This window comes from Microchirus variegatus, assembly GCF_963457635.1.
Source record: "Microchirus variegatus genome assembly, chromosome: 21".
In the NCBI taxonomy this organism is placed as follows: Eukaryota; Metazoa; Chordata; class Actinopteri; order Pleuronectiformes; family Soleidae; genus Microchirus; species Microchirus variegatus.
In genome coordinates this window covers 7,352,185-7,424,273 of record NC_139822.1, presented here as the reverse complement: position 1 = coordinate 7,424,273, position 72,089 = coordinate 7,352,185, and the positions used below count along the sequence as shown (strand labels likewise).

The following is a 72,089-nucleotide window of genomic DNA, read 5'->3' as shown; positions in this document are numbered from 1 at the left end:
CCATAAAATGATTAACAAACAATGTTGATAAATGTCGATCAGTGTTTTTCCATATCTCAAAATTATGATGATCTTAAAATGAGAAAATAATCCACAGATCGATTTTGAAATGAAAAATGAAGTCACTAGAACATGAGCCGAGGTTACTGGATTTAAATGAGATGAGAGACAACAAAAAATAAATGTGTGTTTCATGTGCTGAGGTTTTCTGACAGTAGCAGAGTAGAGTGAGTCATCTTTTAACTGGAAAGTTGTGGGTTCCATTTCCGGTTCTGCTCGTCTACATGCCGATTGTATTGGACTGTATGGCTGAATGAACACTGTGAATTATTGGAGAACTGTGGTGAGCATGAAAAAATATAGATATACAGATATAAGTTACATAAAGTCTGATTTATTTCCCTAGACACGCAACGCCAGTGATTACTTGTAAAGTATGTGAACTAGTTGCATGTCTAGCAACCCCTCAGGGGTTTTAAGTATAGGCTGAGCCTCGACACCAGGAGTGTTAAACTCATACAGAGCAGTCTGATCTCAAGTGGGCCAGAGTAAAATTAGATTTTATTTTTTTATTTATCTCAAACACTTGGCATACTGTGACAGAAAAAAATATATATCTGAAAACTTAAAAATAAAGCAGATTAATAAATTCTGTCATGCAAAACAATATAAAGTAATAATAATGATAATAAATAAACACTATGCATTCGAGAAGGAGCAGGCAGAAGCATAATGCCTTTTTGGTCCTACTCCCACTTTACAATATCATATAATTACACAATTAATATGTTTATATACTGCAGCCATGCTGTATAAAACAGTATACACCAATACAAAATAAAATAAGATATACATATACACACATACTCACACAAACACATACCTACATACATTCAAGTTTCCTCATTTTCTGTTCTGGTCAAATAATATTAACCTGGCCTTGTTGATAATTTAATTTGTTTTATTTATTGTTTTCCATATTCCTTTCACATTACTTGTGTTATTCTCTAGTAATTTATTATAATAATCCTTCTTATATACCCTCATAATATAAGTTAATTTGTTTTTATATTTCTTACATTTTAACTCGGCTTCTTTCGTTCTGTATTTTATAAATTTCCTATGTAGAATATTCTTTTTTTCATGCATTTTTGCAGAGCCTTGGACATCTTATTGTTTCAGTGAACAACTTTTATTATATAAATGTATAAATATGTCTAAGAATAACTCTAAGAATGAGTGATAAGACCCAGTTGTATAAAGATAACTTTCTTCTACTTGTGAAATACTTTACAAAACATGTTAGGAAGTCGCAAGACTTGAATGTTAATTCAATAGGAAGAATAAATCTCTTTAAGATGATTTGGCTACTGAAATTCTTATTTAAATTCCAAACTATTCCTATAACGCCTCTGAAAATATTCTTTAAAGAGCTAAATTCAATAATTTATTCGTTCATTTGGTCAAATAAAGCAAGTAGATTGAAAATAAAACTTTTGTATTATCCAAGAGCAGAAGGGGGTCTTAATCTCCCTAATATTACTGTTAGCAATTTTTCCAAGGACAGTGTGAAATCAACAGATTTTGTCATTAACGGTACATTAAAAGCCTGGAATAAGCCTGGGTTGCTAGGGTTGGATCTGTATAACTTATTATTAGTATTGAGGGAACCATTGAATATAATAAGACAGATGATATTCTGATGTAACTTTGATTTTGATGAAATACTATGAAACTTTGATTGATGAAAATTGCTATTTTTTATTTTTTGTCTTTTTGATGTACTTCCTGGTACCTAACTATGAAGACCCACAGAAAGTAATAATATATATATATATATATATATATATATATATTTTTATATATATATTTATATAACTACATAATTGTAAACATCGATATTTGAAGTTTCAATCCAGCACCTGCAGATGATTGAAATGTAATTTGTTCTTCTTCCTCAGGTGTGTGTGTTCCATGCATTGGAGGAATGGACCGGTCTCGGTCAGGTGGAGGACTACCTGAGTGTGTTGGAGTACCTGCTGTGGGTCTTCACTCCTCTGGCTATCGTCTTCATCTTGCCATTTCTCATCGTCATCTTGATTTACCTGTCTATACTCTTCCTTCACGTCTATAAGGTACGCAGATGCTCCTCCTACACTTTATGAACAGTGAACCAATGTTCATGTCATTTACCATTTACATTTTTAAAACCACTTTAATGATAAATGATTCCTATCTGACAGGCAAAGCCTCTTCAGCTTACTTACTTTTGGGGAGTTTTGCTATCACAGTTTTGTAGAACAGTGAAGAATGCCCTGGAGTCTGTGATGAGTTGAGTTGAAGGACATTTCAGTATACTTTGCCTAAAAACAGAGGCAACATCAAGACTGGCATGTACACAGTCTGACACTATCTCCAATTCTAAACAAGTTTTGCCATTGTCATTGAGATGAGCATTTGCAGTGAAAGTCTTGTTCAGAAGCTCAGCCTTACCTTTCGCCTCACTGTATGTTATACATATATGACCATCGCTGACTAGTGGAGGGACAGAGGATGTTTTGCTGCTGTCAGTCACTGTTTTGACAAGTTTCCACCACTGCTTATTTTCTGCATGCTTGAGATTCTGCTCTAAATGCTGTGAATACTGCACCTGGGCATGACGCACAACACACCGACACTCTGCCTTATACTTGATATACAACGCCAACGAGTTTTGACCAAAAGTTACAGTGCTGTTGCTGTTGGGAACAAAGACCCCTCTGTTAACATTCTCGATCCACTTCTGGTAAACTTTGGAACACTTTTGAAGCCAGATTGGCTAGGGTCGAGGTCATTTCAGGAGAGGAACTCTGTGACTTGCTTAAACACTGCCATTTCAATGGTCTTAGAAAGGAATGGGAGGAGAGAGACCGGCAGACCTGAGTGGGAGTGAGTGAAGGTTTTTTGAGCAGTGGTGAAACCTGAGCATGTTTGAATGCAGTAGGAAATGTACCTGATGTCAGTTAAGCATTGATCACATGTGCGATTGCTGCTGTGACAGTAGGAACTATGGATAGCAGGAGGTTGGTTGGGATGGGGTCCAGGGAGCATGTAGGTAGGACACTACATGAAATGAGTTTAGAAGCCTCACTCTCTGAGAGGGGTAAATTACCAAAAAGATGCAGTAGGACTTCTGCATGCTGAGTATGTAGTAGGATTGCAACATGTTGGAGGTTTGGTGAGGCCCTTTACTGGAGGAGCAGTGAACTAACTGCTGATGGCTGTCACTTTGTCAATAAAAATGACTCAAGGGTGTCTGCTGTCAGGTTGGTAGCAGGCGATGAAGGCGGAGCGTTGAGTAGAATGTTGAAGGTAGAGAATTTTTTCCGTGTGTCAGTTGTTGTGATTTAAGGTGATAATTGGTGAGAAAATATGAGTATGAATGATTAATGTTATTAATTAATTATATTACTAATTTTCTTAAGAATATCAAAAACGGTGCACCACTCCTCTCAAAGCGAGGAGACTTAACGACCTTAAAGTGTCTCTCGACTATCAGTTATCACTAATCAATAATAAGCATATTAATATTAACTAGGATTACATTTAAGAAGGGAAGGTGTGAGGTCGTACACTGGCTTATTTCAATTAACCTTGTCACAAAAAAGCAAACACAAAAGACCGAAACAGTACTTTAAGATAAAGGTTAAAATTTATTAAAGCATTAAAGTTGATTAATAATGATAAAAACTAACATCAATCCTCTAATCTAAACTAACTACTGATAAACTGTTTGAATTATGTACATAAAAAGGGACATTGATATGGGTGTAGAAATGTGTGTGTGTGTCTACTTGCATGAATAGCAAAATGTTGCGTTTTTAGAGGGTAACTGTCTCCTGCTTTAGGCTGTAATTGTAATGTATGTAATTGTAGGCCTCATTGTGAGGATATTTTGGTGCCAATGCAATTTCTTTTTGACGTGTAGGCCTTCATGAATAATTTCAAATTTCCTACATATCCATTTGTGGAGTCAGTGTTTGGCCTTTTCAGACTGAAAGTGTAATCCGGCCCCCTGAGGTCTCACTTGAAAACAAAGGGTGAAATTGGACAATGTCCCTGTCCAATTTCACCCTGGCATCCCTGGTCTAAGTGGATGTTCATATCACCTAGGACAATCATGGGGCAGTCATGCTCGTGAATGGTGGAGAGCACGGTGTCTAGCTCATCGAGAAAATCTCCCAGATGTACTGGTGGATGATAAATGACAATCATGTCACAAACTCTTGTTAGTTTTTGAGTTATCCATTGACAAAAACAGGCAAAAATAACATTTGATTAACATTGGATTGTTGAAATAAAATGTGTGGATGTTAAAATATGTTGCTGGTTCAATCAGAAGCTTATGATTCTTGATGTTTGATTCTAACAGAGGAAGAATCAGCTGCGGGAGGCTTACTGCAACAACCTGTGGGATGGAGCCAGGAAGACACTGGCTACTCTGTGGGACGGACATGGAGCCATATGGCATGGTAAGACACTGTGGACCTCCTTCATCAAAACTGGCCTTCTCATGACATCTTGTTTTTTTTATGCAGCACATCAGAAATATAGCCTGAGGTTGTTTCAGAAAGTAGCGACGGATAGAATACTTTTTTATCTATGTCTGATGAATATTAAGTGAAATACATATTTTATTATTTTCTTGATGTCTGAAATTATGTTTTTTTTTTTTTTTTTTTCATTCTTTATGAATTGCTATTGAATTGTATTTTTGTTTTAGTCTTGAAATGGCCCTTTTCTACTATAGTCCCGGACATGTCTTCTGCTCTTACTGTGCCGAGCCGGTGGAAATGCGCCAAAAGTCCATGTGGGCTGTGCACATTGTGGTACATGACTCTTGAAAGTAAAATTAAATTAATCAAATTCAACATTTTTTATCTGCTCAAACCATTAAGATACTGTATGAAAACTATAAAGCCACATCACTTATGTCAGGGTCACAAGGGCTGGATAAGTTGGTTGTATTTCTTTAATCAGGACCGGGGACCCTGATTCCATATATCATATAACAATGAGTTTGTGTGATTGCTGGTTTTAACTTCACAGTCGACATGAACAACTCCAGCCCAGGGACGTTTGGCCTGCTCTGCAAAAGCACAAGCCAAAAGACAAAATAACCCAAAAATGGCCCAAAGGTCTATTTTCTGAAATGATGGTACATGTACCATCATTTCCAGCACCCACGTGTGGTTTGTTAATTTCTTTTTCTCTTTAAAAGCGTTTAAGGCCACAGAACATATCCTTTTTTTCCTCTGTAATAACACGTAAATCATTCAACAGGCTATGAGATCCATGGACTGGAGAAAATCCCTGATGAAGGACCAGCACTCATCGTTTATTATCATGGAGCCATTCCCATCGACTACTACTACTTCCTGGCCGCTGTTATCATCCACAAGGGGCGGACATGTCACTCTGTCGCTGACCACATCCTCTTTAAGATTCCAGGTTTCATACACAAGCACACTTACTTACATACATACATTATGTCAGTCAGAGGTCTCAAAGTTGATTTCATGCAGCACAGCACTTACTATGAAGTTATAATGAAAACTGACCCATGACTTCCTCCAACACGTTGCGCATGTGTTGTTTTGTTGGCATAAACAGCGGACAATATTTAAAGTATTATAAAAATTGTATTATAATATTGTTATAATAATACTACATTAAGTTATATTTGTACATATTAAATTACATTCAACTTTTAGATTTTCGGGGAAACACCAATTAACATTATTAAGTGTTTTATATTGTTGATAATTAAAAAAGTAGAGGAAAACAAATACTCTCAAGTACAAAGAGAGTGATTGTCTTTGTGTCCCTGTAGTTAAATGTAGCCTTCTTTATGTACTGTTAATATGCCAATCATACACAGTACCTGAGTGGGAACACTGAAAAAATAAAGGCCTTTACACACAGGGGGTGAGCCTATGGAGCCCCTGAAGTGACATGAGAAAAAAAAAATATATTTTTTATTCAAAGTCGATTTCTGAAACTTGAGCTCTCGAGTTTGTTTTGACTACCAGCTGCTCGAACATTTTACTTTTACAACTTTACTAGTGTGTTTATCTGTTTGTGTCTTTACAAATACGTGTGTTGCATCAAAATAACCCCCATAACAGCTGAAACAACAGCATTTGATTTCAGTATGTGACATGTAGCTAAATTATTGTGAACATTATCACAATTAAGTTATCATTTTGTGATGCAAGTAAATTACACAATTCAATTATTAATGCTTGAACTACCGGGAATTACGTACCTACTACAACTATCATTTTGACTGTTCTTACTTAATTTGCCTACTGCCTACCCTGACCACACGTCACTGGAGATTTTTCCCTGATACATGGTGAGTGATGTGCTGTCACTAACAGCGGCATTTACGTCTTTGCGCACGGGGAAGCTCTTCTTATTTTATTCACTGTGCCAACCATGCTGCTTTTCTTGGCTTGCAACTTTTTTTGCCAACTCAAGTGAAGTAAAAAAAAGTTATCTGTGGTGATATTCCTGCCCTATAGTTTGATTATGATAATACCATTGTTTACTAATGCTTTTTACTTAGAGTTTCAATTTATGCCTGGATAATTACCTGAATTAGTGACAGTAGAAGCAGGAGTACGAGACTCCAGTTTTTTTGCGAACAGGGAGAATCTGAATCGCTGTCAGAGCTGAGGTCAGACGATCCCACGGACCACTCACTCCCTGAAGCTGCATCTCCGTTAGACTCAGCCTCATTCATGCTCTGAAGCAGTGGCGTAGGCAGAAATAATATTTTGGGTGGGCCAGTACAAAAGTGGGTGGGCCATCTTTGCCCAAAAAAAGAACTCTATTGCATGACACAATTAATCATTTAATTGAACAAAGTGCCAGTAAACCCTAACAGTAATATACATTATAACATAGGCCTACATCAGACAGAATTCTCGCCTTAACTATGATGGCAACAGATTAACATTAACTATTAACAGAAAATTTGATCAGCACACTGCGTCAGTACCATGGTCAGCTCATGAGTAACAGAACATTTGATCAGCACACTGCTTCAGTACCACGGTCAGCTCATGAGTAACAGAACATTTGATCGGCACACTGCTTCAGTACCACGGTCAGCTCATGAGTAACAGAACATTTGATCAGCACACTGCTTCAGTACCATGGTCAGCTCATGAGTAACAGAACATGCGCAGGTAATACACATTTGCTGGAAAATCAAAGCAAAGAATGAAAACACTGTGGCAATGTATGAATTATGAAAGAACACAGCTTTAATTTCTATTAAATTGACCATATACAATGAAGTCTGGAGGAAATTTGGCTTCTGTGCTAGAAAAAAATGAGCTACTCAAAACAATGAAATTAAATTCCTTCACAAGAAGATATGAAGCAGTGAAAAATTCACAACAGACCTACCTTTGCTTGTTTCATGACCTATAAAACAAGGCGCAAACACCTGGGTTGTGCATTGAATACAGGGATGATCTCATCGTAGTCCAAAGAGTCACAGAGTTCCTTTTCAAACGACCACACTGCCACACTTGAAAAAGTTTGAGCGGCTGGCAGTCAAAAGAAACTCGAGATCTCGACTTTGAAACTTGAGATATACTTTTTTTTTTCTCATGTCACTTTGGGGACTCGTTATGAGCCAAACACATAACACACAAATCCAAAATACTGTAAATAAAGTGTGACATGTAAATAACAGTTGGGTTTAGACTACACTGTCTCTCAAACAAGATGCATCATGATTTGAAGATTGTAAAATGATCTATTGTCACACAAGTCAGTGATTCTTTACATGATCCATGTTACTTTGCCATGTCATGAACTTAAGTTGCATTACTTTTGGTCCCCTAAAAAGTGGGAGGCACAGATAGAAAGTGTTCTAATTCCTACACCATTCACCTGATGTAAATACCCTCAAATTAAGGCTGAAAGTGTGCAGTTAAAGCACATCTTGTTTGTTTATTTCAAATCCATTGTAGTGGTGTATAGAGCCAAAATAAAGACCACTGTGTCAATGTCCCAATATTTATAGACCTAACTGTATATTTTACTTTTCTCTACTTTAATCTCCCTGCGTCTCTATGCTGTCCCTCCAGGCTTCAAGTTACTTTTGGAAGTTTTCAGTGTGATCCACGGTCCTCAGGAAGAGTGTGTGCGGGCTCTGAGGAATGGTCACTTGTTGGGGATTTCGCCAGGAGGAGTGCGCGAGGCTCTGTTCAGCGATGAGACCTACCCCCTTCTCTGGGGCAAACGCAAAGGCTTCGCCCAAGTTGCCATCGACTCTCAAGTGGTGAGTCGTCTGCAATTCCTGAAAAAAACTGCTGCGACCCCTAAAGTTGCAATAATTGTAGATTCACATAATCAATTCCTTCACATTGATGTTACTTATGTTTTATGTGTGTACGTTTCTTGAATAAATAATTTTTTTCTCCTCATATAGTGAAGGACGTTCTCCATTCTAATCTCCTCTTTCCTCTGCTCTCTCTGCTCTTTCAGCCAGTCATTCCAATGTTTACGCAGAATGTGCGGGAAGGCTTCAGGTCTCTGGGAACACTCAGTAAGTGAAATCACAAGATAACATTACAAGTGATGGGAAATTAAAATGTCACTCATTATGCTCTATATGGCCTCAGATAATAATTACATCCCAATACGTTAATTATGTGACAGTCGATTTATAACAGGACAATCTTTCTCACTGATGAACACAGGCCTGCAATGATTAATTGATTACTGCTATGATAAATCCTTTACTAAATTAATCAAATAAAAAAGAATATTTTGATAATTGATACATTGCTTTGATGATGTTGTTGTTGTTTTTTTAATAATTAAAACAAGTTTTAATTATTAAATTATATATTTTTCTTCACGTTATGATTTAGAATATAATGTGCAGTGTTCCCAATGCATGGAAATACAAACTATTATAAGGATTGTGTGCTTTATTCACAACACACTGCTATTATTTTGAACACAACTGTATGTACTATAGAAAGTATTTTTAAAGCCCAGCTTTTTAAAATGTTCATGCTCTTGATCTGATAGATGTGTTCCTTGTAGAAAATCAACTGACTTTTCCTTTTTTAGCTTTGCAATGACTCCCCCTTTTCATTGGATCGCTCAACCCATTTACATTCAAAGACACCGTTTTGAGTTGGGTTTTTGCATTTTGTCCTCTCAACATCTTCCTTCTCACTCACACTTGGCACACAAAAAACATTATGAACTAAAAAGAACAGAACGTTCAGTCTGATAGCAAAGGCCTACTCTCGATAAGCCTATGTCCCTGTTGGAAGGGGAGGCGAAAAAAAGGTTCCCTTGCCTTCTACAACATAATCCTGCAGAATGTCTCCACCAGTGTATTTGTTAAATAAAAGCCTTTTTGACATTGGGAGGAGAGCCGTTTTATTACCTCTAGGACAATTATAATTTTTAAATGGCAATGTAACCACATCTAGGCGACACAGGAGTGAAAAAAGAAAAGAAAGTGTCAGATTTGCTGTGCACAGGGTGAGTTTCTGATACTCGGCCTGCAGTATATTTATTCTTGTTTATTTGTTATATGATTATGTGGTGTGGGCAACCGGACTGGACAGGGGGATGAGGAGTGGACAGACAAGGGAAGGGAAAAGATGGGGGAGTGAGTGGGAGTGAGGGAGGGAGGGAGAGAGAACGATGACAATTAAAGTGCTATAAAAGAGGCCGAACATACTTGACAGAACCAAACATAAACAACATTAGACGAACATTCATTTGTATAACAGGTATAGTTTCTAGTAATCGTTAACGACCACATTAAGGGAGGGTATCTGGCTTACAACAGCTATATCATTTTAGATTTATCTTATAGTGTAGTGGAGTGTGTATGTGTGTGTGAGCCATGTGATTGACAGGCCTCTAGCATCACTGACCGTGAAGATGCATTCACTGACATCCAGGAAATGACAATACAAAGTTCGCTCAACATGATACAGATAATAATAATGCCCCCCCCCCCCCCCCATTTCCTATCATTCATTTTTCTGGGAAATAGTCTTGATTAGATTTCCCAGGAATCCCATTTCTTGAGATTAAACCCTAGTCTGGAAGGATTTTGTTTAAGAAGACAAAAACTAACCAATCTTATTCTTGACCTCATGTATAATCTGATAATGTGTTAGAAAGCCTCTTGATTTGATGATACCTGCACTCTTATTTGATTTCTCTCATATCCTCTCTTGTCTATGGCCAGGATTTTTCCGCTGGCTGTATGAGAGGTTCCGTCTTCCTGTAGCACCCATCTATGGTGGATTTCCTGTAAAATTCCGCACCTTCCTTGGGGATCCCATCCCATATGACCCCAATATAAAGGCTGCAGAGCTGGCAGAAAAGGTGAGCCTTTCTTTTTTTGGTTGAGCTTATGTGAGGAGTTCCACTATTACATACAGGACATACAAGGACATACAACTGAGGGACAAATCCTGCCCAGCAATATGTTCTCATGTTAAAGGAACGTGTGGAATGCTTGACTGATGCAGACCCTTGTTTTAGTATAAATGGGTGCATGGGCGTCAGAAGTATGGAGAGAATTTAGTTCCTTTATTATTCAATCAAACAGAATAGATTTGAAACCAAAAAAGAGATTTGAGAGCAAGAAAGAGGAAGTGACAATCCAAAAACATTTTTGAGATTGAAACAGAACAGGTTGCAATTGAAAAAAAATAAAAATATGAGAGAATATATTTATTAAAATTCAATCAAAACTAATGTAAGTAAAAACATACGACCATTTTGCTTATAAATAAGTCCTCTTTGCTTTCAAGTTGAAAACGTTTGCTTGCAAATCAGTCTTCTTTGTCTATGCTGGTGGATGAGAGAAGAGCTTCTATTGGTTGGTTTTATCTGGCTCCAGCACCAGCTACGTCTTCCTCATTACACCCACTTCTCTCTTGTGCTGAGCTACTACAACGATGGGCTGTGATTTAAAGCGGACGTAGACCGGAAGTTTCCGATTAACGCTGTTCTTTATTGTGTATCTGCGTCATTACCTTGTTTAAGAAGCCCTGAAGGTTCAAAACAAACAGTTCAGCCATTGCAGAGAGCGCTGTGTTTTATTGTAATCTCGGGCTCAGCGAGATCTCTGAAAAAACCCGGTCCGGTTACGTAAACAACGGTCCCCTGAACAGCAGATCGTCCTGCTGCGGGCACTAGTCCGGGCACATCCGGTTGCGTACATTGAACCGCAGAAGAAGAATAACGTCTGTTGTGGAGGTGTTTCAGGAGCGACAGTGTCTTCTGACTCTGGGTCTGACTCCGGGTCAAAGTCATAAATAGGGACTGCGGCGGGGAGTCGTGAAGAAGCTATTTTTAAACATTGTTAAAACAAAGTTTTGATAATGAGGAGCAGTGCATCCACCGTTCCAGAGGGGGGAGCTGAGGGTGTGATGAATATGTCACTTCCGGGTACTGGCCAATAACAAGACAGTTGGAAAGCCTCTACGCTGGCTGGCCAATGAGTTTACATTTTGGATTTTGGATTTGCAGTTTGAAAGTGAGTTGAGCCCAGGATTATTCACCAACAAATAGTATATATAGTTGTCAGTTGTTCAATAATTGAGGCTTCATAACACATCACACATACTCATAACTGGCCAGCACTCTTCATCACTCACATCAGCACTCTGATGTCAGAACTCTGCCTCTGAAAATGCCTTTTTCATTGTTAAATTGAACTAGATCTTACGTGACCTTGGGCTAATATAGAGGCTGTGTAACAAAAGAACAAGGTTTTAGTAAAAGCTGAACACTTTGAGATGGCACTGGGACTGACTGACTTTACCTCATCCAGCACTGACTGTTCACCTGCTGTAGCGATACTTTATGCATGCGTGCTGTGAGTTGCTATGAGTAGGTATTTAATCTAGAGCAGTACTAGTAAAATCAGGGAAACACAGCAATTGTTCCTGATGATCATTAAGCCTGAGTTAAAATCCTTTCATAGTCCAGGGGCCTCATTTATAAAACTGTGCGTAGGACCGACGTCAAAATCGGCGTACGCACGAAGCACAGAAAGTGCTTACGCACAAAAATATCCTGATTTATAAAACAGTGCGCACGCACGTCCTACGCTGATTTCCCTTTATAAATCACAATCTACTCTAAATGTGGCGCACCTGTTTGCGGGTCATACCACGCCTATATTTGCCGATAAATATTCAGAGAAACGCCCCTCATAAATATTGATTCATGACTGAAATCATGCCGAAATCGGAGAGAAAGGCCAAATAACGTAATTTCACGAGGTGGAAATACTTGTCGGGGAGGTGGAGAAGAGGAAGGCTTTATTGTTTGGTGTTCTAGAGTGGCAGCATGTGGCGGATAATGTCAATGCTGTTTCATCAGAAGGTCGGAGTGTGGCCGAGGTGAAAAAAAAGTGATCAGACATTAAAGTAGACGCAAAAAAGCGCCTGGAGTCACACAGGCAGAGCGTCTGTGCCACGGGCGAGGAACAGGCCAACCGGAGCTCACCCCGCTGGATGAAAAACTGGTGGGGATCATCGGGGAATCCCTCCTGAGTGGAGAGGTGACGGAGGTTTAGGGGGACACCCATGCAGGTGTCGCGCCAATGTAGGTATCCCCAACAGAAAGTGTTGCCGCGGAGGCGGAGAAACAGTGGTGCGCTTGCTTTCACCCAAGTAAATTAAAACAATTGCATTGTTTAATGATGTATTTTATGTATACTTCACATACTACTCTATAACCTCTGGCAAAGATATGGGGGGAAACACATTAATTCAGACTGTTTACCTGTCTGCCATAATTTGTATCCCCCCATATTTTTGGCTAGAATAGAAGAAAGCTGTTAATAATACCAGAGGTTATAGACTAGTATGTGAAGTACACATAAAATAAATCATTAAACAATGCAATTTTTAGTTTTAATTTACTTGGGTGAAAGCAAGCGCACCACTGTTTCTCTGCCTCCGCCTCCGTGGCCAGGGTGAACACTTTCTGTCGGGGATACCTACATTGGCACAACACCTGTCGCCAGAAACCCGAGTGTTGTGAGCACTTGGAGCGGGACTGGCACGGCGTGGTTTCTGCGGGTGCTCCTCTCTAAGGATGGGCCCAATGCCGCACACAGATCCAAGAGGACAGCTCGTGGGAGTCGGAAACGGCTCATCAGCCACTCATCACTGTTGGCCAGTGGATCTAGCTCGTCTCGGAAGTTCCGCTCCCTCCGTATCCTTCCGTTTGCCACATCCTCTAACAGTGCCAAAGCATTGTGCGCCATGACGCATTGTGAGTACCTGCCTTTATATGCCCGTCGATTAGGTATCTGCTACACGTGTTAGAATTACCCTGATATCAGTGAATACATAATTTGCCCTACTGTTGTCTTACTATTGTCCTAAATCATTATGTTTCCCGTGTGCACTCCAGGGAGTTAGTTTGTTTGTTCGTTGTAGAAATGTAGTTGTTTTTATCCATTTCTTGCAAATAAACTGTTCATATATGAGAGGTAATATAACTTATAATTTATTTCACACGATCAGTTTCACACATTTCTCCCGTTTCTTTCTTCTGCCATCAGTGGCGCAGTTTCGCCTTACCCCAGGTATGTGCGTACGCATGGGTCAGAGTTGGCGTGGAGGACCGCACATTTTCCCGTCAAGTTCTCTTTTTATAAATCCCATGGTTTGCGTAGAGAGTGGCGTACGCCTTCTTTTGTGCGTACGCAACGTTTATAAATGAGGCCCCAGGCCTCCTCTAGATATTCACAGAAACACACGTTTTATTCACAGAAACACTACGTCCTTGTAGCGAATGCTGCTGACATGGCTTTTTTTGTGCAGGTGCAGCAGGCAGTCCAGTCTCTGATAAATCAGCACCAGCGGATCCCAGGAAACATCTTGAGAGCCTTGTTGGAGAGATTCCGCTTGAAACCCAAAGGTCATTAACATCAGCAGTACAGTGTCGGTGTCACACCAGCTCAGACTGACAGCTACAGTCCAAGTGTGGTCACTGCTTTCTCACCTGCTGAGGTTCTTTTTAAATGTGTATTTGTGCTTTACTTTGACTCCCTGACATCTGATTATGTCCAGGATGAATCCCGACGTTGTGATATTTGACTCGATGTCTGTTACCACTGAAAATAATAAATGAAAAGATAGTAGATATTTTTTTATTTTGACATGATGTGATTGGTCAAAGCCATTCTCAGTAATTCAATCTATTTGTTGAAAAGTGTTAGACACACTTGGTGAGAATCTTAATATGGATTAGTCATTTATTTGGGTCCATCACTGTCCATGTCTATGAAGTGTGGTGCCTGTGACTGCACACTGTTGCATGTAACTGTAAACTGTTGGAGCACTTTGAACGTACACATCTTCAGTTTCACTTAATGCAAAGCAAACGATGGCACACACACACACACACACACACACACACACACACACACACACACACACACACACACACACACACACACACACACACACACACAGACAGGCTGTCAGGCTGCAGGTTAGTCCAGTGTCTGTCCAGGCAGAGTGTACAGTGATGAATGCATCAGTGTCACTGTTACCACGGTAACGGTGGAGGACACTGACCTCAGGTTACAGAAGTACAGTAACAGGGTGTAGATGAGATTAACTTCAGTGGAATCCCACTTATGTTCTTTGTTTTTTTTCTATAATTTATTGTATGGATAAATGAAGGATTTGTTGCAATAATTTCTTAATATTTGATTCTGGTATGGTTAGTTCTTTGAGTGTGAGACTTGTGTAGTTGATTAGACATGTGTGAGTAGTGATGAGACAAAATAAGATATTATTGTGATGAAAAGCACTTACAATAAGACAATTTCTCTTATCATGAAAGAGAAATTCACACAAGTGACTTAGCAATCAAATGGAAAGAAACTTTATGCTGCTGGATGATTTGGCCGGGTGGGAGCATAGAAATAGAAAATCAAATTGGACCTAAAATAGAACCCTGCGGTACACCATAGGCTATTTGAGTTGTAGAGGATGAGTAGCTGCCTATGGTGACAGTACAGGTTCTGTTAAAAGGGTAAGAACAAAACCAAACAAGTGCAGTGTCCCTGATACCAACCCAGGATTTAAGAAGGTCAATTAAAAAGTTATGATCTATGGTGTCAAAAGTGGCACTTAAGTCTAAAATGATTAAATAGCGCTCTCTCTCTAAATCAGTGGGGTCTAGGTTGGCTTTCTTTAAAAGAGGTTGGACCGCAGCATGCTTAAAAATGGAGGGAAAAACACCGTGGGTTATAGAACTACAATTGATAAAATACTGGGTCCGACCGTGTTTAACAACCTCTAAGAAATTTGGTGGGAATAAAATCAAGGCTGCACGTGGTTGGTTTAATGTCTGATATGGGGTCTGATAAGAAAGAACGTGAAAGGTTAAATTGCTAAAGACGTGTAAGTCTCCACTTAATAAAATCTAGATAAAATCTAATGTAATAGACTTAATGCACGGAGCGGATACTTCTGCTCAAATATAAATCAGCTCCTTAACTTCCAGTCAGTTGTTTTTAAGGGGAAACTTGGACGTTGTAAGGTAACGTTATTGATTAAAATATTTACCTAAAAGGAAGAAGGCGTGGTGAGGAGACAATAATAAAGCACTGCTGCATCTTTTAAAGTCTAAATACAAAAAAAAAAGACTCAGACAGTTGACCAGCGACATTCATAGTTAGACGTCTTATTGAAAACCAGGACATGACTGTGCATATATAGTCAAATTACTCAGCTTGGTATGATTAAACCTACACTGAAGATGGATGAATTTTGCTGAAATAAGTTTAAATTCAAACTTTTTTTTCCTATTCCTATAAATATCTGTCTCTCAATTTCATATGTCGTACTAAAATAAGTTATTAAACATTTCCCCTCAGGATTATCCTTAATACCAAAATAATGACATATTTTGATCTCATTTTGCTCAACAGCTTTGCAGATAGGATCGAATAATGAATTTCATAGAATCATAATAAGGAATAGGAAAAATGCAACAACCCATTGTGGCACATTTAAGAAATAAATCAAAATTGTATGTGGTTTTTTTTTTATCACTCTACTTCATTCTACACAAACAAACTGCCTTGTGTCAGATGGTAGTGATGATGATGATGATGATGATGATGATGATGCTACTCACAACTGTTTGTAAACCAAAATCTCTGTTAATTATAGACTTGAGAGAAACACTGTGTGTTTGTCCCTCAGTGTTTTCTTCTTCTTCTCCTTTTAAGACCATGTTTTAGAACAACATCAGAGAAATCACCTGTCTGTCACCACATGGTGGAGTGGTGGTTACCTCACAGTGAGAGGGTTCATTGTTCTGTCTGACCGATGATCTTCCTGTGTGTACATGTGGCCTTTCTCCTGCAGAGGTTAACTGGACACTCTAAAGTGATTATTCGTCTTTGTGTGTTTGCCATGTAGTGGACTTGTGACTTCTCTTAATTAATGACAGTTGCCATGATGCTTGACAGAAATGATCAGAAATGGTCAAGTGTGTTATCACCCCAACATGAAGGGACCACCCTGAAGGGCATGTTAATCTGCTGATTTGTGCATTTTGTTTCTTCATTTCTTTTATTACAGAAAAAAAAAAAACATGTAAAATGTATGTCTTCACATTTTTTGGCATTTATGTCATGTTGCTTACTCCCATCTTTAATATTCAGATATTGTAATAGAAGTAAGAGATATCAGCATGGTCTAAAGCAGGGGTTCTCAAAGTTTTGATACCTGAGGGCCAATTTAGGAACCCAACATTGGACTGAGGGCCGCCAAAGAAAAAAAAAAAGAAAAAAAACTTTGTAATAACTATGGCGTCCAAAATTTGACAAAACCGACATACTATACTATGTTGTCCAAAATGTGACAATTTTTTTGAATTTTTTTTTGCGGCTCCAAATGAATTTTTGGGTGGAGATGCAACAAAAATTGTTCTTTTTCTCCTAAAGGTTGCAGACCCCTGGTCTAGTACATTATGATGCATTTTTTCATCTTCATAGGATAAACGCCCTCAGACGAGCAAGCTCAGATACAAAACTTGCGAAATGCCAAGAAATACGCCTAATCTAAGATGGCTGACTTCCTGTTGAGTTGGGGTCATGGTGTCAAGAGAATTTTTTTGTTTGTCTGGGCCGGTCAATATACCAACTAAATTGTTTTCCAGCTACATAGGCACTTGACCTGTGGGGGTGCTACAGAGCCATTTTGCATTGGTTTTTCGCAGGTCCACTATTTTATAAAATTTTTCGACCAGTTCTGATGTGCGTGGCAATTTTCGGCCGTTTTGACGCACGTTCAAATTCAAGTTCGAAGACGGAGAAGAAAAATAATAATCTGAGCAATTTCAATAGGTTGCGAGGCCCCTAATAATAATAATAATAATACTGAAGGCTGTATGAATCACACTTTTAAATGTATTTACAGTTTTGATTTTAAATCATTATTATGTTTTTTTTTTTTATTGTGAACTGTGTATTTGACTTGGAAATTGTGTGATTTACCACCCTGAACATCAGGATTGTGATATGAAGCTCACAGTGGCCAACAGGTCCACAGGTCCTTTAGACCCCTGCTCTAAATACAACATGTAAATAAATAGCAGTGGTTTTCTTATTGCATTATTATTATTGTTATTGCTATTGCTATGTTACTGAAGTTGTAATGGGTGAAAGTCAGCAGCAGGTGGTGGACAAACAAAAAATGAATTAAAATCAGGAAAACAAACAAATAAATGTATTATGATTAATAATATCAATGTGATGATGATGATGATGATGATGATGAAGAAGAAATCACAATACTGTTGCCAAAACTTATACATTTGAGAGTCAATTAACAAACTTGAGGCCAGCGAAATGACCACAGTGTACTTTATTAAATGAACTTCAGTAGTTTGTGTTTAAATGTACAAAAATCCCATATATGTATATATATATATATATATATACACACACATATAAATATATATATACATATATATATATATATATGTATACATATATGTATATATATGTACATGTACAAAATGTCATTTTGATCAGGTTCATCACTGTTGAGTTTTTTTTTCTTACAATAGAATGTACGTTTTTTTTTCTCCACTGAACACAATGTACCTTACTTTGTTCTAAACATTTGTATCTTTTTTTTTTTCATATAACACGCCACATACACCACATTTATCTTTTCTTATTTTATATCGTCATAGTTACGACCAATTGCGGTGGCATCAATCCTCCGAGGACACCCTTCACAGTCAGAACCTATAAAACGAGGAATGTTCTTTTTCTTCTTTTTCTTTTTTTAACATGTACACTTTGCATACATTTATTTACAGATAAGCTTTTGCGTCCATCAGTTCAATATTTGTGGTACTCCATTTTCCCGACAACGGTCTAGACACACTGATCTGTACACAGCGGTTGTTATTCACCCGCCGTTTCCTGTGCTTGTACGATGTTACTCATGTCATGAGCGAGTTTGCTTTATTCTGACTCACAGGCTCAGATCTACAGCAGAGCTTTGAATCATTACAGCTGGTGAACAGAGACACACACACACACACACCCTGGTTAAATGTCAGTGGGCGACAGTGGGAAACACTCAACTGCTGAAGATGTGAGCAAAAAAAAAAAATATTACTATTTTAATTTTCTGTAAACCATAGCGGGTAATGCTTTCATAAGGTAAATGATTTCATACATGTCATATCAACATATCAGTTGTTTTGAGTTTGGCGTCAGCGTTTAACTCAGTGAGTGAGACATCCATAAACAAAGCAGCAGACCATCGTTTGAGACAAAATGAAACACAACCTCACTCTGACTGACCCTAACCTCACTAACTCTTGTGCTTAGTTGAGTTTAAAAATACCACTGTGATAAAAAATGTAGCAATGGGTCATATTCATGGGTTGTTTCAGTTGGGGGGACAGGTTGACCAAATGTTAAGTTATGTTGCAGGTTAATGAGGATGTCATTATTATTATTATCATTATTATTATTATGAGGGGAAAAAAACCCATTATTTCTAGCTTCTTCTTTTTTTTTAAAATCCTAAACCAAACCATATTTATGAACAGTAAGATGTTACGTTGTGATTGTGATTGCTATCACCCTCATTTGCTCAAAAGCAGTTCAAACACAATCATGTTGATATGCACATGTACACATTTAGATTAAAAAGTCAAATCGTTTTGGTGTGGAAGCGTATTGGTGCCATATCACCAAAATAACTATGTTGTAAAAACAACTCTCGTGTTATAATGTCAAGCATTTATTGTTATATCATGATGTGATACTCATCTGTTTTTATTTTGGTATGGCAGCAATAGGCTTTGGTATATAAATGTGAGCTGAAACATAAAATGGTAACACATGACCCTGGAGACACTCCAGGGTCAGGGTCATGTCATTTAAGACACTCAAGTGTCTTAAATGACATTTGAAACTGATGCCACAACCTTCCTGATCCTTCTAATCACAGATCATGTATATGTTTGGCTACGGTTAGTAAAACAAATGACTTCAAATCAGTCTGATAGAGAAACAGTAAACACCCTGTGGTTTCTCATAATCCAGCTGTGTTGGATCATGACACTAAATAAGGTCTGTGAGAATAAAAAAAACATTTAACTATGAATAAAACTCAGAAATTATTATATAAGAACGAGAAAACAGAAAGAAAAATACAATTCTTTTCCGGTGTCTGATTGATTTGTCACGTGTACATTTACAGGGATTGAAAAAAACCATACAAGTCTTTTCATCACTGTGAGCCTTGACGTAGCTTTTCTCATCACAAACTATTCCCAAAGTCACAAAAAACAAGAATCAATGCTCAGCGATCAACGTTTTCATCAGTGACACATGTAGACTCCAGCTGTTACCAGTGTGTCCCAATCCTTCTATAGGGGACCCACTTTTTAAAGAGGACAAACTTTCGGGAAACAAATTGGTAAATTGATTAAAACCTAATTTTATGGATGTTATTCAATTTGCTAATTTGTATGGGGACCCAAACAAAAATCTCCCGCAACCCATCGGTGGGTCCCGCCCCAGTGTCTGGGAACCACTGGTCTATACAACCTTTGAATCAGTCCTAGGATAAGTACAGTAACATTCTCGTACTTGCTGCATATTGAGGACCGGTTAAGTGCTAACAAAGTGAGGATCAGCATTTCCACTTTGTAAATCAAGACATTACAAATATCTACTTCATGAATGACATCTATAAAGAACTACTGGGTGCAGTACCATAACATGTCTGCAGGTGGACCCCCCAGAGCAAAAAGTGTGTGAAACACCAGGGCTGGAAAACGTGTGTTTTTGTAACAAATTGAGGAGCTGTGTTAAAAACAGAGTGTAGCATGTTTACAACCTCATGAAGTGATTTCAATGTAGACAAAGTGAGGACCGGGCCAAAATGTCCCCACTTTGTAAAAAATGACCTCACTTTGTTGGTTAAAAACCCTCACTGGTCCTCAGTATGCTGCATGTACAAGAACACACGCGCACACACACACACACACACACACACACACACACACACGTAACACGTATTCTTGTTAGGACTCTGCACTGACTTCCGTTCATTTGGATGATCCCTAACCTTAACTATAACCAATTAATACTTAACCCTAACCTTAACCTAACCACAATTCAAGCCCTAAACTCAACTACCGTCATTTCCAGCCAGCACCACCTAAATTTAGAAAAGAAAAACAAATGTGTACATATACGCCGCCGCAGGTGTCCACATTGTAACATGAGATATTTACACAGACAGATGTTTTTACTGTCATTTTGGATTAGCATAAATCTTCTTATGGGTGGCTATTGTTTTAGCGTTCAGTCGGATCTGCACGGTGGAAACACCTCGGCCGTCTACTCTCGGTGTGTTCACCCATTGTCTTCAACAATGTTTGCAAGTTGGGGCCATCTGCTTTATATTACCTGTGAAAGCTTTTGTGATCTTTTTGCATCGTGTCAGTTCTTCTCGCTGCCGTCTCCAATGTCTCACCATCGATTTATTGACGGCAAGCTTACGTGCAGCAGGTCTTTTTCCCTCTTCAGCAGCTAAATCTATTGCTTTTAACTTAAAAAGCTGCATCATATGCATTTCTTCGTGTGTGCATGATGCACAAAGTGTCCGGTCAAAACGCAATCAAACTAGCGTCTTCTTCGGCGCGTTATTTTTTCCACCTGTCTGTCTCGCTCTTGCGCTTCCTTCTAGAGCGCCCCCTGGAGGTCCGTTAGCCCTCCTATAGATTAGCCGCATCGTTATATAAGCCGCAGGGTTCAAAGCATGTGAAAAAAGCAGTGGCTTATAGTCTGAAAATGATGGTAATTTCTCAGAGAAATTTGGTTCTTCTTCATTAGGGCCAGATTTTGGTCTCTTTGGACTACTGAAGTTCTGAAGAAGTAACAGAAACGGAGCACAGTGTGTGTGTGTGTGTGTGTGTGTGTGTGTGTGTGTGTGATCTTTGTACAGAGGTCAAAATGAAGGTCAAAAATATCTAATCTGTCCACTTCCACTGAGAAGGAAACACAGATATCTGATTTACACACGATTCCTTATGACATGATGATATATCAGACATAACGGAACCCTGAACAAACCACCAGTTATTCTGCTGACACATCAAAGCTCTCCTGCTACTGCTGCACGCATGATTATCGTTTAATAAGTTTGGCCAGACGCATTAAAATGCAGTGTTGCTGTACACGTGCATGATGAATAATGAAACTAAATGGTTGATTTTATGAGGCTAAAATGTTCCTTTTTTTTAAAAAAAAAAAAGATCAAATTGTACATAGTAATTTAAATGCGAGTCTGGCATCATCATCAGAGTCAGTGGAGTAGAATCGGTGAAGTTAAATTCTGGTGATTTATGAAGAAAAAGGGAGTTGCTGATGAAAGAGATAAGGGTCATTAAAACAAACTGAGGTAGCTTTATTGTGTATATACAGGGTGAGATCCCCCCCCCCCTCTGTTTTTCCAAACCTATCTCTGCTAAATTAATTTTTATCTCCGGTTGGGACAAGAACCCCCCTTGATAGCGATGGATGCAACTTAATTGATGGTAGATAAACTCTTAGAAACTAACAATCTTCAAACAGGGTCAATCAGACTATGCTGTTCAACACTGACAGACAGCGCATAGGTTTCTGAGCGCCAGTCCCAGAGCCAACTCAGTACAGAAGGGGGGGGGGGGACTGAAAACAGTGTAGTTTCTGGCTTTTTGTGAATGCCCATTCTGAATGAATATACAGCTGCTATCTTGTGCTTGAAAATCTGAGCTTTTTCCCTGACCGCAGGAAGACGCACCGACAACATAACGTAAGACGTGTGATGGGTTCAAGGACAACTGGGAACTCGGAATTTGAATTTGCACAACTGTTCATTTTGGTTTTAGTGGAGTTTTTTTTCCCACTTCTGGTTTTCTGACAAATCAAACCCTGTAATATATATTAAGTATATCAGTATATATGGTCACAGAGAGTGTAATGAATTAAATAAAGGCTACTGTGGATTTAGGAGACACTGTAAATAAATACACATAAATGCCCTTAATGTCCATTTAAAATAATAAGGCTGCGTTTACACACACACACACACACACAGGCCACAGACCTTCTGTCCATTTCTTGCTGCAGTTAAACACCTGGCTGTCAAACAAGCTTCAGTCTGATTGGTTAAAATGCCGCTAGTTTTGTTAAAAACAGTGTTTCCCAAACTTTCCATATGGGGATCCACTTTTTTTTTTCTTTAAAGGCAAATGATCATGACCAAAATCACAATATAAATCATGGCAAAATGGCAAGAGCAAAAACGTATAGTAACAAATCTACAGCCATATCTGTAATACCTGATATAATTTTTAATGTTGACACATTAATTAGAAGTTAATTGTATGCATGTTATTTAAAACATGCACTCATACAATAGATCTTGAGTAAAAGGTTGAAAAAAGTCTGTGCGTCCCAACCGCTGGTTTAAGATACTCAAGTGTCAGTGTCAGAAACATCAGGACCTCTGCTGGTGGAGGAGTTTATCGAAACTTGTCGAAATGTCTACATTTACTAAAACAAGTTTAAATAGAGACCGCAGTTAAGTCTAACAGTTTTGTGCCATCTTGAAATCTGTGCTTTTCTTCTACAATACTTGTCAACAGTACCCACAATCGTTTGGATGTAAAAAAAAAAACAACAACAAAAAACTCTCAATGAAGTCAAAGACAAACAAGAGCAGACACGGTACAGTACAAAGTCCTCGATGTAGAAAAACAACACAAACAAACACCACCCACACACACACACGTGTGCATACACACACAGACAATTGATGAGTGCAATGATGTCACTGTTTCCATTGTTTCCTGAGATCCAGCTGTTTGGTTTGAGCATGTATACACATGCTGTACTGTACACACACGTGCAAAGGAAAATGTTTGTGTGCTCTTGTTTACTCGTCATACATGTACGGCGTGCTCTTGTTTACTTGTCATACATGTACGCAGTGCTCTTGTTTACTCGTCATACATGTACACCGTGCTCTTGTTTACTCGTCATAAATGTAGGGCATGCTCTTGTTTACTCGTCATACATGTACGGAATGCTCTTGTTTACTCGTCATACATGTACGGCATGCTCTTGTTTACTCGTCATACATGTACAGCGTGCTCTCGTTTACTCGTCATAAATGTACGGCGTGCTCTCGTTTACTCGTCATAAATGTACGGCGTGCTCTTGTTTACTCGTCATACATGTACGGCGTGCTCTTGTTTACTCGTCATACATGTACGTAATGCTCTTCTTTACTCGCCATACATATACGGCGTGATGTACGGCGTGCTCTTGTTTACTCGTCATACATGTACGGCGTGCTCTTGTTTACTCGTCATACATGTATGGCGTGCTCTTGTTTACTCGTCATACATGTACAGTGTGCTCTTGTTTACTCGTCATACATGTACAGTGTGCTCTTGTTTACTCGTCATACATGTACAGTGTGCTCTTGTTTACTTGTCTTACATGTACAGTGTGCTCTTGTTTACTCGTCATACATGTACGGTGTGCTCTTGTTTACTCATCATACATGTACGGTGTGCTCTTGTTTACTTGTCTTACATGTACAGTGTGCTCTTGTTTACTCGTCATACATGTACGGTGTGCCCTTGTTTACTCATCATACATGTACGGTGTGCTCTTGTTTACTCGTCATACATGTACAGTGTGCTCTTTACCGAGTTCCAGAGAGAAGTCAGAAAAAAAACTTGGGCGCGACTCTGTCCTGGGCTAACCACTGCAATACAAGTTGATAACAAACTCTACACGCACACAAATGGCATAGCAACATGTCCGTGGGTAAAATTGAACAGTGCTATGTTTACGACTGATTTACTGTGTACAACGGAAGTGCTAGTAACACTAAAAGAATTAACAGTAAAAGAAGCAATGTTGTATGGGGCAGCCATCTGCAAATCCTAAAGGGGGTCGTCCCTGACCTCAGAAATTTCAGGTTCCAATTACAAATGGAATGCAGCAAAATTCCAGCATTAGCATGTCAACAGCTATGAATGCTTGTGGAGAACTTTACTTTTTAGCACACAGTAAAAAACATTTACTCCATCATTAGTATTAAGATGCATCACTATTCACCTCATCCCGGTTCACAAATCCCACGTATACCCACTGATTTTTTAGTGTGAAAGCAGTTTATGATCAAAATGTTCCCTTCACCACCTCCATCTGTTTAATTTACCACCTGCATCACCACATCCACTTCACTATCTAATACAAACTGGGTGTTTCCATCTCATGTAACCACCATTGTTAGACGAATTAACAGGGTGAACTCACTAACTGGGTAATTTACAGACCCCAGACCAGTTACAACACTGACCTTATTATGTGACGTGACGGTCCTGAGTCGAGCTTTAACGGTGGGCACCTCAGCTTACCAGGAACCATTTGCAGCATTTGTCGTACAAGAGAGTGGACAGTGTCACTACCAGCACAACTAATAAGTTATTTCTGTTAAAGCTCAGTTAGGTGAGTCACGTTACCCAGAGGCAGGTTTAGCAGAGAGCACAGAGTCCACAGGTCAATGTGTACCTTCAGTTATCAGTGATGACACCGAGCTGATTCAAACTGAGCTCTCTTTAAACACACATACACACAAAGAACATATTATCACATTGAGGCTATATGAGCCTCTACGTCATCTCTAAAGTAAAAAAAATGCTGCATGTTGTTTTAGTGAACTGTACATCCTGGTGGTTGATAGAGTTTGGCTGAGATGGCTGCTTGTCTGTGTTCTCTAGTTACCTCCATCCTCCACTAATTTCAATGTTAGTCCCCTCTTGTCATCGTCTTTACTGAGCAGCCTGGTGCTTCTTCTCGACGTTTTCCCCCCACAGAAGATTACAGTTTAACTGTACTGCTGGGTTTCTATGGATCTCCACAGCTGATAGCTGAGTTGAGCTGTCAGGAGAATTTTTTTTTTTTTTTCTTGGCATTGTGTGAACTTGACTTTTGTCCTTATGGAGAAAAATCACACGATTGTGTTTGTACAACAATCGCTCTATGTTCCTCACTTTCTCTGCCTTTCTCATTGATTTGTTTCAAACAGAACACAGTGACTGAGTATCGATGCCACTTTCTTCATGCAATTCCTTTTCTGTCTGACCCATTTTCAGTAAAAAATATAAACTATCCATGAGGAATAAAACATTGAGGCCATCCTGAATCACAGTCATCTCTAAGATGTTCCACATCCTCAGATGCCAGAGCACATTTCCAAGGAATCTTTTTGGCACTAAGACTGGAGTAGCAAGCATTATGATGTAGATCCAGGTGCAAAAGGACCACTGCAGACTTCCCAAACAAAAATGTTAGGACAAACATGATGAATGAGGGATCCTTTTCTTTGTTGCATTGGACACGTGTTTGTGTCATTGTGGATTGACAGGATTTCCCTGATAAGCGGAAGTAGAAAAAAACAAAAGCAACCCTCCGAAGAGCCCAGATACATCCAGCTACGTCAGCTGAAACTGTGCCAAACTGCTCCTCCAGCCCAGCACAGACAATTGGGATAAACTGGAATTAGAGATGAGTAACAAATTTTATTGCCACAGTTCCTGCTGCTGTTTACATGATATCTGATGCTGCATCCCAATAAGGGTTCTGAGAGCAGGATGCAACTATAAAGTGGTCTCATATTCCAAGCGCTCCTGCACCAGCGCATCGTCTTTGTACTGCAGCCGTGGTGGAGTCAGGGAGGAGTCTATGGCCAGGATCGCCTTTCGTATACTGCGGTCAAGGACATGACGCTCCCAGGCCGGGTAGCGATTCCTACAAAGGTCAATTTTGATCACGGTCTCTTCAAGACGTGGAGCACGAGATGATGGCGTTGACGGCGCCGTGGGTCGGACCTGAAACACCGGCATGCAGCCGTCCCGCTCTGAGTACTTGGCTGTGTCGCGCTCCAGCGTTGTTGCACCTCGGTTGGAGCGCAGTGAGTTGGTGGCACCTTCCGACGGTAGCGTGGAGAACTGAGCGGTGGGGTCCAGGTCGAGTCCTTGGCCGCTCGGTGAGCGTCCAAAGCGTGGCCCATTGGGATGGAAAAAGGCATAGTACATGAGCATGAAAACCACTCCAGTTAGGAAACTGCTGAAGATGACACATAGCGCTGGCACCGCAAAAGCATCAGTGGGGTAAGGTGAGCGGTAGAGATACCACAGAGTACTCAGAGCTGCATTCTCCACCAAGATCACCAGGTAATAGATGAACAGCCGACACCTACGTAAAGACATGGGAATGTTCTTTCGTTAGATTGAGTGAAACTGATGATTCATGCAAACAAGACGCAACGCAAATGTTTTCCATAAAGAGATTGATACAAAGTCGAGGAGGAGGAGGAGGCGTGATATATGAATATTCTGCAATGTATTACTATGTTAATATTATTATTAATGTAAGTAATATGTATATGGTCTTAAAAATATAAACAGCCTGCATGAGTGACATTTTTTATTTTATTTCTGAGCCTGATTCTGAGGCTTATCATATTTTCGTTCAATGGTACAACCTGATATAAATTATAATTATTAATCAAATAGTATTCTACAGAATGCTCCATTGTACCAGAATAGTTTTGAACATATTTTCACAACAAATTTCAAAAACAAATTGGTGCTTGTGATTTGATTGTGCCTAACTTTAACCCCTGGCCATCAACGCTCTTGAACGTTTATGTTACCAGGTCAAATTAAATTAAATTAAATTAAATACAAAATAAGATAATGATCACCCAGATCAATCTGAAAGGAGTGTCCATAAATGGCACCAGCTTATACTTTATGGATTTTCCTCTCCTTAAGTTTGAAAGGCCATCATAAGAATTTTGAATACCTTTCTCATAGAATATATAACGCTTTTAACGAATCTGTCTTTCAAGTTGACTTAACACCGAATGCTCACCTTGTTCTTCCCTCTTTGACGTTAAACCAGGAAAAGATGTAGATTATTCCCACCACCATGTCAAAGACGATCTCCTCCCACTTGCTGATGCAGAAGTCTGTCTCACAGTGGACAATCCAGAAGGTCATGATGCACCAGTGTAGGACTATGAAGATGCCAAAGTAGAGTTGAAACACGGAGGCGAATAGGGCGAAGGTGATGACCCTGGCTGCGATGGTGAAGAAATGCCAGCAAAACTGGATGATGATGGCCAGGTAGCTGATGGGTTTCTTGTCGTCCCGGGACTCTCGCAGGGCCTTCTGGTAGGAGGCCAGAGCCCAGGCCAGAGACACGAGTGAGGCTGCTGCGGTTATACCTGCAACACACACACACACACACACACACACCCATTGCAGTACAGCAGACCTTGTGCAGAACACTCACTGATCTGTATTGTTCATTGCTAATCTAGTAATGGCATCTAACGTGGAGCTCTGTGGAGAGAGTTTATTAAAATGGAAGCAACAGCAGAATCAAAAGACAACTGCACTTCAATGGCCAGAAGTGTCTGGAGAGTGAAATCAAGCCACTCTCAGAATCACTTGGGTTCACCCAGGCTACTGTTGTTCTTACATTCTTGTTGACAGAAGATGATTAAACTATGTTCTTTTCAAGATTATCTCCACAAAAACCCATAATATAGCTCCTGTCCAGTATCAGAACTTGTTACCATTGTCTCAAAGCTAACTGTACTGGTTTGTGCAGGCTATAAGTATCAGCCAGTATCAAGCTGCTGGTTGTTTTTTTCTCCATCTTTGATTTAAAAGTGTTGTGCTGCTCATTAAAATTCCCTCTAAGCCTCTTTTTCAGGCATTTAGTTGTGATGGTTAAGGTTAGGGTAAGGGGCTAGATAATGTATTATGTCTCTGAGTGTCCTCAGTATGAATGCTGAGTGTGCGTTTTTCTGTTACCTTGGACAGCTTGCGGCTTGTGTGTCTGTATGATGATACACAGCTGCAGCACCAGTTGCGGAGCGCTCTCTAGAAAGGTGGCCAGCAGATGCAGCATGCTCACATCTGCAAACTCGTAGACCATCCTCCAGTGGTAACGCCAACGCTCTGTGTCAGCACTCTGACGACTCCGAACGCCCAGGTAGATGGTGTGAAGATACCTAGAAAAAAATAATGATAATAATTGAATTGACGTTCATCACACAGGAGGAACTCACTTTCTTCTTGCATTTAATATACTCTATGAATATATATATAATATATATACTGCATCATACAGTTACATCAGAAGAGGCTGGATTGACAAATACACTCATTGCAGCTCCCATCGGTCCTGCTGCAAATGAACCTCTCCAAACTTGAAGAAAGAGCTAATTAAATGAAGCTAATACTTTTTTTTTTTTACTTTTCGGTGGCCTACATTTCTCTGTGTCCCTCTCATCTGTCTCCCTGTTTCATTCCCATTCCCCTTCTCCCTCTATCTGGTGAAGTATCACCAGCACATGGTCATCATTTAGCAGCATGCTAATGGGCCATGAAATTAAGTTCATAAAGCTGGAGCCTGTTCACGGACAGATGGGCATGTGGGTGTGTGTGTGTGTGTGTGTGTGTGTGTGTGTGTGTGTGTGTGTGTGTGTGTGTGTGTGTGTGTGTGTGTGTGTGTGTGTGTGTGTGTGTGTGTGTGTGTGTGTGTTCTTAAATTTGTTACCACTATCGGACGTTATCTGGCATCACAACACTGACCTTTTAAGGACCAGCAGTCCTAGTGGAGACAAAAATGTCGCCCTAATGAGGCAGAACCTAATTTCTATGGAACCCCCTAGGTTCAATAAGGGAACTTTCTGAGTATCCTAGAGGCTCAACAAAGTTCTCATAGGCCACGCCCACTTGCATGGAAGCTGAAAGCTCTTGACCCCATGGTAACCAGACGAGCAGGTGGGAGGATGAGCTGAATGGAGGAAGAGGACCTGAGAGAACTGGTAGGTGTCTTTATATGGAGGAGCACGGTGAGATACTGAGGGCCAAGATTGTTGATGGCCTTGAATGTAAGGAGGAGGATCTTGTAGATGATGCGGTATTTGAAGGGGAGCCAGTGGAGTTACTGCAGGACAGGTGTTATATGACTGATGGAGGGGGTTCTGGTAATGATACGGGCTGCAGAGTTTTGGATCAGTTGCAGTTTATGGATGATTTGTCAGGTAAACCAAAGAGTTTGCTATAGTCCAGACGGGCTGTGGCCAGGGTGTGAACCAACATTTCTGCACTTTGGTGGGAGAGATGGGTGCAAATGACACTGGAATTGACATCACGTACTTTGGACAGCCATGTGTTCAGGGCCATCAGTCTGCTGATTCTCTCAGAACCTCATCTGACAGGTGGAAGGGGGCCACTGATCAGGACCTCAACACCCGGGGGAGCCGACTGTGTTCAACAGATCAGTAAAATGTTGTTTGAGCATTTCGGACTGCTGCTAACACAACATCATTCATCCCTGTATGCAAAATGATCTTTCTAACAGTCGGGTTTCCTGCAACAATACCAGGGATTCTTGCTGCAAAGGAACCGTATCCTTTGGAAATCAGAGATTTCACACTGCACATGGATCTCACATCTTTGACAGTGGCATCCCCCACAATCAGAGTTTGGGGCCCAGTCGTTATCCTTGCCTGCAGCCTGCTAACTTGTGTTCATGGATGAATGGCAAAACTCCATCCACAAACAATAGCCGTGTCCCAATTCAAGGGCTGGACCCTACAGAGTGTGGATTCGTAGGCCGGATGTCGTCAAATTGCGTCACAGCGCAGCGTCGGCAAAAAAAACAAACAAACTGCAGAGTCTTGACCACGTACCACAACAAAGCAACAAGCGACTGACGGCTCCATGACAGCAGCTGGAGTGTGAAGGGACTGTGGGACTGGGACTGAGTCTCTTCAGCGTCCTAATACTTATCACCACACCGTGTTTATGAGACAAAAGAGAGAGAATTTCCTTATTATTAAAGCCGATTCTGAAGTACTGCTTAATCGACAAGTCTGTAGAGGCAGCCATGGTCCTCGACTGTAGTACAAATTACTTCTTATACTCCTTCGTATTATGCAGCTGAGATGTGGCCAACGTTAGCTTGTTTGGGAAGGATAGGTCTGGCGGTCGACCATATCCCACAGTTCTTTGCACGCCTGCAGCAAATATTTTCCAATCCAACACGGCGGACATGTTGCGGCTGGGACTAGTGAGTTCGTTTTGAAACGTAAGCATGACAAATCAATCAAACAAAACAACTTTAACGTTTCTTCTGTTTTAATAGTACCGCTATTGATGTTATTAATAAGCACAAGTCACAAGACCACCACATTTTCTGTTCGGTCTGCTGTCTATAAGCGCTGTGAAACAGCTCACCTCTTCACTGGCAAAGACATAAATATTGCATGTGTCATTCCTAAAAGACGGATACGGATACAGTATTTAATATGTATATATTAGTTTGATCTCTGTTCAGTGTTTTACATTATATTTATATAATAGTATACTTTTAAAATGTTCTTTCATTGTTGTTTTTGTTGACTTGATGAATCCTCTGTTTCAGGAGTGTCAGGATGGGGAAGCCCACTGCTGCATCTTTGCCCTGGGATGTCCTCAGGGATGGAGGCGATGGAGTGCTTCTGTCCCAGCACCTCGTCCATGAGGACAGAGAGACCAGGGCAAAGGTGCAGCAGTGGGTGAAGAGGAGGACAATGGGGTGGAGAACCTCAGAGGAGGAAGAGGGACAGGGACGGTGAACTGATTTATTTGGGTAACTATAGGATAAAGAGTTCAGAGCGTAACCATGTTTATTTGACCTGTTCATGCTTGTCTTTCAGCCTGAGAAACATCACTCGCCTGTGTCTATGGTGAAGGTTCTTCATATGTAATATTATATTAATTATTTAAAAAGATGATAAAATCTAAAGGCTCCATCCAAACAAACTCAATTAAAACGAATACAAAACGTACCTAAACCAGTATGGCACTCTAAAATGTAAGATAAACCCACCAGGTTTTTGAAACTCATCATTATTTAATTCTCATATTATTATGATAAAAGTATGACCAATTAAAAAATTTGGACCGGATAAAATAATTGGCCGAGCTTCCTGTCTTGTCTTCTGTCCTCGCCGATCGATGTCACAGTTTTCGAAGTCGCGCGCATCTCTGACAGAGCAGTGTTACCAACACGGCGACTTTGTCGCTAAATCTGCCGACTTGTTACTGAGTTACTGAGCTCAGCGTGTGTTGCCGGGATCCCCCTCACAGTAACCTCCGCAGTCCCAGCCTTCAGTCAGAGCAGAGAGAACCTCACCACTCTGAGTCCAGGCTGTTAGTGAATATCGCGCATGCTCATGACCGCCGCCGTTCCGCCCTGGAGGGTGGGACTTTGAGGGAAGAGTTCATGTTCAAATTTTTACTAAGTGCTGTGAGACATGCAAGAAAGGTAAGTATAGCTTTAAGTGTGCAGCTCCAGACATGGCTCAACTGAAAACACAAATACATACTCACAAAAAGTTTTAACAAGTGAATTCTAGTGTCTCTAAACTCTGTGTCTTTTCCCCACATACCCTGCTGTATACACACAAACGCTCCCTCAGTCAGTTGTGATAGCATTGCATGACAAAACCTGTTTTTTAAAAATACAGTCTGTGCTTAGTAAAGAATTTCTATGATATATATGTTGGAGGGCCAATCAGAGCCACTGCAACAAGGGACCAACCCCAACCCACGCAGACACAGGGAGAACATGCAAACTCCACATGAAAAGGTCCCAGACCAGGGGTCAAACCCAGCACCTTCTTGCTGTGAGACAACAGTTCTCACCACTACTAACCACTGTGCCACCATGCCAACTTATGTAAGTTACCGTGAGTATTTTTCATACTCATTTAGCAGCAAATGTAGCGAAACATTTTTGTTGAGCAAAATAATCATTGGAGGGGGCACATGTTTAGAAACCAAGGAGTCAGTCTACTGTGTTAGTCATTGGTTATTGGGGATCTGGGCGTGTTTGCAATATCTGACGATATATTTTAAACTTATACAGTGCGGATAATATCCCTAATGTTCTACTTTCATCGGAACTCAAGGGCAATCTGAGTTTAAGCTACTATTTGGCCAGTAGAAACCCAGTATATCTATCCTGAGGGTATCGACACATCCCCTCTCTCTGCAGCTTTAATACAAGGAAATGTGTAGGGAAGTCACTCCTGTTTAGCTTCAGAGTTCTCTCAGCAGCTGGAAAGAATTGACCCGAGCACAAAATCATGGCTGCATTTGTCAGAGGGAAACATGTTAAAGATGGCAGCTGGTAGACATGCTGAAGGAGCGGGCACCACCATGGTACCATTCACCCCACACACACACGCACGCACGCACGCACACACACACACACACAAAGGCCTACCTCCAGATCTGGCCCAGCTGGAGGATGTGGATGACTGACTGGCCGAACCATACGCAGAAGGAGTAGTATGCTGATCGCTTCTTGCTCCTGCAGCCCAATGCCATGCTCGCGGTGCTGTTGCTCGTGGTGTTCTTGCTGGCCGTGGACGCCTGTCTCTGCGGCATGGCCGGCTGCTGTGGAGCGGTGATGTCTCCGTGTGAGGCGGAGCCGCTCAGCAGCTTGTTCCCGTCCATGAGAGCGCAGTCCGCGGCGGCGGCGGCGGACTCGGCGCTGTCCTCGGTGCTGAAGTCGTGGACGAACCATCTGAAGCTAAAGAGCTGGACGGAAAAGGAGCCCAGCACCACGAAGAACAGAGTCAGGCCGAACCACCAGTAAGCTTCGTGGAGGTAGTAATCCACCGACAGCCACACGTCGGTGCCCACATCGGCCACATACACGGTCACTGCGGCTAAGATCCACAGACTGTCCCACACCGTATACTTCTGCTGCTCCCTGCTCAGGCGGAGGCACGTCGAGTTGCTGCCTCCTCCGCCGCCGCCGCCGCCGCCGCAGCACCGCGATTCCCCGTTAACGAAGTCTCCGTCCCCGGTGCCCGCAGAGTCGGGATGTCCGCCCGGGTGGAGCCCTTGTGCCGAACCGGAATGCTCGGAGTTCTGCAGCGGGGTGAAGGCCACGTCACTCTTCTTCATCTTCAGAACCCCATCCGATTTAGCCGCCATTATTGGAAGCTTGCAATATTAGTGTGATATTATTTCCCTCTCGGTTCCTCCCCTCCTGTCTCCTCCCTTCCTTCCTGCCTTCCTTCGTCGACTCCCTTCTCCTGCGTGTGCGTGCTGCTGCTGCTGCTGCTGCTGCTGCTGCTCCTCCTCTCTGGGAAGGACCAGCTCCTCTACACTCTACACTACTTCCTGCATATAATACACTACACATACATAGGGAAGACGGAACGGTGTTCTGATATTCTGGTTCCGATAGTCCGTTCCATGTCACGTCTTTCCTGGACTTGCTCAGTTAAGAATCTGATCAGGGGATTCCGCTTTGTTTCCTCCAGCCTAGACCTACGGTCTGTCCCTCCGTGTCCTCCAAGTGTCCTGATGGTGCTGGTGTCGAAGCTGATGCTGATGCTGGGGGTGAAGATGGAAAAAAATGAGCCAAGGAAAAAGTGAAAGGCTGCAGCCGTCTGCCTCTTCGATGGCACAGACTGAAAAGTATGACATCATCCCCCCCAACATACCCCCCCCCCCCGCCCCGCCACTGTTTGCACACCATTTGAGCTCTGTCTGTCTGTCTGTCTGTCTGTCTGTCTGTCTGTCTGTCACAGCACAAATTAAAGCCTTGCTCCCCTTTTCATCCGCTGCTGAAAACAAACTGCACGTGCAGACAGTCAGAGTCTGCCTCAGTCTGCAGATGAGTCATGTGAGGAATGATCTGAGGGAACCACTGCCTTTCAGCACCATGGACAGATCGTCAGCACTACATCTCTTTACAGTAAAATAAACAGCCACGTACAATATTGACAAGCAGATCAAATACAGTAAGATATTGTATAGTAAACAGTGAACAACAGTAGTAAAGTTATAGATACTGTGAAAGTATCTACAGTATCTATAACATACACACACACAATAATATACACACACCATGTTTAACATTTAAATACTATTTATTAAAGTCAAATTCACCCAAATTAAATTAAAGAAGTGTCATTTTATATCGTCACACTTTGTTATATAGCACAAAACAAAATCAATACAAAATAAGGTAAATGGTTTGTATTTATATAGCGCTTTTCTAGTCCTGATGACCACTCGAAGCTACTGTACACTACAGTTTTGCCCTTCACCCGCTCACACCCATTCACTCACACTTTCACACAGCACATTTTCTATCACTCATCTTTCATACTCACTCGCACACTGCGGTCAGGAGCAACATGGGGTTAAAAGTCTTGCCCAAGGACACATCGGCTGTCTTTTTGGCAGCAACAAAGAAAGAAAGCGATTACCAGATGTGGCGTCATGTGATTTCTCCTAAAAGGAACAAAATATGAGATTATCAAGGAAAGGCTGTTTGTAAAAAAGCTGACAATGGCCTCATAAAAATGAACAAAGTCAAAGTTTGTTTATTGTTTATTATCATTTATATACATCATAGTTTATTTTATTCTCCCCAATCTCTTTGTGCTGCGTTCAATCTTCACCTGTGTCAAAAACTTACATCAAATGTATGTATTGAGCACTGCAGTGTGGGGATGAGGATGTATCTCTGTTAAATGTACTTTGAAGCTTTATTTTTCATTCAGCAGATATTGAAAATGTAATAATTATATTTACACTTAAAGTGTACAATCACCTGATTGTATGACTTACTGTTTTATCTTTTTATATCATTATCATCATGATGGGTCATTTTGGACCACTATGTTTTTACAACAGCCCACAAAATAAATATCTGTCCAGTTCTGATGCTAAGTGAAGGCTACACAGATTCTCGTTCACACTTAGAAGATAAGATGAACCCTTATTTCTAAGAGTGTATCAGCTAAAAGAAAAGTTTTGAACAAACAAATCAGCCTGTCAGTGTAGTCAGGTTTTATTAGCAAGAAAAGTTTAAAGGTCCATGTGTAACATTTGAGAAGTTTTATTGGCAGAATCTACAACCCAGATATGTTGGAAAAGCTGGTCTGTCTTCACTCGCTCAGTCATTTTCTCATCCTCGCTTTCTCTGCTATGATGAATGTTTAAATAAAGCAGTGCTTTGAAGCAATTCGTGTTTCTCATGAGACGACTCCTGATTCTGAGGACTCTGGGTCAGCAGCCCTGATCTTACAGGACTGGTTTTTCCACTAACAGACAATAGCGGGAGTGGAGACAGCTCCCCACTGTCCATACTCCCCAAAACAAGACATTTAACCATGACTCTGAAGCTGATCATTAGGCTACAAATCCTGCATTGTTCTGCTTTAAAGCAGAAGTGCACAATGTAGATATATGTGATATGTGCCACTGTTGTTTCCTGATGTGTATGACATTCTTACACACTGAATGTTTAACAGTTTCATGTTTTTATCAACAATCTCTGCTGCTGCTTATACAGTATAAATTGTGTGAATTGTTTGGGTTTCTCTGGTCTGCATGATGTTGTGATTTGGCGCTATACAAATAAAATTGAATTGAATTGAATTGAATTGAATTAATAATTCCTGATTTATAATCTGCCCTTATGTGCTGATGTTGATGTGAAGCCTCTTTAACACTCACAGCTGGAAAAGTAAATAATAACCAGAGTCAGGTAGGAGTCAGATAAAGCACAGAGTGAATTATAGGAATGTGTGAATGTGTCAAGCCTTGTTTCTCTCACATTTCCTCCCGGGGTTTTTAATGAAGATCATTAAAGTTCTCATCTGAAACAAACAGTATTTATACACCACATCATTACGTCCTGCTCTGCTGAACAAATGCTCATTAAAATTAACATTTTAAAAACAAAGCAAAACAAAAATCACTGTCCAGACGAAAAAAAAAGACATGACACTATCCTGCTTATTTACAGATCCAAAATGTCAAGGAAATGGTTTTGACTACATGATGACAGGAGATGAGGGAACCGGAAGTGGCACCTTCATTTTTTGCGTGGCACCTTGTCACCCAGTGGAACTTCAACCATCAGCTTCTGCATCAGATATACAGGGACAGATTATATTTTAGAACATATTAGTTTGAGTAATAACATCTTTCGTTTGTTCATGTTTTTAATGATGTACAGTATTTCTATTTTTAAGATGAAATATGTGAATACAAATCTAACCAAAATGGTTAACTAACAAATGCTTTGTAACATTTAATGTTACAAAGCATTCTTTAGTTGTAATTCTGTTGTAATAAAACTGAACCTACCAATGTAGCATACATATCATACGTATTGTAACGAGTAGGGAGAATGGACAAGGAAAGGAGTGGTCAATCAGATTTTTCACCTGAGCAGGAAGTAAAGGGAGGCGGGAACTGATAAATAGGTCACACCTGAGAGCTGAGGAGGAGGTGGGAACAAACAAATGCAGCTGGCAGGTGGAATGAAAGCAGGAGAAGGAGTGCTGACCAATTAAGGAGATTTGGAAGTTTTTGGACAAATAAGAAAAGCAAAATGAAAGACGAAAAACGAGAGGAACAAGCTGTTCCTAGGAGCAGGAGACCGTGAGGATCTTAAAAAAAACCTGCCTGGATACAGTGGCTGACGTCTCAGTTGGACAACACCTACCAAGGGCAGATAAGTCCAACTTTTCTGGAACTCTCCTGGTTTCTCCTGGCTTCCCTCCCAAGCTACAGATTCTCTTAAACCCCCCTCTCACTCTCTCTCTCACACACACACACACACACACACAAACACACACACACACACACACACACACACACACACACACACACACACACACACACACACACACACACACACACACACACACACACACACACACACACACACTCTCTCACACACTCACACACTCTCTCGCCCCCCCGTAATTAATTCAGATCCCCCTGAAACGGCACTGATGCGAAATGACTGAGATATCCAACCCAATCCAAACCACGTCTCTCTCTCTCTGAACTGACTGATACGTCATGTCCCCGTTTTCCCCTCGTCCTCCTCCTACTGAACTGAACTGAAAATACTTTATTAATGAGAAGTATTTTTGACATTTTTCCTGTTTTCTGGGATTGTTCATTTTGAATTTTGTTTGAGTTTGTGGATGGTCCAATTCAATTATTGATTGAATGTTGAATTCTATCTTCTAATTTTGGATTGACTTTTAAGGTCTCATTTAGTTATTATTTCTAATATAATTTCCATGAAAATATGATGATTGGTTGTATATTTATTTGATGTTGGCATCTTTTGTAGCTTAGAGACAAGCTAACCGGGTAACCTCTCCAAAAAAATGAATATTTAGAAATTATAAAAATTGACAGGTTCGACTTTTTAATAGTCCTGTCTGGCGCCCAAACTTACTTTCGTTTTGAGAGGCTTCTGCTACGCTACAGTATGTATGCTTTACATTATTCCTGTGGAGATGCTGTGGAGCCAAATACAATAGATACTTGATGATTCTCAATCTTTGCCCAGATACAAAATTAAACTCAAAAATGACAAACAGATTCGATGACATCATTTCTGTGATAATTTGTTGAATTTGTTTATTTTGTTTTCTATTTAAGTTATCATTTTTGTGGGGTTTTGTTTTTCTCTTGTAAAATTTGTACACTTGTACAAATTTGTTTTGATATTATTTTTTCGAAGAGAATTATAGCCACATGTGACATAAACTATACCCACACAATAACTACAGTATATCCATATCAACAAGACCCTTCTCACAGTGACGTCAGACAACTTCTGTTTTAGAGCGAAGCAGGGTATCGCTACATCTGGTTTAAGCCGTAAGAGTGTGCTCTTACGGCTTAAACGGCGCGGCGGCAGCCACGGTGGTGCTCCGTCCCAGGCCTATGTCCTATATAGACCCTCGCTTTGCCGCAAACTTTGTCTTGCCGTTTTTGACATTCATACAGAGGTCTTTTAAGTTTGGTTTTCTCTACCATTGTAGCTCAGCTATACCTGGCAACCAGTGTCTGCTCGGCAGCTGAGACTCTAATGACTGCAATGATTGGTAGACGACGGCAGGTGGCGCGTCATGCCAAAACATAATTTCAAAACATAAACATAACTTTTCGGTCCGCAAAATATTATTTTAATGCAAATATTTTTTATGTACTGTTTTTTGTTGGTGAGTTCAGTTTGTTATATGAATGTTTTTCCTGAGCATCTGTGACATATTAGGAGGATTTTACGGCCAGTTGCTTTAGATTTATTACATAATGCACCTTTAAAGCCGAAGTTAACGTGACGTCGGTATTCATAAAATCCGCTAGCGCACGTCATTAGCGTACTCCCATCATGCCTTTCGCTGTTCATGTACGCGCCGAGCAAGTCGATAACGCGGACGGCTCGTTCACATAGCCGAGAGGCATTATGGGAGTGACACTGCTGCGAATGCTCTATGGGCCCCATAACCCGGAAATAAACGCGGAAGTCAAAAACTTATTTGGCATATGCGCTGGGTGAGCAGCTTCATAACACACACACACACACACCTCCAGCAGTCTGCTGTAGTAGACGAAGCCGTCCTCTCCATCCCTGCGACTGTCGTCCACCTTGTACCTCCTGCACGCCAGCAGCAGTTCACTGGAGCTGTAGAGGGGGGCGGGGTCTATTGAGTGGCTGTTGATCAGGCTGACCAGGTATTCCCGGTAATGTTTCCTTCATAAAAGAAAACCACCAAGTTAGCAGAGCAGAGGACTGACAGGCCAGGTTTTTTTTTTTTTCCAGTTTCCAGTTTAACTTTAATTAAGACAAGCTGCTGCTTGTTAGAAGCCAGTCACGCCTTTTCCAAATATGGTAGAGAGTGATGTTGGCAACATGATCCAGCAGCCAAAACACTGACAACATATGCACTATGGCTGTGTGACAAGTGAAAAGCATCATGGGTAATTCCAGTGACTCAGGGGTGCGCTTTAGTGGTACGTAGGGAGGAAGTATGTGGGGAATAAATGCTTCATACTCGCAGAGTCCAGCGTGTCCATTTTGGGTCTGAGCTCCACAGGCTGAATCTGGCTGCTGTCCTCCCTCATCCTTCTGCTCTATCACTCCACACAGACCTGAACACAGACAGAGAGCAGAAGGCCTTTAAACTAACACACCCATGTATACAGACTCAAAATGATTTACATGGTTCATCTTTTAGAAATGCAATACAAACTGTTTATTAAACAAGAAACCTTTATTCCAAGCTCTTTAGCTGAGGCTTGGCTGTTGTCCTTAATCATAACAATATTTAGAATTACAGGAGTTAAAAGTGGTTTCTGGAGTTGAAAATGTTTCGCCTCTCATCCAAGAGGCTTCTTCAGTTCTGAAACGGTGGAAAAACAGGTATCTGACGTCCGAGACCTGTCTCCAGAGTCGTTAAGTTGAACAATGCAGATTGTTCACCCCTCAGATCCTAACCCTAACCCAGGTGAAACATTTTCACCATGTCAGCTGGATGGTTATTTGAATGATTAATTAAAGACCAGTCTCAATACTACCACAACTGTCAAAAATCCTAGAGAAGTTATTTAACAACAGGTTTGACAGATTCATCAACACACACAGCCTGTTATATAGTAGACAATATGGCTTCAGAAGAAACCACTCAACTGCTCTGGCTTTAACTGAGTCTGTGGAGATCATCACGGACGCAATTGACCAAAAACTACTTTCAATAGGGATCTTTATAGATCTTAAAAAGGCATTTGACACCATTAACCATGATATCTTGTTAGCTAAACTAGGGAACTACTTAGGGAAAACACATTTTGTATGATGCCTCTTTAAATAATATGAACATTAGAATTAAAATCAATTTAGAAAAAGGGTAAAAAATACAAGGTTTGCACAAGAGATAGACAGGTGAGTGCAATTTGACTTACCTGTCTGTGTTCCAGGAGGAGGTTCAGTGTTGAATGCCACGTCTTTATTCTGTGATTGAGAAATAAAGTACATATGTTACTCACCCTTTTGTTGACAGGCGCCCAAGACTAAATAATAATAATAATAATAAAAAACCTTCAATGATTGTTCTGCTTTAAGCACACGACGGTGTCTATTGATGATCACTTTTAGTCATGAAGCACAGTGCTTGTATTCTTTCTGTATTCTTTTTCTCTGGAAAAACTTGGATGTTTACTCTTTGTGTTTGTTGGATAGAATAGAGTGAGAGGCATCATCAACACATGATGAATTGATGAACTTTGTGTAACTTTGCGTGTGTATGTGTGAGGATCCATCTGTTGTTGTGGAAGCCAGGCTGCACCATAACGGCATTGTTGAGTGTTGTCTTTAAGATCTGCTTATGCTTCAGCTTCAACCACCTTGACTAACCCTTTCCAGATTGATGACGTGGTATTCATTTATGATCATCTACTACCTCGGCAATGCTGGACATGTATTTTTTTGCGTCTGTCCATTGAAAGTGAATGGAATTTACATGCACAAGTTAGAGGTTTGATGTCATCGCATAGGCGCTGTACACGCATTTTTAAATGCCCCTGATAGTGTGTGCGTGTGTGTGTGTGTGTCTGTGTGCGTACCTGGAGTAAAGCCTGCAGTCGGGAAGGTTCCCAGTCTCGCAGATAGAAGAGGCAGTCTCTGGGATGATGAGCATGTAGTCCTGACACACTGCACTCATCCACTGCACATGTCTGATGTCAACACAACACAATTGATACTGTTCATATTATTATTATTATTAGTGTTAATCACCCATACAGTAATCTGACATGCAGTCACTCACCAAGTACGTTGAAAGCCTTTTGTCTTAAGGTGTTTTATTATGATTCTTCCCACACATTTAATTTCATTTCACATTATTTTATTACAACTTAGTTTATTATAGTACATAAATGTGTGTTTTTTGTGAACCATAGTTCTCAAATGATGCTTTGCTTAAAGGCACCTCAGGGCTTGAACAGAGGATGTTACACTATGTTCAGCCTTATCAAGAGCAGGGTGATTTGAACACACGTCAACAATAGCCTGGACTGGACATACAACACAGAGACTGTTGTGTTCAGAGCTTCAGAGGGGGTCGTACTATGTTCCCCGGGTCCTATGTTCCTGACCTTTTTCCAAAAAAAAGGTCCTATGTTCCCCTAAAGGGTGCTCTGATTCTTATGAGAGGCCGTTTGAGAAATAATTTAGACTTGCGCTCACATGTTACATCATACTCTCTCACAAACAGTACTATAGTCACACACACTTGCTTTTATTTATAAATCTCATTTACTTATTCTAGAGTGTTTATCCTTTTATTGGTAATAACAAATCCATTGTCTGAAGCAACTTTAGGATGAACCATGAAACTATCATATTGTATCAAAATTAGGGTTCATATTTGCCTATGCACATATCATTTGAGAACTTAAAGTTGCAGTGCATAACCTTTGATGATTGTTGTTGGTAATGTTATTATTCTGTCTCTGTTTTGTCATTTAATTGTTTACTGCATCCCTCATCTAAAAACATGCACTGTCAAGCAACACTATCAGACCTGAGTGTGCTGGAAGACACACGATCTAAACACTGCTATATTGAGAAACATTGAGTTGTGTTGAGCTGTACAGTTTTGGTCTTATCAGTACATTATTAACAACACATCATGCTCCAGACACAGGCTAGAAAAAAAATAATCAAATGGAAACTGTGTCCAGCATTTGCAGCATGCAATACTGTCTCAGTATATGATGACAATGACACCATGACGAGGCCATGAGAATGTGTGAGACTTACGGTGTGGAATGGGTTGTTGCAGCCACTGCAGAACTGGTAGCGACACTGTGAGCAGCAGAAATGCATACAGCCTCCTTTAGACAATGCATACTGAAAACGGCAGTTAGGGCAAGCTGGAGTGTGGAGGACAGGAAGAGGGCAAAACAGATAGAGAAGAAGGACAAGAAAGAGGCAAGTCAGAACTTTGAGGAATAACATGGAAGTAAGTGGACACTAGATCTGTCCAGGTCGTATCCCGTTTTTACCCTGTGACAGCTGGGATTGGCACCAGATGTGGAGGCCTCATGTGGAGGATAAGGAGGATAAAGCGATAGATGTTAAATGAATGATGACGTGAGGCATAGTATAAGGGAAAAAAAAACGTATGCAGCAGCAGCCCAACTGTTTTTATCTAAAGTTTAGATAAACTAGAGGGGTGATAGTAATGCGCCCACATTTTTATGCCAATTTTAAAGCAAAATTTGCATAGGCAATGAAGGCCACTTTGGACATGTGGTGTGCAGCTGTGACCTTGGAAAGTAGGTCAAGGTCACCGATCTTGGAACTAATTCAAGATACTTGTAAGAGGCATCCACAGTGCCAGTTTGGCAGCAATACAATCAATATTTGTCAGGTCATCGCGTTGACAAGGTTGAAAAGTGCAGTTTTTTGGCTATTTTCCAAGTTTCAAGTGCAGCTGTGACCTTGAAAAGTAGGTCAAGGTCACCCATCTTCGAACTTGTTCAAGATACTTGTAAGAGGCATCCATAGTGCCAGTTTGGCAGCAATACAATAAATATTTGTCAAGTTATCGCGTTGACAAGGTTGAAAAGTGCCGGGTGTGATGGGTTCAAAGACAACTGGAAACTCGGAATTAGATTTTTTTTTTTCTTCTGAGATTTGGGTTGTTTTGAACACATCGTAGACTGAAAACAATAAACTAAAAAACATCCCCCCCTTCTGGTTTTTTGACAAATCACACCCTGCTCGTATCTTTCAGCAGTGAGTTTTAACCGTTTTTTCAATAGAGTGTGATTTAATGCACTACTGTGAAAGACAACCAGAAAGTCAAGCTGTTAATCGGATGGACAGAATGACAGATATGAAGATATAAGCATGATTAAGAAGGAGGAAGTAAGCAGAGAGAATTGAGGAGCAGACTAGACCTGCTTTTGGTACTACTATGTGCCAGTGTGCTGTATTCATTAGATTAAATAAAATGTGTGTGAATGTGTACACACTCACTGATGCCATTGTCTCTGAGGTATCCAGCCAAGCCCTGTTTCTGATACTCTGGGTCGTTCTCTCTCTTCCATGACTGGTATTGTTCACAGGACAGACCTGTGTGCTGAGACTCCCACTGCAGACCAGATAAAGACACTGAGTGATCCACCTGAACCACCTGTCAGTGCTTTCAAGGGGAAATAAGATAACTTCAAGGATTAAGTACAAGGAACTGCATTTTGAGTATGTTGAAGCTGAGTTTAATAGGATTGCCATGCTTCACGGGTAACTCAGCCCCCTCTTCTGAAGCTATAATGCTGCCAAATGCCTGATTTTGAAAAATACCAAGACGTGGGCTGAGAGCCGAGGGAGGGAGAGTGGGGATCAATGCAGGGGTGTGGTCTGGTATTTAAATCTCACACAAAATGACGGAGAGAGGCAACAAAATGACACTTCAGGCACTTTTTTTTAAAGGGGGAGGGGCCTGGAACTAGGAGCCCCACACTGGTTGGACAAGAGGGTGAAGAAAGCATTTACCAGTGAAGCAGTGGACTACGAGAGTAATGACAACATGGAGTAGCTGGTGTTTGAGCAGAGAGGCAGTAGATACACTGATTTTTATAACACCCAACAATTTCAATACTTTACACTGAACTATTAAGATTTGCACCTGGATCAATAAAGAACATTACCAGATGAGGAATGGAGAATGGAGTGTGATGGTGCCCATTTTTAACAGTATGGTTTCATGCCTATAAAGAGTACTACAGATGCAGTGTTTGCTTTAAGAATGCTGGTAGAGAAATACAGAGAAGGTCAGGGGAGCTGCATTTTGTAGATCTAGAAAAAGCATATGACAGGGTGCTGAGAGAGGAACAATGGTACTGTATGAGGAAGTCTGGAGTGGCAGAGACGTACAGTATGTTAGACTGGTGCAGGACATGCATTCAAAGTGGAGGTGGGACTACATCAGGGATCAGCTCTGACAGGCTGACAGATGAGGTTATTCGGGAATCTGTTTGCAGATGACATTTTGATCTGTATTGAGAGCAAAGACCAGGTGGAGGAAAAGCTCAAGAGGTGGAGATATGCTCTAGAAAGGAGTGGAATGAAGGTTAGTCGCAGGAAGACAGAATACATGTGTGAATGAGAAGAACCCAAGTGGAACCATAAGGCTACAGGGAGTGGAGATAAAGAAGGTGGAGGACGGGAGTGACGAAGATGGATAGGATCAGGAATGAGTTAATCAGAGGAACAGCACATGTTAGATGTTTTGGAGATAAGGTCAGAGAGGCCAGAATGAGATGGTTTGGTCATTTACAGAGGAGGGGTTGTGAATATATTGGTAGAAGGATGCTGGGGTTGGAACTGCCAGGCAGGAAGTCTGGAGGAAGTCCAAAGACAAGATTTATGTATGTAGTGAAAGACAACAGGAAGTTAGCTGGTGTGAGAGAGGAGGATACAGAGAACAGGGTTGGCTGGAGGAGGTTGCTTCACTGTGGCGACCCCTGAAGGGAGCCAAAAGGAAAGCCAAAAGCAGCCAAAAGGTAAAAATAAGAAGTTTGGCTGTAGGCAACTGGACTTGCTTGAGTTTTCTTGAAAAAGTAGACTCAATCAAGTCTACAGTAGACGAGGCTACAATACTGAGGATGACCTGGATGACTGAGAACATTCACATTGAGCTTATTGCAATTCTTCTTTTTTTGTATTTTTTATTTTGCACATTTAGGCTTTAACTTCATCAACTGGGGAGTTACACAGAGAGCACAACAGAATAACAAACGGCAACAAAGATTTCCACAGAATACTTACAGGCTTTTTACACTGAGCGCAGAAACTGTTGCGACACTGAAAGCAGGTAACCTTCAGCTGATCTCCATCATAGATAAACCCATATGAACACTAAGAGAGGAAGAGGGAAGATGACAGAGTGGGAGAATAGTGTGGTAAATCAGAACAAACATATAACATACATTTAGATTTAGGCCAAAACCCTAGTCCCAGTGTGTGAGATATTAAATATGTATTAAACAACTCTGTATAATGACTCTCAGTGATTTAGAATGTTCGCTGCGCTGGGCGAATAAATAAAGTCAATGAATCAGTTAAACACTGTGGATTTCTTCCCATGGATCATGATCAGTCAATATAGATACGGTTCTTATGTTTAAAACACATAAACAGCGGGAGAAATTGCAGGTGTGATTTGATATATTTATCAAAATGGAAATGTGCTTTTAATCTCATAAATCTGTGACTCCGAGTCCGTGACGATTTCCCGTTTTTCATTGTTTGAAATATGTGTTCTTTGCGCTCCCTGATTTTCTTGTGGGCGGGCCTTAGGAAGCTGTGTGCTGATTGGCTACTGAGTTTTGGAGTGACAGCTCAACGGACCAAATTTTGTTCCTTTATTATTCAATCAAACAGAATAGATTGAAACCAAAAAAAACATATGAGGGAACATATTTCTTCTACTTCAATCAAAACTAATGTTTGTAAGTAAAAACATACGACCACGTTGCTTATAAATCAGTCCTCTTTGCTTTCAAGTTAAAAACCTCTGCCATGAATATATAATCTATATATAATCTTAAAGACATTGCAGTGTTTTATAGAAAATGTAAGAGTGACTCATCATGTACTCACATGACAGCACCAGAGAAACTTGGGGTCCTTGATGAGAGCCTGCTCTGTCAGCTTCTTATGGAACAGTTCGTAGACTTCTGGCTCCAAACACTCTCGCAGCTGAGGAATAAAACTCAAACTATAATACAATCTGTAAATCAGAGTCTCAGCACCTTATAAACTCACAGGAGACTGGATTTGTAATGGCCTTCCTTCCACAGCAACACAACACTACTATGACTGGTTATCATATCAGTCTGCAACTGAACTGCATCATTAGGTTTGAAAACATGATCGAAAGTCAATATATGGGTTTAATTATTGTAAAGGTGACAATTTGCTTTTGTATTGATAGACTACACATGGATGATTGATTTGTCCAGACAGATACAACTGCATGTGCAATCTGAGCATGTAAATATATACCATTGTTATGCTTACAAACCCTATGGACACCATGATTCTAATGAAGTGAGAAATTGGAATGCAAAGACACTTTTACCCTAGCATGACTTTAATATAAATCTAATATTCAAAGTTAAAATAAATAAAACATTAATAATATACAGACTTAAACTGTCAGGTCAAAACGTTTGCATTAAAAATAAAAGAACATGTCAACAACAAATCTATCGATCACACCAAGTATCTGACCGAGCCGTCTGAGCCGGCAGATCATTTCATCAGGACAGGCCGAGGTAACGCTGCTCTGTGCCGGGGCACTGTGCGCACCGAGCGTCCACAGAGGTGGAGCTGATCACCTCCGACAGCGCCGTTTGTCATACTATAAATACTTCATATCTTAATACACAAACCACGTGTTTGGATAATAAATGACTAATTTCTCGCCTCAAATGATTCTCTTTTGTTAGTTAATCGAGGGTGGCTAACTGTACCATAGCCATAGCCACTTGCATCTGAAAAATGATGTAGTTGGGCACTACATCTTGGAACTGGTTCCCCAAAGTTTATTGGCTTTAATACAGTGTTCTACTCTAAAGTCAGCCAGCTTGACAAAGATCAGAAGTTCATTTGAGCCATTTTTCAGATGTTGCTTTAGGTATGAGTTGATCCCAGCCATGATTTTGTTTACAAAGTTCTTGGAGGAGACATTTAGCAGGCAGTGTTACGGGGGCCGAGAACCCAAGAGGGTCGTACATTTAGCTCACTGCAGATAGCATTCCAATTCGGGTTTGTGGCTTTTTTTTGACTTTGATGTTAAACTTGAATGCATCCTTTTTTCACACACCACTTTTCCGCAAACCAAGTGCTCGTCATCAAGCTCTGCAGAAGTCTGATAACAAGCTGTTCATCTGAATCAGGTGTGTTGTAGTAGGGAAACATCTAAGACATGCAGAGCAGTGTTCCCTGAGGACCAGGGTTGGGAAACACTGTTCTCGACCACTCAACGCTGCTTTACAGTTACAGTTTTTGCCATTCACCCACAATATAAGCGACATAATCTGTCAACATTTGTAGAGCATTTCCGAGATACTTTTAACTCGATGGCTGGATGGAAATGGTGATTAAGCGAGGTGTGTGACGCGTTTACATTAGCAATGCTACACCATCCAGCCTGCTTCCTTACCTGGATGTCCAGAGTGGAGAAATAGCTGTTGAGGTGCTCAGGGTCATTGATGTTGGGCTCCCAACAGACAGGACACACCATGTCTCTGATGTGCTTGTCCCTGACAGCGATGGTGAAGTGCTGCTGGAAGCAGCCACAGCACACTGAACACTGGCATGATGTCAGAGACTGCATCTGAGAGGGTGAAGGAGAGGGGAATTAATAAAGATGTGCTTCAGTGCTGCAAAACACATCTAGACCTTCTGCGTGTCAATACCTTGCTGTGGGGGAAGACAGAGAGGCAGATTGGACACTCTTTAGCCAGCACTCTCTTGATAAATTCCCTGTCGTGGGACTCTCGCACAGCCTGCACTACATCCTCCAGGGAGTAGGGGGCACTGTGCTCCAGAAGCAGTGACAGTACCAATTCACAGCGACCCCAGCTTGGAAGATCATACACTGCCAGTAACCTTCGACATATCCGCTGGAAGAGAGAAATGAAATGGAGAAGACAAACCTCACATATTCTACGTGCTATGTGTTGGGTAAGTGATAAAGTTTATACAGTATATGTACTATGTTATTGTGATATCTTAATCATTATACTGCCTGGTAAGTTATGGTGGAGCAGTACTTGGAGAGTGGTGTTCACATGTGTGATAACTAGATGGCGTTCTGATCGACCTAGTGCTGTGATAAGCTCGTGTTAGAAGAAAACTGGGGGAAGCTAGCTTGATGCCTGAGAATGTACCGGTATGTAAGGGTATCTGCATGTATGCTCATCCTGTTCAGTAGGACAAAATAACCCTCAACACTTGGTTTTGAGGGCGAGTTAAGATAAGGGTTGAGCTTGAGGGTTAAGATTGAGGGTTAAGATAGGAATTGGCCCTTAGACTGATACACTGTAATGTAATATCCTTATAACTTATGCTGTTAAATTGGAAATGACATTAGAAAAAGGATAAAAGGATATTTCCATAATATTAACTATTAATATTATGGAAATATCCCCATATTATTACAGATTTTACCAGATCACCTTTGGTGTTACCAAAAAAGTACTTATTTTTGTTTTGTTGTCAGAGATTGTCTTTACATCTCTGACTGTCTTATAATACTGACCCAACATACTTTTCCACTATCTGGATTCTCACCTGTTTGTCTGGATGATGGATGTCCACAGGAGGCTCAGTCTTCTCACTCCAGATGCGATTGTGAAAAGGTTCCAGCAGGGGTCGCTGAAGCAGAGCCAGGGCACCTCTCACCTCACCACCACTTTGTCGCAAAACCTCATGGCACCGAGCCTCATCCGTGAAGCCCAACACACACAGCTCCTTCACCTGTGGGAGAAGGCAAAAATAATTATCCATCTCTACATTTAAATAAGAGCCATGAAATATTAGTCTATCACCTTGGCGAGTCTGTCTCTCAGAGCTTGTCTGACAGCTCTCTCAAGGTCTCCCCCCGCTGTCAGCCAGCCTTGCTTGGCCTCTGCTCTGGACAGCTGGATCACACTCTCTGTTTCTGCAGGAGCATCCTCATCAGAGGCTTCACGCGATCTGTTCTGTGTTGGACAAGTGTCTCTGACAGTCAGATGAACAGTGAGGTGTGACAAAGATTTTGTTTGAAGCATACTGACCATGTGCTCTGTTGTGGTCTTGTCAGACTGAAGGGAGAATGTTGTTACCAGCATCCTGATCTGGTCTAAGAGCAGAGGAAGTTCTGTCTTTAACCATTTGCAGGGCAGGATGCTGTTGTCCCCAGCTGCCCTGATGCTTGTGTACACCTCCTCTGGACTTACCCCTTTCTTCTCTCCATCCTGGAGCAAACACAAAAGACAGATTACAAACACTGAACAAAGTATAGAGCTACAGACGTCACATGACTGTTTCTACCACCGTGTTGGCAGCCGAAGATGAAAAGACCAACCAGTGGATTCAACCTGTTCACTGCGCAATTTTAATCCACAAAGATTGATAATATATCATAAAACTGGACAAAGTGAATATATCTGATCATTATAATGGCCCCAGTGTGCTTATTACATGTTTGGAAACATACCATCTTCACTTTTATGATGAAAACAGCAAGTGAAAAGACCACTTGTCTGACATATTGCCTGATTTATGTGTTGTCTAGTATATAGAGTGAACCTTTCCTGCCAGAGGGCATGTGACGTCAACTACCAGAGCTCAATAGCTGATGGGATTAATTAAAGAGATCATGGAGGTGACTTGCTCTTATCAGCTGAATCAGCTTGAGCCCCTCCTCCTTCATCAGTTTCTGTCTCCAGGAGTCCAGGTCTTCAGGCACAGGCTCTTTGGGTTTGATTGGCAGGGCAGGGACCCGTCTGACAGGAGAGGGAGGGCGAAGCTTCGCAGGGAGGGGAGTGGGTTCTGGACGAGCCAGGTTGCACATGTCACAAACTGTAGCAGGAGAGTAGTTCAGATAGGTGCAGAACTGACACACCCACTGGGGAGAGAGAGAGAGAGAGAGAGAGAGAGAGAGAGAGAGAGAGAGAGAGAGAGAGAGAGAGAGAGAGAGAGAGAGAGAGAGAGAGAGAGAGAGAGAGAGAGAGAGAGAGAGAGAGAGAGAGAGAGAGAGAGAGAGAGAGAGAGAGAGAGAGAGAGAGAGAGAGAGAGAGAGAGAGAGAGAGAGAGAGAGAGAGAGAGAGAGAGAGAGAGAGAAATACATTTATGATAACAGCATTGTTAGAAAAAAGGGCCAGTGATTAAAATAATCAGGTCAGAGCAGCTGATATAAAAAAAAAAAAAGGAGTTCTAGTTTTTGAACAGAATATAAAACATCAGAGTAATTGTTTGAGGTCCTTCATCATCGCTCTGTAACAGAGGAAGTCGATCCACACCATCACACACGTAACTAACCTGGCTGTCAGGGTCACCGGGCATGCCCAGTACTGGTGCTGGTGGTCTTGGTGGGGTGACTGGTGGGTGTGATGGGGTGGTCGGAGGTTTTGTGGCCAGACGTGGTCTTTCACACACTTCACACAGAATACTGCTGGCTGCGTTCACCATGGTACAGCTCTTACACTGCCACTCTGAAAAGAATGCATTAACAGACAAATAAACACACAGCTGGTTAAGGTCATACTTAGGCCTACGTAAAAAAACATAAGAATAGCTCTGCATCATCAGCATAGATGAGTGTAGATGTGAAACTTAGATGGTTGTAGAGATGATGTCCCATATCCAAAATCTTAAGGTAATCTCACTCTCAATGGTCAGCGAGATATGCCCGTCACAGACACAGACAGACACACAGACACTTTATAAATAGACTAGTACAGTGCCTGTAAGGAAGTATGTATTCCTATAGTGGGAGCTGAAGAAGATTTTTCAGTTATGGTAATGCATGATGAGGAACGTGACTAACATAATACAAACATTGTGCAACCTCATTAACCGCACAGTTGCACAGTGTTTGTATTATATTAGCCCTGTGCTAATGGCAAGTGTAGCCTCGTTAGCTTACCTTTGGAAACAGGTTCGCCAAGTTAGCCGCAAAATAGTAGCATGCTAATGCAAAATATATATGTGCTCACATATTGGTGAATGGACACCCGACTTTGTCGTTTCAGTATAACTATAAAACACATAGTCTCGTTCTTTGCTATATTAAATCCTCATAAACGTTCCATTCCAATTGCTGTTGAATGAGTGGGATTTCCCATGCTTTCATGCTAATGTTGGCACGGTCATCACAGCACATGTGGATTTGCCTGCTTCTCTGTCAATTCCATAGCCAGGAAAATTCTCACGACTTGTCTGCTGAAACCACTCTTTAAGAAAACATGGCATCTCTGTCCATACATGTATCCACATTGTATCAATCCACAGTACAAAAATAACAGAGACCACGAAGTTTGCTTCTGAAAGTGTTCATCTTATATTTTAGGTGCTGCAACCATCCATAGGACCCATTAAAGGACCCTGGTTCTTTGAGGCAGGGATGCGTTTGAGGGCCTGTTTTGGCCTGTTTTGTTTTTAAACCACTCGATGGAGCAACATGATGTTGTAACGTTGATGTATGAGATGAAGCTCAGAATGGGTTCTTTTTATGATTCCCAGAGTAGCCACTCTTCAGACACTATTCAACATTTTACTATTCAACATTGTTAACCACTATTGTGACAGTATAACTACTTTTGCATCTACACAATACGAAGATAATGGCAAATGATACTGAATAATCTGCAGCTTTAATACATAATCAATTGTCGTGACTCAAACACCACAATGTAGTTGTAGGTTACGAAGGGTTTGAACAACAGATTTATACAATTTATCTTCTTGTATGTGAGGGAGGACGAAACACGGACTAATAAAATAATAGACACTGACCGGTGATGGTGGCAGGCTGAGCTTCATCTCTATTAGAGTTGATGGATTCCAAGCGAGGGCGCTCACATTCCTCACACAGCACATCCTGGATGGAGTTGACTTTAGTACAGTGAAGACAACACCATGGGGAAGAACTGAAACAGTAAGAGAGCCAATGTTAAGCCCTGTTAGTAAAACAAGAACTGCTTTTTATTTCATTTAATCTGTGCTAGAATAGTAACAAAGGCGAATCTCCTGATCTCATCCATAGGAAAGCTATAACAACAAGTCTGTCAAACCCAGACTGAACCAGCAGCCTGGTTATGTACACATGCTGAAACCGTTTACCTCACTAATGAATGGTTGAATTGATGAAAATCCTGAAGTGAACAGTGAAATGAGGGTGAGGTCAGTACTGCCAGAAACACTGCTCCTGACCTGTTCCGGTTTTTGGATGACGACGACGATGACGTGACAGCTGTTCGACGATGGTTTGACCTCTCGGGGGAAGAGTGGTACAGTCTGTCACATTCTGAGCAGAGGCCCTGAAGACAGGTGAGGCAGTGTGCCGAAATCCGAAATATTCCACAGAAAGCACAGTTGTCTGAAACACAGGTTTTGTGATGGATTTGATGTGAGATTGGAAAGAGAGGGGTAGATGTTGGAGAAAAGGTTATCTCCAACAGCAGCACTATTACAGTTACACGAATACAAATAACATAAATTGTCTTTTATCAGTATATGCCCAGTCTGTTTTTCTTTCTTTTTTTCCCCCTTAGCAAACCTAATCAAAACATAAGAAAAACTGCAGTCAGGCAATATACACATCGAGCCAGGCCAACATCACAAAACAAAAACACAACACCCTAGGAAGTCAAGAAGCACACATTCTGTACCTGGACAATTAACAAAACATTAAGTAATAAATTATACAGAAGTAGGTAACGTCAACCTTTCATACCCAGCAATTGAGCTAAGAATGGGCCCCATACTTCATTAAATAAATCTTCCCTCCCAGCAACTCTATAGGTGATCCGCTCATAACTTGCCATTGAGCTTAATACCTCTATCCATTCCTTGAAAGTAGACCAAGAAGGAGATTTCCAGTGGCGTAAAGTTATCCTGCACCCTGATATCATAGCCATGATTTTAGGCGTTTCGACAATTGAATATTAGAGGTGTAGAACGTCCTGATTCGGCCTGTTTTGCGGTGACATAATCCCATTAGTTAAAACTGCGGCTGATGGATCAGTGTACATGAAGTTCACCCACTTCCTAAATATTGGACCAAATCCGATTTTTTCTAACGTGTAAAACAAAAAAGGGAACTCTATCACTTTATCAAAAGCCTTTTCAGCGTCTAATGAAAAGGCGACAGTCTTTGAAGGTTGTCTGCCGAGCTCCTGTCCATGCTTTTCAGGTAGCCCCTCATGCTTTCAGGTAGCCTACCTCTTTGTAACGCATCTCGATAAATGACCAGTAATCTCGGGGCGAGATCTTCTGTGAATTTCTGATAAAAATCTACTGTAAACCCATCATTTCCGGCGGCTTCTGATTGCTTTTTTAAATTCATCTATGGAAATATCGTCTTCCAAAATCCTGTGTCAAAACTAGGATTTCAACTACTACTTTTTTGACATGTTATCTATTTTTAAATGTATAATATCATATAACATTTTTTTTTGGACTACAGGCTTATCCTTGTGTTACTTTATTCATGAAATATGCTACAGATATACAGATAAGTTTATCGTTGTTGTTATTATGAGGTTCAGTTCAATCTTTGCCAAAACCAGCATGTAAAGGCAGTATTATTATATTAACATTTAATATAACGATAAATGAAATACAGCAATGGACTGGTGAACTGTCCAGGGTGTACCCCGCCTATCGCTCTATGTCAGCTGAGATAGGCACAGCACCCCCGCGACCCTCCTGTGGAGGATAAAGTGGTAGATAATAGATGCATGGATGGAGAAAATGAAGTAGCAGTAAATGAAGGTCTATTGTCTCAGTATCATCATTAAAGTTTTATAGTTTTTGCAACACTCTGATTCACTTCAAATGTGAAATGTAATCCCCTAGTAAAGTATTATGAACAAACTTCAGGATGTTACATTTAGGTGAGGTGGGATTCAAACTTGCAACATTGGAGCTCTCCAGCGATCGGCGACAGGCCGAACTATGGGTGAAGTGGTCATTGCATCCTCACCTGGGTGTTTGTTTGAGGAGGTGGAGAATACTTGACTGGACCTGAGACCTTGGTGGTTGGAGGACAGAGAGTGGCTGTGACTGCTCCCCCTGGTGGAATGATGGTGCAGAGGGAAGGCAAGAGACTTGCTCTGACTGTCAGAGTGGCATGAGATGGCAGAGGAGTGGTATACCACAGCATCAGTGTTCAGGCCTACGTCCTTAAGACCAGAGGTGAAAGGTCAGGGTGAAGTATACAAAAAGTAAAAAATGGTGCATTCAGTGCAGTGTTATACAAAAGCATAACAATCATACAAAGCTGTAAACCACATTATATGGATAACAGGTTCATTTAAATTCAATGTAAAACAAATGCCTATTAAACTGTAGTTTTTGAAGCAGCTTTGAGTGGTCATCAAGTCTGAAAAGGTGCTACCATAACACTGAGTCACTCAGTGTTTTGAGAGAAGGGAGTGTATGCAGTAAAGTCAAGCCAAACATAGCACTGGAGAGGTGGACTCTTACCTTGTGTCTCAGCGTAGCAATGATTCTCTCATAGAACTCAGGGTGAGGGTGAGTCTCCTGGAATCGAGCCACAACATAGGTTATTATTAGCGCTTTTATTTATTCCAGCAATCCATACATATATATTTATGTACTCGAGCAGGGCCACAGGAAAACACACCACAATTATATCAACAATATTTACTGCATCATAGGACTGTAAGTTTGCTTTTATTTCATTAACAATACACTCAAACCAATGAATCAATTATCAAAATAATTGGCAGTTAGTCTGGCACTTGAATTATAATAGAGCAACAATTGCAGCGCAAGAGCAGGTGACTGTGTTTTCATGTTTTAAGGACTTATAAGGTCCTTAAAGAGTTGTCTGCTGTTTGAATAGGCAATGAAACAATCACACCACATGATGACCAGTGTACAGCTGGTCTGCGTCAGTGAGTCAATGAGTTGCTGATTTTTTCGTCATGGACTATTCCCTGTATCTCAGTCATATCTAAAACTGCATTTGATGTCAACATGAACTTGGGGCAACATCATAGTACATTTCCACTTTAAATAATCTACTACGTCATGTGCATGCAATGACCTTTAATACAGAATAATATGCAAAAAATGTCTACAGCCAAATATGCAGGGAAAAAAATGCTTCTGGTAATTTGAAAATGGTGATACATTTTCCTTGTACCAAATATGGCAACGAGAGAATTTTCAATCATAAATGTACATTATGTGAATTACAATAGAAGCAGCAACTTTTATAACAAGCCTACATAATTAGTTTTAAACTGTGTGGTAAAGTGGGGGACACACCTTGATAAGCATTTCTAGTTCCATCCTCAGACTCATCACTTCTAATGTTACTGCAGCAACTCGGCCCACATCAGGATCAGTGACATCATCGGGGAAGCTGAGCCCATCTGGCTGCTGATTGGAGTAACCATAGAGACACAACACTGCTCGTCCTCCCTGTGAGTGAAAAGATATAAGGTACATAAACCGCAGCATTTACTTTTCCAAACTGTTGGATTTCATATTTGTCTCACAGTAAATCAGTCGTACACACGACACTGTTTAATTTTTGTCCTTAGACATGCTGCTATGCTCTTTGTGTTTGCCAAATACAATAAAGAGCATTATTATTGACTGGCATTGCTGACAATGGCTGCATTTAACACGCATCTCGTGTTAAATGTCATTTAACACGAGATGCGTTTGCATTTCCAACTTTTCAACTGAAACGCGGTGCACTTGGGGGTGGAGCCACCACAAAACACTCTGCATTTCCTATCGCTCATCTTTTTTCATCAATTTTCAGGTTAATATGATCCATGCAGTCATTGGTTGTTTGTTTTGATTCCTTGTAGTATGTGTTAATGGAGGCACTTGAGATTCACAGCTGAACGAGTCTACTCAGTTTGCTGTTACCTGAATGGCATCCACAGTGGCTCTGAACACTGGGTTGTTGTGTTTCACAGTTCTCCAGTACTTTGGCCTGTTGGGATTAGTCAGGTTGCAGCCATACTTTTCCAGGATGTTCAGTGCTGTAGACAAACGCTGCAGAGATGCAAGAGTCTGAGGAAGCAGACAGAACAGTAAATGTCAATCTATAATACAAATCTGCACTAACATGACGTCCAACCACACCACAGCTGTTCACCTCTGTACAGCCACATCATATCAGTTGGTGAGAGGCAGTGGCTTTGGTGCACTGCTTGGCATAGAGTAACAAACTAACAGAGATGTTGACAATTATTCTATGAAACCATGTGCATCGTTTTGCTTTTATTTACCCATGTTATTGACTTTGTTCTGGTCTCTGTCTGGTATTTCTGGGGATATTTGCTGAAAACTTGTTCCCTCTCACCTCCTTTCTGTTGCTGCCAGAGCTGTTTTCTATGACCATGGTCTCTGCAGAGATGTGGTGATATTTGGAGCAGGGTGGTAAGGGCAAATTAGCCATGGCCATCACCCCAGCCCGCATCTCCACCATCCTGCCCCCTGAGTAAAGACATACTTCAGCCCGACTCCGTACCTCCTGGAGCTGCTCTGACAGAGAAGGCATCCTAAACACGTGCGCGCACGCACACACACACACACACACACACACACACACACACACACACACACACACACACACACACACAGAAACACAAACGTACAATGTCAGTGAAACCGTACACTTGCTTATCGGCTTACATCATGCAATCATATACTTTTTCACTCCCTGCAATGCTGCAGCTAAACTGTTGTTTCACAGTTGTGTCATGTAACTATCATGTAACTGTCAGCAAAGTGTCATGCAACTATCAGGCAACTATCAATATAACTCTCCCAACTCTCTTTCTCTCTCTCTCTCTCAACTGTTCGCTCTCTCATGTAACTGTTACAGTATGTAACTCTCATGAAACGGTTAGGTAACTCATGTAACTATCATGTAACTGTCAGGTAACTGTCATGCAACTGACATGTTACTGTCATGTAACTCTCATGAAACTCTCATGAAACGGTCAGGTAACTCATGTTGTCATGTAACTGTTATGTAACTGTGAATTAACTGTCATCTTACTGTCATGTAATTCATGTAATTGTCATGTAACTATTATGCAACTGTCATGTAACCATTATATAACTGTCATGTAACTCTCATGTAACTATTATGCAACTGTCATGTAACTGTTATGTAACGGGCATGTAACATTCATGTAACTGTCTTGTAACTGTTATGTCACGGACATGTAACTTGTATGTAATTGTCGTGTAACTCTCATGTAACTGCCATCTAACTGTCATGTAAATCATTTAACTGTTATGTAACTCTAATGCAACTCTCACGTAACTCTAATGTAACTGTCATGTAACTGTCATGTAACGGTCATGTAACTTTCAAAATAAAATACTGTAAATAACTTTGAAAAAACTTTTTTTTTTAAAACTACACATTGCACTGTAAATAACACATTATAAACAAAATATAAAGTATAGAAGTTATATCGTTTTCTTGGGGGTACTAAACCCACAGCAGGAGAAGCACTGCTTCTACTAGTTAGCGTTAGCGTTAGCTAGCATTCTGACGCTAATGTTAGCTGCTGTCTGTGTCCCCGTTAGTTAGACAATGACTGTTAATGTTATGATTATATCATTATCTGCGCCAGCAGCGCCACTTACAACTGTGTGTCTTTCTTTCTTATTTCTAATATAATATATTAGAGCTGTCATCGAATATATTAGATGACATGACAAAAAATCACACCCCTATACATATATATATTATATATATGTATAGGGGTGTGATTTTTTTTTAAAACCAGAAGGGGGGATGTTTTTTGTATCTATTTTTTTCTATTCAAAGACATTAACATTTTTCTGTATTTTACTGTAAAAAAAAAAAGCTAAAAAAAAATTCCTTGACCCCACCGGAGATACATTTAATTTAGTAGGAATAGGAAAACCGGGTTGGGATTCCCCCTAGAAATCGCAACCTGTGTATATATATATGTGTGTGTATATATATACGTGTGTATGTATATGTAATAAGATGTAGTTAAATGTCTAACTGCATATTCCTATTCATGTAATATATAATATATCCGCATGAGAGCGGAGTGTGCATGTCTCCACGGTGTCTGCGGCGACGATGCGATGCTGCTGATGCTGCTGCTGCTGATGATGATGATGATGATTTGCTGTTCTTACCTCTGCAGTACAGTGAACGCCGTGTCTGCTCCGTCAAACAGCTGATTTCAGACACTCGGTCACGTCTGTGGCAGAATCAAACGCTGCTCCTCCTCACCTCCTCACCTCCAGTGAAAACACACTGCGCTCTCCATGGCTCCCCTGCACTTGCAAACATGGCCGCAGCAGCGTCGGTGACGTCATGAGCTGTCGCGCTGCTACGACATCCATTACTAAAATAAATAAATACAACTAATCTCTGTATCTCTGTATGGCTTCAATTGTCAAGCGCTTTGAGAGCTTCAAAAATGCCGTATAAATTAAATTCATTATTATTATTATTATTGTTATATTGCATTATAATCTACTTATAACACTATAATTAGTTGTAAGCACTCATCAATACTTTATACAATATGCTTTATGTGTTAATAATGCTTAATACGCATTTTGCTTTATACAATAATCAAATAATACTGTAAATAATGGAGAGCTTACAGTATACAGAGGCAAAACAAAGGACATGCCATGCTGATGGATTCTATCCTGCGACCTTCTGGAACACTGGTCTGCTAAAGGCTAAACCAGACGCAATTCAAGCTGCTTTTCCTTCAGCAGCCACGCGCAGATGTCCAGTAACAGTGGTTTGTAATATCCTCGACCTGGCTGCAACAAATGCCTCAGTTCTTTACATATGTATAAAAAAATGTGTGTGTTGTTTTTGTGTAATTGGTGGTCAGAGGTGTAATTTAGCAGATAGATTAAACTATTATCATATATTCAGTCAGTTGAAATAAATTTAATTTATTTACTGGAACTAAAAAATACACACTTATATCAAGATTTCCAAGTGTTTGCAACTTTGGTTAATAAATATTATTTTCTTATTTGGCTTTAATTGTTGTCCTGTGTTTTATTTATTATCATAATCATAATAAATTAATTAAAGTCAAAATTGCAAAATCATTAAATGATTTTCAAGAAGTATCAGTATCGGTATCGGCAATACTGGCCCTGTAATTACTTGGTATCGGGTCGATACGAACATTTGCAGTATTGCCCACCCCTGGGAGACAGGCAGCTGTCACGTCATATACTCTTAATTCCGAGACACCGCTTCTGCAGGAGAGGAGCAGAGTACACAATGTGGAACGGCAATGCTAACTCCAAACGGTAGGAGGCAGCATTACGCTGACGTATGCCTCGTCTGCCGGAAACTACAGCCAGAAGAGAAAAAAGGGCGGAGAGTAGCAGGTCAGTGGAGCGTAAGCATAATACATTCATGAGCGTAAGACAAAAATCTGAGCTGTTAAGATGTTGACCATGGGTAAACCTACGTAGCGTATGCCGCTTCCTCAGTAACATACGCTCTTTGTCCTACATTTGTGCTCACGCCACGGACAGCTCCAGCCAGAAGTCGGTAAGTGTTTGCTAGCGCAGCTAATGTGGCTAATGATGGTTATTGTTTACCGCTAAGCTAATGCTCTAAGCAGCTTGTGTTGAGCTTTAATGTGCGCAGAAGAGCAGCTAACGACAGTGACAAAAGCCCCGCAGTGATATTGTTTTCACACACTTAGACACACTGAGACTCTCAGTTAGGCTGGATACGAACGAGAAGCTGCACTCTGTGGTTCCTTGTGTCATCGAGGTTTACATTGTTAAAGAAGCTAGCGGCAGAGAGCCCCCATAGTCAAAGTACAGGTCGGTATACAGGTAAAATCAGCTGAGTCCACATGATGCAAGAAGCTACCGGTGAAAGTGGCACAAAGCAGTGACAGAAAAACAAAGACTCCATTCAGATGCTTTACAGCAGTATTGGGTCGCGATGGGGCTGGCACTGGTTAAAAAAAGGAAATACATATTTACATAAAACAGATATAATCACGGGCTGCAATGATTAGTCGAATATTATCATCACAAAACGAATGATCATCACAAATCACCAATCATTTAAATAAAGAAAATAATCTCTCAGATGTTGCTCCATATGACGGATCAATTATTAAATCTGGAAAATGTTGGTTTATGGACAAAACACCACTCTCACACATTTTATGAACCAAACAAGCCAACGATTAATCAAGAAATTAGTTGATGGATTGATTAGGAAAATAATTGTTCCCTGCAGCCCTTATATAATCCACTCATTTTATTTATTCATTCATATGATACACAACCACAAGTCAGTAAACATAATAAAATGTTTCACTAAGCATGGCCAAAAATGTAAATTATAAAGCAGTGTCAATTTGAGTCATGTTTGAGCATAAATGTTTTGAAATGGCTGGTTATTATGAAGGTATATTTGGTGCAAAAGTCACAAGCACATTTAACTGCAGACTTTGCATGTGCACACTAAAGTCACAAATGTGTCACCGTAAATTGGAAGTTGTACATATTTTTTTTATACCTTGTTAACACAAAATTTCACAAATCCTTGTTACAGGTACACAAATCCTATCCTGTGCATCACAACTTCCACCTTTTTGCACTCAACACGTTTGCTCCAATCGTTGCAGTGCAGTTGTTTCATAATCTGAGAACGTGCACAAAATCACTATTGGTATTTGAGGTGGTATTGAGCCATCCACAATATTGTTGCATGTTGCATAAAAAGCACTCACAATAAATTGGCCATGGTATTTCCAGCTAATCGTGAATGCGGGAAATCGTTACTATTTCTGTGTAACTTGAAAATTGTTGTTTAGCTCACTAGAATACACAGGGTAGCCTATCATTCCAATCATTTCAGGACCTCATGATGTAAACATGTAAATGTGCTATTCGATAGCCAAGTTATCAGCGGTTTATCTCTTTACACCATCGTAGAATATGCAGATGCACAATTTTATAGGCATGGTATTGAATATGTCTTGTTGGATATCGGCAAACACACCAATATCTCCTGATATGACTAATGACTGAAACAGCTGCTACACCCTTGACTTCGATGCTTGCATCATCTCCAGTAATTTTATAGTAATATTTAATACTTTGAACAATGAAGAATATGTATCTACATCTGCATGCTAAATAGTATGTTAATTGCTCTCTCTCTGTTTTCAGATTCATTGAGCTCGTAGAAGTTTCTCCCTTCATCCACTCATCATGGTGGACTACTATCAGGTGTTAGGTGTGAGAAGAGAGGCATCTGCAGATGACATAAAGAAAGCGTAAGTTTTTTCTTTTCTTTTTTTTAAGTTCCTCTCTGCTGTGAATGTCTCAAACAACAGTAATCAGAAAGTAAATTCAAATGTGTTTTTTATTTTATTTGTGTGATTTTGGTATTTGAAATAGGGCTGTAATGGACAAAACAACAATAAATAAACTTATCTTTTGTTTTTTTTTGTGTGTGTGCAGGTACAGAAAGTTGGCACTGAAGTGGCATCCTGATAAAAACCCAGAGAACAAGGAGGATGCTGAGAAGAAATTCAAGGAGCTGTCTGAGGCTTATGAAGTCCTGTCAGATGGTCTGTATCAATAGTGTCTAGACACAACTGTAAACACACATGATATAGCAGGCACACATAATGCCACTTTCCACTACATGTTCCTGGCATGACTCGACTCACCTTGGCACGTTTTTTTGCCTTTCTGCTAGCATAGTAGCTGGTACCGAGTACGTTTTTTAGTACCTACTCTGGCGAGGTTCCAAGCGATCCGAGCCGACACTATGCTTGAATTTGTCAGACTGCTGTCCCCTGATTGGTCCTCCATGAGCAAGAGATCCAACAAAAGAATCAAACCAAATAATGCCGAATTGTTGATGCATTTTAAAGACTTAAAAATCCTGAAAACTTGCATTAAAGCTATACGTACCTTTCTTGCATGTGTCACGGCACAAATTCAAATTTAACTTTTGAAAAACTCTGCCTCCCTCAAAGTCCCACCCTCCAGGGCGGAACGGCGGCAGCCATGCGCAAGTGCGATTCATTAGCAGCCTGGACGTGGAGTGGTGAGATTCTCCCTGCTCTGACTGTAGGCTGGGACTGCGAAGGCTACTGTGCTTTGGGAGGGAATCCCGGCAACACACGCTGCTCGTTGAGCACAGTAACTGCAGAGTGATACGTGCTTTCACGTGAGAGTCTCCAAACACCACAAAAAGTCGGCAGATTTAGAGGCAAAATCGGCACATTGGCAACACTGCTCTGTCTGAGATGCGCGTGACTCACACTGTGACAGCGATCGGCGAGGCACGCGACAGATGACAGAAGCAAAAGTCTTTGTGCGCCAGCTTCTTTTTTTTGTACTGTAAACACTTATTACAACAACATGAGCCCGAGCTTGGTGGAGCCCAGATAGTTGAAAACCACACACGAATGCAAAATGAATAAATAAATAAATAAATAAAAAAAACCTCTAAAATAATAATACAAAATGAGGTTAGATTTAACTACATTTAAATAAATTCGATAGAATTTTATATAAGTCCGAACCTTTGGTATCATTTAAGAGTAACAGGGACTTCATTTCAGCTCGTTCTTCATATTATTTAAACGGGCTTTATTTCTGAAGAACTTACGTTTTTGGATTAAAGAGAAGAGTTAAGAAGCTTAACCAGGTTTATTTGACTTGGTCAAACCTGTGTTTGTTCTAATACCTCATGTCCAAAATGTTCTGCTGTGAATTATTAATAATTACTAAGTATTGTTTTTGGCGGTTCTGTGCGTTTGTTTGTTTGTCCCGCACTTGCCACTATGACCATCAGAGGGCACCAGAGGCTTGTTGCTTGAATGGGGTGAAGTCTGCCGTCTCTAATTGCCTTGTTATAAAGTTACAATATTGTTGTTAAACTATTGTTGTGGAAAGTATTTTATTTGGTACATATTCTATTGTTGAAATCATAAATCTGTTGAGAGATGTTATATTTGTAAATCACATTCCAGGTCCGTAACATTTAAGGGAAATTATTGTACTTGTCCACGTTTGTCTCGTAGTCTGAGATGCATCATACACCAGTGTCTGCGTTTATGTATCTCTAGTTTCTCCAGTACTACATAAAATATTACAAAAATACTAACTGGAGAGTCCATAAAACTCCAAATCAAATGTTATTTTATATTAGATATATATATAATATATCTGATTTTAGGATGTTTTTGCTGAATAAGGGTAAAACCAACAGTCAGGCTTCAAGGGGCAGGAAGAACTGTCACTACTTGTACAGCTTGTCAGAAGAAGAATGGAAATTGGTGAGTTGTGTAGGTTTGATGGTCTCTGTGTCTGATTTCCTCGTCCTTCACTTGGAGGATGCAGCCTTGACTATTGAGACACAACTCATAATAGTTAACCAGAAACAGGAAATGGCATATACTAAAGATCAATCTAAGGATTTTATGAGAATAATGAGATATTACACGATTTCTGACCTGTTGTCAGATTGTCACAATTGCTCATAGGTGTTGTCTTTTCTCTTGCAGCCAACAAAAGGAGCATATATGATCGATATGGCAAAGAGGGACTGACTGGGAATAATGGAGGAAGAGGTGATGGGCAACCGTTTTTTATATTTGTTTTTGTTTGATTTGTGGAGAACCTACTGTATGTATCAAACTTGACATTGAGCTGAATAATGGCGCTTGTCCAGTCCACGCAACTCCAGCACATGCTCAGTTGAAGAACTTGGAGAATCAGAAGATGGTTATGTACCTGCCTGCACCAATCATTAGGGTTGGACACTATTGATATACTAATAACATGTTACCATTGTATTTGATACTCATACACGCATACTTTTTTTGTACTTCACTGACAGGACAGGAGGAGCTCGAAGGATAAATCACTCTGTCTAGCTTTTCAGTAATAATTGTAAATGATAATCCTTCCTTTGCAAACACTGTGTTATTTTTAGTTTTGCCTCATCAGTCACAGTGTGCAGTCCAGCTGCTGTCAAATCAGCTGGATGGATTGACTTCATGTGTGTTTGCATGGGATGCATGTGATGAGATTCACGAGGTTGCTTGAATGTATCCTGAAGCTGCTCTCGTAAGCTCAACACACTGTCGAACCTCCATAAGTGATGACATTTATCAGGACCTTTGAATGCATCTCGTTAGCTGCTCCTGTGAATTCCATTTTTGCTTGAAATGCTCATCCCTGCCTGTTTTTCGACCTTTGATCTTTCAGGAGGCCACTTTCACAACAGAGACCATTTCCATGAACACTTCACATTCCGCAACCCAGAAGATGTCTTTAGGGAATTCTTCGGTGGCAGGGACCCATTTGCAGACTTTTTTGGTAAGTTTTACTTTTTCATTTTTATATGTCTTATATCACTTGATCTGTTTTTGTTGGAACCTTAACCTTTCCATCTTCTTAGGTGCAGATCCTTTCAGTGAAGATCCGTTTTTCAACAGTGCCCGGCATCACCAAAGCCGTGCCAATCGCAATCGTGCAGGACCATTTTTTGGAGGCTTTGTTGGTTTTCCTCCCTTTGGTGCTGGATTCTCACCTTTTGATCCAGGTATGAAATACACCAGTCCATAAAGACGAAAAAAAAAAACATAATCGTCAAGTGTTTAAATGACAATCTGTCCTGTTCACCTAAGGCTTTGGCTCCTTTGGCTCCATGGGTCACATGGGTCACATGGGTCATATGGGTCACATGACAACAATGGGCAGTCTGGGAGGTGGAGGCTTCACCTCTTTCTCTTCCACCTCTTTTGGGGGAGGAGGAGGTGATGGAGGAGGAGGAGGAGGAGGCTTGGGCAACTTCCGCTCAGTGTCCACCTCCACCAAGATCGTCAATGGCAGAAAGATCACTACTAAAAGGTAAGAGTCGTACCACGCTGGAGCAGATGTGGCTCAGTAATCGCACGGTTGGTGGTATGTTCCCAAGCTCACCTTTCACATGTAACACACACAGAAACCCGATAAAGTATCTGATTTTATCCACTTGGAACCATTTTTCTTTTACATTTACGTCGTAAGAAACATGTTTTCTTCTTTGTTTTTGGTTTAGGTTTTAGAATTTTGTGTTTCCAGAAAATGAATGAAAAAAAGATGTATATGAAAAGTCTGTGTCCGTCTGTGCGTGAGCGAGATCCGGCTTAAATTTAATTACTAGCTTAGTCTTGGTAAGCAAGGAAAGGAAAGGTGCCCTCCAGGTGCCATATCACAGTATGGAGGATGTAATCTTGGCTCACCTTGGTCACAGAATTGACATAATATATCATAATAATCAGTGTATTGCCCAGCCCTAATTCAGATGTGTATACATTTGTCATCAATTGTTTTCTCCGTAGAGGAAATGAAATGAATGGGTGTGTAACCACTACACTGTGTGTAAACCTTTACACCTGCAGAATTATGGAGAATGGTCAGGAGCGGGTGGAGGTGGAGGAGGACGGGCAGCTGAGGTCACTCACCGTCAACGGCAAGGAGCAGCTGCTGCGACTGAAACACAAGTAAAGAGACGTAAAGAGTGTCCTCTGTTGGAGAAGTGTTACCTCAGCACAAACATACCAATAAACTTGAGCTTTGAACCAGAGGAAAAAACAACAAAAACAAAGCAATGTATTAATAGTGTTCTACTATTGTTTGGATGTATATATTTAGGTTGCGTTGGTTTGCCCTCATGTCCTCACCCTGCTGACTCTCATGTGTGACTCAGATCAGAGGATTTGCAGACTTTCTATGCATTTTTGTTAATGCATTTCTGAATTTGAGCTGTTGTGATATTTTGGCTCAGGTTGGTGTTATTGTTTCAGTGTTTGGGACCGCACTATTGTTCTGTTGTACTGTATGTGAGCAGCCCCTTCCCCTTCCACTACACTCCATACACACACTCCCCACACACTCCACTCTTTCTGTGTACACGGAAACATTATTTTCATCTCAATATAAAATGAAATGTTCAATTATTTTTTTCCAAAATGTATAAACTAAAGACTGGTACTTCTCCCCTGTCTGTTCACCGCTTTGTCTAACTTCTTCATAGTAATAATTCTTCTTTTTTTTAATTAAGAAAATAATGCTGTTAGGATGAGTTATGCAATTTTATATGTTCTAATACCATTGTTTTTTTTTTATTTAATTAAGCATGTATACTTGTTGATGTTGAGTCTTAATGTTAAAGCTGCATTATGATGCATAAATTATGGAAGGCATTCTATAAATGATATATGAATATAGAAGATTTGTGTACTTTGTTAGCCAATAAATTTGAGTTTCATCCTATTTTCAGGATGCTGAAGTTACTGCTCTCTCTCTCTCTCGCTCGCTCTCTCTCTCTCTCTCTCTCTCTCTCTCTCTCTCTCTCTCTCTCTCTCTCTCTCTCTCTCTCTCTCTCTCAGGGAAGGGAAAACAAACACTCACCTTCCACTTGGAAGATTACTTTTTTGCATATAGAACAGAAACATCACACGTTTGGAAAAAACACTGTTCTCACATAGAGACTTAAGACTACACTACTGGTCAAAAGTTTGGGGAAGTTCAGGAAGAGCCCCATTTTTTCAATGTAAAATATAAAATGTTCAAATATAAAATTAAATGAATCAGAAAGGCACTCTGAACGACTATTCTAGCAGCAAATGTCTGGTTTTTAATGGAATATGTACATGGGTGTATAGAGGCCCATTTCCAGTGTTCTAATGGTACATTGTGTTTGCTAATGGTGTTGGAAGACTATTGGATGATTAGAAAACCCTTGTGCTATTATGTTAGCTGAAAACAGTTTTGCTGGTTCTTTAACGAAAGCAAAGTTAGAAGGGCATGATTATTATTTTGAATAAAAATCTTTATTTCTAATTTTGTCAATGTCTTGACTATATTTTATATTCATTTTGCAACTCTTTTGTTTAATAAAAGTGTGACTTTTAATGGGAAACACAACAAAATTGTATAGGTGACCCCAAACTTTTGACCGGTAGTGTATAAACAAGTCGCAGCCAGTTAAAGCAGAAACATTTCTGACATTTCATAAACCAACGGCACATCAAATCAACGAGAACACAGAGAACAACCGTTAAACACTTTGGCACTTGCGTGTTTACATCCTGACACCTGAAGTCATAGATCAGTGAGAGCTGGATTCTAACTGGCGAAAGATGCATCTTATGGATGCACTGGTACACATCCTCAATGATATAATCTGGGGTTATCGGGTGTTTCAGGTCTTTTTGAAATCAGACACCTTCGCCCAGGCAACCTCGTCCGTGGTTGCGTGTCTGGCTTCTCTCCGGCTTTTAGGTTTTATGTTTAAAATTACAGTTAATTTACCATAATGTAAGAATACGTTAATTTCATGTTTTTAAATGACAATTTATTGTATTTGTATATATTTAACTTTTTACAGGTTTATTACCATTTTCCATGAGAAAATGTAATAACTGTAAATTAACGGATACAAGCAGTATTTTAAAGATTTACCTTTAGAATTGCAAGTAATTAACCATAATACGATATTAAATTATTATTATGTTTTTTAAAGGTAAATTAACATATTTATTTCACATTCAAATGAAAATTTACATAAAATGTGATGTCATTTTACAGGAAGAATTCAGTATTCTTACAGATATTTTCCTTTTTTAAAATATAAAGTGCATGTAGATTTGGAGATTTATTTTTTCATTTATACGGTATCGTATTAGTATACATTCCACTGTAATTTTGTATAAAATGTTTAGGGTTTTTTGTATATATGTGGGTGTACATATATATATATATATATGTATATATATATATATATATATATATATATATATATATATGTATATATATATACATATATATATATATTTGAATTTTAAATGCTGTCTCTTTGGCTGCTATGCGGCGACCTTTGACCCCAGGGCCCCCAAAAATCAAACCCCTGTCTCAATGCCTTTATGAATTATTACAAAAAACGGAAGGTTAAGGCCGAATATCACAGATCGCCCCCAAACCGCTGACCTTTGACCTTCTGGAATTCAGCACTGTGGTCACCTGTACTGTCTAAATGCACATACTGAAATTTTAGCCCCCTATCTAAATGCCTTTTGGAATTATTAGAAACTAAACATCTGTGGCCTTCTGGACCTCAGCTCATCCACCCCCCCCCCCCCCCCCCCCTGTCAAGTTTTCTGAGATGTGTGCTTGCTGCAGATCCACATACCATACAACCATAATCTAACACTGATCTCGATCTCAGTAATACATTATATATAGCCCATTTCCTACCAACTAAATGAATTTGTAAATATCATCTTCTTTGTCTTATTAACTGAAAATGTTACTTCATTTACTTCGTCCAATCAGACGAGGCAGATTCACATTTCAAAATTGGCGCCTATTTCAAGTCGGTTTGCTTCGTCCCGCCCATAACGACCAACAACCTGCATTAGCTGAGGTTTGGCCAATCAGGTTCGTCATGAGCATGTCACGAGTCATGAACGTGAAAAAACGTGCCCTCATGGACGCGCGATCTTCAAGGATGCACTGAAGCTGCCCTCATCTTGGTTATAGTCATAGCGGACATGTCAGCCAAACGACGTTTGAGTTAAGTGTCCCAGATAACGCATGTTAATTATATTTTCAACATGTCATCCTCGACAGCCTTGAAGCTAACGTTAGCACCCCTCTGATAAATTGCTGCCACCGCATTAGCTATTGTTAGCAGATAGCTATCGTTTTGTATGGTTTTGTGACTAAATGACCGACGGCAGTCTGGCCATTTTATTTATTAATTGTTAACGCGGGCTTTCGGTCAAGGCGTTTTCTAGCATGGCCAGAGGTGAGTGTAATTTTGTTGCTCTCTGCTGATACATGTTCATAAACGTTGTTATTCGTGATTTGAATGCGGTCAAACTGCTGTATGCTGCTCTGTGTCATGTCCCACTCGTCCTGTGTGAGTCCCGCAATTGACTTGAGATCTTCATTTAAGTTTTTAATTAATTTCGTTCTAGCATTAGCATGCTAAGTTAGCCTGCTCACCGCTGTCTTCACTCGCTCAAGTCTGGTCCTTTTTTCCACCAGGAGAGCTAAGTCAGTCACAGCTCATGGTGTCTGTGATTATTAACCGTTAACTGACCAGAGTGTCTGTGCTTTTTTTTTCTTCGTCGCTATAAAACATGCACACACACAGCTGAAGCTGATCAGTGCTCTGATGGAGGTTTTATATAGCTTTTATAAAGCCTGAGCATCCTTGTTGTTTGTAATGTACAAGTTGTTGCTGCTAAATGATAGATGTATGTTAATTAGTCCATTTGGTTTGAAATGTTAACCTGTACTCCATTTACAAAAAAGAAAAAAAGCAGAATTATTGATGTTTGTTTTTGTCTTTCCCGTTGAACTTTAAATACTGAACCATTGAAATCACAAACTAACCTGTTTAAAGGGCCAATGTGTGTTGTAATTTAATTTTACTGTGCAATTTTTTTATTTTAATATTTCACAAGTTAAAAAGCCTTCTAGCTCACACACAGCTCACTTCTGTGTGTTTCTGTCCGTCGCCACAGTTGCCAAGTAAAGATCCACAGATCCAGTCCTGACTCCTGCATCTGCTTTTCAACTTGGGACACAACAAAGACATGAAATGGAGATGGGTAACATATTTAATATATGATAGAGGATGACTCCAGTGATAATTACTATGTCATTGCCAGCAGATATGGAGCAAGACTATGATGAGTGTATAGATAAATTACATTTTGGGAGTAAAGAATATTTGGTACATATTAATTTGTGAGCTTATATTAGCTTTGGACAGAGCCAGGCTGACTGTTTTTCTCCTGTTTTCCCATATATGTGCGCGAGCTGCTTGTCATGCCTGTAAAAAATGAGACTTCGAACTGGAGAAGGTAAGACCGATATTGATTTTTTATGTAAAACTCAGTATATGTGACCCGCCACGGACCAAAAGGGAACAAGTCGGCCGAGCGCAAAACGAGAAAAACAGGAAAAAAAACATTTTCTTCAAAATTATTATAACTGCATGAATCTATTTTGGAAAGAGAAGCGTTATCAGGATCTGTGATTGCCATGTTGTCAATGTTTTCACTTGAGCAAATCTTTCTTTTAAGAACATATGTTGACAGGATTGGAGTAATGTGAGTGTAATCTCTAAAGGGAAAATTTATGACTCTTTATTTCTACTCTTCTGTCTCTCTTAGTTTGTAAGAAAAGTGGCACATTGTTGGCTTTGCTAGCAATGCTCAGTGGCTTGTGGATCAGAAGGCAGACGTGTACTGCTGTAATTGTACCAACCTGAAGTGAGTGATGATTAATGTGAAATATACTTTCAAATCAAAAAAATCCTGATGAACCCTTTACTGAAAATAATGACATGGTTCTCTCTTCATTAGCACTGATAGTACCTGCTGTAAAACAAGTCATCTGGCTAAGAAAATGGACACTCCTCTACGCTTCACCTTGCACAGTCAAAGTGAGTGTGTACACACACACAGACACACACACACAAAATAAAAAACAAATCATAGTCGTTTTCCACTTACATCAGGTAAGGCGTAATAATACACTATGATATGGTTTGGTTGTGCTGTAAATGAGGTTGGTGCGTGGTATTGGTGTAATATTTCTCCATGTGCCCCTTTTTAACACGTTGACGCGATGTGTCTGCACGGCCCTGGTTAGCTTGTAAAATAGATACAATGGGTTCAGAAAATTTTCAGACCCCTTCAATTTTTTCACATTGTTGCAGCCTTTTTCTAAAATCATTCGCAATTCATTTTTAATTTCATCAATCTACACTCCATACCCCATAATGACAAAGTTAAAAGAGAATTTTAGAAAAATTAGCAAATTTATTACAATTTACAAATTAAAAACTTAAATATAACATTGTGCCAATTTTTTAGACCCCTTATTATGACACTTGACATATAGCTCAGGTTAGGGCTGGGCGATATGGCCTCAAATCAATATCACGATATATTGAGCAGCTCGCCTCGATAACGATAAGTTTGTGATTTATTTTGTGTGAGACTGAGTGAAGAAACATTTACACCACTCTGACTCACTGCCTGAGCCCTTGAGCAAGCATTTGTGTTTTTTCTCCCTCGCCGTGTTCGCGTGGTATGTTATAGCACGTCGTATGGTGTGAAATTGTAAAAACCTGCAGCCGTGAACGCATCATTAAAAAAACAGGAAGCGTATCGTCATTAGCAACGTGCGGATCTCAGCGGCTCTGTTATTGTTGTAAATCACACTGTGGCACCAGGTACTACAAGCTCCCGCTGTGGGGTGGACGTACGTGTACATTTACTGCTCACGTATTAAAAAATTGTCGGGTTTAAATCAAGCTCGGGCTCAGACAGCACCTGCTGCTTGTTGAGAGGGATACGTGCTTTCACTTGAGTGTTTCCAAACACCACAAAAGTCTCCAATAACACCAAAAGTCAGGAGATTTGTCACAAGTCGCTTTTGACAAAAAAGTCGTTAGGAGGAGTCAGAAAGTCACCCGATTTAGCGACGAAGTCGGCAAGTTGGCCAAACTGATACCGCACACACCGCAGTTGCCGCTTCGTCTTTCCTCACCGTCTCTTTCGCTTGTTACAGAGGGCATGGAGTCACGTGACTAAACACGCTGTACACAGACGAGTGTCTTAAAGGGACATGAACACACTGTAGCCTGCCTACATACACACACAGCCAAAAAACA

The 72,089-nt window shown here is 40.4% G+C and overlaps 4 protein-coding genes across 4 annotated transcripts in view; 2 read left to right on the top strand and 2 right to left on the bottom strand.

The window, feature by feature from the left end:
* Nucleotides 1-14,143, top strand: part of tmem68 (transmembrane protein 68) — a 14,690-nt gene extending 547 nt beyond the window's left edge. Inside the window, exons 3-9 of the mRNA XM_083907792.1 lie at nt 1,962-2,135; nt 4,412-4,511; nt 5,323-5,490; nt 8,148-8,341; nt 8,548-8,608; nt 10,286-10,425; nt 13,890-14,143. Coding sequence (XP_083763918.1) covers nt 1,962-2,135; nt 4,412-4,511; nt 5,323-5,490; nt 8,148-8,341; nt 8,548-8,608; nt 10,286-10,425; nt 13,890-13,994 — 942 coding nt within the window. The 3' untranslated portion in view covers nt 13,995-14,143. The remainder of the gene's footprint in view (nt 1-1,961; nt 2,136-4,411; nt 4,512-5,322; nt 5,491-8,147; nt 8,342-8,547; nt 8,609-10,285; nt 10,426-13,889) is intronic.
* Nucleotides 14,144-26,289: 12,146 nt separating this feature from the next.
* xkr4 (XK related 4) lies at nt 26,290-33,708 on the bottom strand (the record flags this gene model as incomplete). The annotated part of the gene is made up of 4 exons (XM_083907921.1): nt 26,290-26,887; nt 27,569-27,923; nt 28,519-28,718; nt 32,990-33,708. The coding sequence occupies 4 exons, from the start codon at nt 33,706-33,708 to the stop codon at nt 26,290-26,292; spliced, it is 1,872 nt and encodes a 623-aa protein (XP_083764047.1).
* Nucleotides 33,709-36,610: 2,902 nt separating this feature from the next.
* Nucleotides 36,611-56,879, bottom strand: rnf31 (ring finger protein 31; the record flags this gene model as incomplete). The annotated part of the gene is made up of 22 exons (XM_083908210.1): nt 36,611-36,661; nt 39,136-39,301; nt 39,603-39,699; nt 40,510-40,558; nt 41,170-41,280; nt 42,368-42,480; nt 43,592-43,706; nt 45,383-45,472; nt 46,217-46,315; nt 47,784-47,957; nt 48,040-48,246; nt 48,917-49,102; nt 49,174-49,581; nt 50,001-50,234; nt 50,648-50,820; nt 52,124-52,257; nt 52,541-52,706; nt 54,315-54,513; nt 54,818-54,874; nt 55,628-55,783; nt 56,243-56,389; nt 56,682-56,879. 22 exons carry the CDS (start codon nt 56,877-56,879, stop codon nt 36,611-36,613), a joined length of 3,330 nt encoding a protein of 1,109 aa, XP_083764336.1.
* Nucleotides 56,880-61,554: 4,675 nt separating this feature from the next.
* Nucleotides 61,555-66,494, top strand: dnajb6a (DnaJ heat shock protein family (Hsp40) member B6a). The gene is made up of 7 exons (XM_083908222.1): nt 61,555-61,662; nt 61,850-61,959; nt 63,910-63,975; nt 64,616-64,726; nt 64,809-64,952; nt 65,038-65,260; nt 65,794-66,494. Exons 1-7 carry the CDS (start codon nt 61,598-61,600, stop codon nt 65,897-65,899), a joined length of 825 nt encoding a protein of 274 aa, XP_083764348.1. The 5' UTR covers nt 61,555-61,597; the 3' UTR covers nt 65,900-66,494.
* The last annotated feature ends 5,595 nt before the right edge of the window (nt 66,495-72,089 follow it).

Bases quoted from the DNA above. Each gene is read 5' to 3' on its own strand.
- dnajb6a (XM_083908222.1), top strand. From the start codon at position 61,598: ATGGTGGACTACTATCAGGTGTTAGGTGTGAGAAGAGAGGCATCTGCA. The intron at 61,663-61,849 runs GTAAGTTTTTTC...GTGTGTGTGCAG, and splicing joins GCAGATGACATAAAGAAAGC to GTACAGAAAGTTGGCACTGA. The intron at 63,976-64,615 runs GTGATGGGCAAC...TTGATCTTTCAG, and splicing joins TGGGAATAATGGAGGAAGAG to GAGGCCACTTTCACAACAGA.